Source organism: Aotus nancymaae, unplaced genomic scaffold (assembly GCF_030222135.1).
Source record: "Aotus nancymaae isolate 86718 unplaced genomic scaffold, 86718_ANA_hifiasm-v0.15.2.pri h1tg000065l, whole genome shotgun sequence".
Classification (NCBI taxonomy): Eukaryota; Metazoa; Chordata; class Mammalia; order Primates; family Aotidae; genus Aotus; species Aotus nancymaae.
The window spans coordinates 3,170,299-3,242,387 of NW_026988480.1; the positions used below are offsets into that span (position 1 = coordinate 3,170,299).

Consider the following 72,089-nt stretch of genomic DNA (forward strand, 5'->3'; position numbering starts at 1 on the left):
AAGGTTCCTTACAGCCACTTCACTATCTGCCTGCCCTGACCTTCGAGAGTGGCATGCTGACAAATTAAAACCACAAGTATCTCTTCATTTTCTGTGTGTCATTACGGTACATCTCACTCTATTGCCAACAGTTTGAATGTGACATAACTGCATTCTGAAGTGGTGACTCAAGCTGGCCTTCAGAAACGCTATTACTCAGCTGCTTGTCAACAAAGATTAATACACTACCACATTCCCAATGCAAACACACACCCCATCACCACGGCCACTGCTGCCGTCACACATGTTATGTGTAAACCAAGAACACTGGCTTTAAATATTTCGTTGTAAAATCTGTGTTTGTTAAATGAATAATCCACATTCCCTACTCTAGAATGAAAATTCAGCATTAGTCAAAAGAAATGTTTGATGTTTTATAATAATAAACATTTGCTTCCAGAATCTCTTATTATTTTATTTGTTTTGGGAAAAATGATGATAATCTAATTCCAAACTGGATCAATAAAGTGGAGAAAGCTGTTCAAGGTTGGACTCCATAAGCAAAAGGAAATACTATGATTGCATTGATGCAATTGTTACATAGAATCTAAAAAATATGCAGAAAGCATAATAAAATCTAGAGATATAAAGTTTAAAATTCTATTAAAACACAAAGTCTGTTTATGAGCTCAATAAAAAGGTAAATAAGTTCTATAAATTTTTAAATCAACATTATCAGATATTAGAAATGAATAAAAACACACATCTAAATGTTACTGTAAGGGAAAGTTGAAATATTTAGTATGGTCCAAAACAGGGCTCCTTTTAGGCATGGAAAGTTTGAAGCCTGCTCTTAGATCTGTCTGTCATTATAAAAATATCTGTTGTGGAAATGTCTTTTTGTTGTAAGTAATTTCAGAGAAAACACAAATCTCGTAAGAAGGCTAGCACTGCAGATGCATCATTTTGATTCTATAAACACTTGTTGAATGCCCACTGTGCATAGTTCTGGGTCACTCTGGCAAACTCTGGACCCCTGGCACCAGGTGAACGGCACAGCCAAGCTCTGCTCCCCCGCCTTCTAAGAACACTCATTTAAAAAGGCATAGAGGAAAACATACATTGTTCCAAAGACATTGAGGAAAGTGAAAGCAGTTGGAAGCTCTCCTTTTGTAATGTGTTTCAACGTTAATAGAGTAAAATTTTCCTAAATGAATAGGTGAATTCAACCTTGACTGGCAGCTTCGACAGATTGTGCTTTCATTTTGAAAACAATCGAATCCTACAGCCCCAGAGTTACTACCCAATGCAACTTAATATTGTACATGGCACACAAAATTCTTTTTGTGTTCTTTTATCTTAGAAGACAAGACATGGAGAAACCTGGCCAAAACACTCTATGAGAATGCTTCATGTACTCACAGATATTAGGGATAGTATCATGATCACAAAATCATAGCTGTGGATAAAAATTCTTCTGAATCCCAGGGTAGAGACGAATGACTCATGAAAATAGATGCATTCAAGAGACTCAGTATTATAAACTACTTCACATGGCTTTATTTTTTAAGTACATCTTCCACCACTTTGAGAATAGTAACATTTAATTTTTTGTGATCTTAAAAACTTTTGGTAGAAGAAATTTAATTCAATGGTTCCAAGGTATATGTCATGTCATACTGTACTCTGACTCCCTTCTCTGATCCACAACGCCCTCCAGAGGTAACTGTTCTAAGTTGTATGAACTGCTTTAAGCTATAAAATCATTATGTTGAGCTCTTTATGCAATAAAACTCAGAGCAGTGCATCCCAGATTATAAATATATTAAAATTCCTGGGCCTTACTTTTGGAGATTCTGATTTAGTGACTCTAGGGATGGGAGGAGAAGTCTGAATGTTAAGTTAATCCTTCCCACTCAAATGTTTCTGAAGCAAGTGGCTTACTGGGCACCTGCTTTAGAAGCACTAACCTATAGGAAACTACAAGAAAATGTCTTTGCTCTCCTTATGAAATGTACACTGAAGTATCAGAGAAAGGGCGCATACCCTCTCCAAATTCCTCTCAAATGTTTCACAGAGGGAGAGAGAGGGGTAAGACAAACAGCATGAAATCTAAATGATTGCTGAATCTTAGTAACCCAGATATGAGAATTCATTGTACTGTTCTGCAGCTTTACATTAAGTTAAAAATTATATCTGAAATACCGGAAGTCCCTGCTGGGATGGAGTTTGTGATTGATATAAGAAAAAGAGGAGGGGAATAGGGGCACTCCGGGTATCTTAGGATTACAGCGTAGAAACTAGAGGGTGGTTAGTGCTGTAGGAGAAACAAAAGCATAACTGAACATTAAATAGCTTGTGTGTGCATGTGTGTTCACAGTCATATGTATCTTAATGTGTGTTATATTCCTATATATAATACACACATACACAAAAGTTATATAACAATGCAATCCTTAAACTCTAATAGGTGTGTATTATAATTGCCTTTATCAGATGAGGAGATAAAGTCACCATTTTAGTTAGCTTTATGCAGGTTTTTATGAATATTTATTTTTACATTACTATGTCCTAGTCTGTTCAGGCTGCTGTAACAAACTACCCTAGACTAGGTGGCTTATAAACAAGAGAAATTGATTTCTCATGGTTCTGGGAGCTGGGAAGGCCAAGATCAAGTCATCGGCAGATTCAGGACCTGGTGCCTGCCACCTAGTTCACAGAGGGCACCTTCTAGTTCTGCCCTCACTTGGTGGAAAGGTCAAGGTGGCTGTTGGTAATCTCTTGTATAAGGGCAGTAATCTCATCCCTTAGTATGACTTTCAGCCATTTGTTCTTTAAACATTTATTTCTGTCCCCTCTATTTTCCCCTTTACAGGTATTAGGCTGCTTCCAGTTACTTCATAGCTCACTGATGTTCTCTTCATGTATTTTTTTAGTCTCATTTTTCCTATGAGGTTCTTTTTAGATAGTTTTAATTGGTATGTCTTCAAGTTCCCTCATCTTTCTTCTGCAATATCCAATCAGCCATTTATCCCCTGTACTAGATTTTTCATCTCAGACACCGTAGTTTTCATCTAGCACTTTGAAGATGTGGTTTTTCCTGCATTTTCCATGTCCATTCTTGAGGTGTTCGATCTTTTCTCTCAGTTTTTGAACATACAGAATATAGTCAGATTCACTGCATTCGCCGTTTTAATGTCCTAGTCTGCTAATGCTATCATCTTGTCAGCTCTGGGAGGGTTTTAATTTATTGCTTTTTCTTCTTCTTATGTGTCATCTTCCACCAATGATGAGTTATATTTTATGGTAGTATCTGATGCAAGTTTTAACTTGCAGGGTGCTGGATATTTTTGTATTCCTATAACTCATCTGGAGCTTTGTTCTGATACACAATTAAGTTACATGGAAACAATTTCATCTTTTCAAGAATCACTTGGTTGGACCAGGCAAGACACTTCTGAGTAGCCTACCTTTTGCCTTGTTAATTATACAGACACTAATGAGACACGTCTGAGTAGCCCACCTTTTGCCTTGCTAATTACAGTTTTCCAGTTGGGGATTGCGGAAAAAGACTAACACAGGTCTCATGAATGCCTTAGGTATCATTCACTCCAATCTTTTCAGGTGAATGTTTCCCCAGCCTTGGGTCTTTTCCTAACATGAATATGCTGCTCTGTACTCAATTTAGGACTCAAGGGTGGTTCTATTCAGGTCACATGTTTTTTCTTCACACGTCTCCCATTTTTGGAGCTTTGCTCTATGAATTCTAGACACATATGCCTCCCCAGACTTCCAACTGTGTCTTCCAAACTTAGGGAGACCACTCGGCTCTCTCTCAGTCCCTTCTCCTGTGTTGTGACTGGGAGAATATTCCCTGACAGAAAGCTCGGAAAATTTCAGTCCACTTTTTTCCCCCTTATTTTTGGGGGATGACTTTCCGTCTTTGCTTTATGGCCAAGTACTTGAAAATTATTGTATTATATATTTGTCCAGACTTATTTTTTTATTTCAGGTGGGATGGAAAATCCAGTGTTCTTCATCTTTGCCAAAAGCAAAACACTCCAGATTATTTTTTAGTTTCGATTTTTGTTTTTGATCGCCCAATATTTTAGTTGGGGAGAGAGGATTTTTCTGTACCTTTCAAGTTCTATTAAATAGGAAAACAAATATCAATCTTTTGAATTTCTAAGTATAAAACATTTGTACCTTCTAAAACCAAGACAATAAGATAGATTAGATAGATTTTGTTTCATTATCATTATCCTTTATACAAAAAGTTCTGCTTTATATTTCTGTCTACTTTAAATTCCAGAATTGCTTTGTTGATTAGAAGTTGAGAGCACTCTGCCCTACTCAGAATGTTCCCAATTTGTGAATTTATTTAAAAATCTGACTTAATTTACATGATGCATTATTTTTAATCACTATCTTCAAAATTATCACCATTTTATCACTTTAATCTGGTTTAAGGTTTAACCTTCTGCTTATTACTTTTCTGAAATTCTTCAGTAAAATTCTTCTTTCGGTGTATTGCCAATAATTAATACTGTAAGGCCGGTTGCCTCACTGGGAGCTCGGACACGCCCACCCCCCTCCACTCCTAGAAACCACATCACCACTCCACTCCCACTTCTGCGCTCAGCACGCAAATCTGCACTCAACATCAAACTCTGCACTCAGCACCTAGCCTGCTGTTAAACTCCCCCATGCCCACTTCTGCACTCAGCACACAAATCTGCACTCAGCACCTAGCCAACCATTGAAGAACCCTGCCAAAATTTAAAAGAAGCCCTGCCAAAACCTGCCCAATAGCATTTTGCATGCCGCTTACCTGCCAATGGCAGCTTGCCCTGCCTATGTCCTGCTCCCTCACAACCAATCAAAACACCTCCACTCCCTATAAAACCCCACGTCCGAGAGGAGTCAAGTGCAACTTCTCCAGTCCCTCCTGTCGGACCGCAGAACCTCTCCCAGGAGCCGATTAAATATCTTTATTTCAATAACTGGCCTCAGTTGTCTCATTCAAACCTCAGTTGCTTCATTCAAACCTTACAAATACAATTTAAGCTAATAATGTGTTTCAAAATATTTATTCCCTACACAAATCATACTTCCTCAAATTTCAACTTCATTGATAATATTCTCATTGTCATTCTTCACTCTCATAACAACTAAACATTAATTTGAAGATATTCAAAGGCTACATTTCATCTTTATATTATAATCATTTCATTTAAAACATTTCTTTATTCTGTTTTCTCTTTTTCTTCTGTGAAATGCTTATATCTCTGTAAATATTCACTATATTTTTTTCTCTGTGTTTTGTTAAGAACAGAGTTTTTTCACAAGAGCATGAGCATATATATTAGAAGAACACAAAGATCATCAATAAAGACAATGGGCTCGAGCTTGTGCCAATAACAAAATATTGTGCAATTTCAGTAAGGCAGGACCCTGATGATTCCTGTCTATCAGGAAGAAACTATTTCTCTTTTAAAAATATGTTCAGGAGGCAAAGGCAGGTGGATCATGTGATGTCAGGAGTTCAAGACCAACCTGGCCAACATAGTGAAACCCCAACTCTACTAAAAATACAAAAAATTAGCTGAGTGTGGTTGCGGGCACCTGTAATCCCAGCTACTCAGGAGGCTGAGGCAGGAGAATCACTTGAACCTAGGAGGCAGAGGCTGCAGCAGGCAGAGATTGTGCCATTGCATTCCAGCCTGGAAGATAGAGTGAGACTCCATATCAATACACACACACAGACACACACACACACACACACACACACAATCTGCCTTGTAAACCTTAAGTTGTCACCTTGCCACTATCCATTTAATAAATAATTTAAGTACTTGCTATTAACTTGGCATAATTCTAAAATACTGATTAAGATACTGACACTTAGCTGATTCTAAAATACTAGGGTTATAGTGGCTCCTGAGATACATGAGTTTAACAGAATTTATGTGCTGTCTTATAAAAGTAAGGAGTCAGTTTAACAATACTTAGCATTAGGACACAAAAATGGTCTACTTTAAAACATTTAATATATCTTGAAATAAATAGAGCATTAAAATGAAAAAGAAAAAAGCTAGCTCCAAAAATTTTTTCCTGAAGGCTTTATTCCAAATCTCCTAGAGATGATTTCCTTAAGGTAGGGTTGCCAGATAAAATATTCAGTTAAATTTGAATTTTAGATAAATAATAGATTATTTTTGTACCAATATTTCTCACATATTGCATGGGACACAAATTAAAACAAACAAGCAGGCATGCATTTGTTATTTATCTTAACTTCAAATTGTGTGCATTAATCTGTATTTTTATTTGATAAAGAGAGTTATGTTACTTGCCCAAGGTTACACAGCCAATAGGTGATGGAGCAGAATTCCAACTCAGAAGCCCTGCTCGGTGTCTACTGATGTAGTTTGCTGTCTCTCCTTTAGCAGTCAATGAGTGTTATCCCAATGTTACATGATACTCTTTAAAACAATAATCAAATGTGTACGTTCAATCTCCTTGTGAGTTCTAAAATTCAATTTCTATTGCTTTACATGATTTTTTAGAATTTGTATTCATAAGTTTCTAATCATGTCTTTTTTTTTCTTATGTTGGATTTGTGTTATTATTGTTAGTGTCTTAAGACACTTTAAAGACTCAGACAGAGCAGAGTACGGAGGCTTGCATTGTGAATTCTAGCTCCAAATTGATAGCAAGAGCAAATCGTCAATCCCAAGAGGACCCACAGCCCCTCTGAAGGAAGTGGACCCAGCTTCTGCATGACCTAGGAGACACCCCAAATACTGTGAGTCCAACTCCCCAGTTGCAGAAGTGAGAAAGGGAGATGCTCTCTTGAACACACCCCCACTGGAGAAGCTGAAGGTCTGTTTTAGAAAGAAGTTTCCAACCTTACCTGGAACTAAGTCAATTTAGAAAGTCAAATGAAACACCGGTAGAGGTAGCAGAAAGAAAGGCCCTGAGAGCTTTCTGGGTCCCCAAGCAGGCCATTCCTACCTGGCACCACAGGGATCCATTGAGAGGGCAGCCAGAGGAGTGAGGATTATAACTCCACAGGGAGAAGGAAATCTCCAGCTAAACTTTGTAACAATTTGAAGTAGGCCATGAGAAGCTTCCTGGCCAGAACTCAGGTGAAGGCATGAATCTGGTGTGCAGATTCCATAGGCAGGGGAAGAACCAAGCCTTTTTCTTTCTTAGAAGGGAGGTGGGTAGTCTGGGGCAAGTTCTCAAGCCTGGCTTGCCCACCACTTGGAAACAGACTCAGGGCGCTGTTAGGGGGGCATGGTGGGAGTGAGACTGGCCCTTTGGTTTGCATGGGAGCTGGATAAGGCCTGTGACTGCTGGCTTTCCTCCACTTCTTTGACAACCTGCATGACTCAGCAGAGGAAAACACAATCCTCCTAGGTACCCAACTCCATTGACCTAGAAACCTCACCCCCATCCCTCACAGCAGCTGAAGTAAGACCTGCCCAAGGAGAATCTGAGCTCAGAAATGCCTAGCCCCACCCCAACCTGATGGTCCTTCTGTACCCACACTGGTAACTGATGACAAAGGGCATATAATCTTGGGAGTTCTATGGTCCCCCCAACTACTAGTTCCTCTCCATACTATCAAAGCTGATACTTTCTAGAAAGCATCACCTCCCAGCAGGAGTCCAACCAACACAAAAATAGAGCATTAAACTACCAAAGCTAAGAATCCTCACAGAATCCATTTCACCTCCCTCCCACCTCCACCAGAACAGGTGATAATATCCACAGCTGAGAGAACCACAGAGGGTTCACGTCACAGGACTCTGTGCAGACAATCCCCAGTATAAGCCTGGAGCCAAGTAGACTTGCTCTGGGTTGCTAGACTCAGAAGAGAGACAACAACCACTACAGTTTGGCTAACAAAAAGCCACATCCTTAGAAAAAGGGAGAGAGTACTAACATTCTATGGGAAAAAAGAATTTGAACAACAGCCTTCAGCCCTAGACCTTCCCTCTGAGACAGCCTACTCAAATGAGTAGAAACCAGAAAACCAACTCTGGTAACATGACAAAACAAGGCTGTTTATCACCCTCCGAAATCACACTAGTTCACCAGCAATGGATCCAAACCAAGAAGAAATCTGTGATTTACCTGAGAAAGAATTCAAGAGGTTAGTTATTAAGCACCAGAGAAAGGGGAAGCCTAATGCAAGGAAATTCAAAAATATGACACAAGAAGTTAAAGGAGAGGTATTCAAGGAAATAAATAGCATAAAGAAAAAAACAACAAAAAATTCAGGAAATATTGGACACACTTATAGAAATATAAAATGCTCTGGAAAGTTTCAGCAATAGAATTGAACAAGTAGAAAAAAAAATTCAGCTCTCAAAGACAAGGTCTTTGAATTAACCCAATGCATCAGAGACAAAGAATTAAAAAATATGAACAAAGCCTCCAAGAAGTCTGGGATTATGTTAAATGACCAAACATAAGCGTAATTGGTGTTCCTAAGAAAAAAGAGAAATATATAAGTTTGGAAAACATATTTGGGGAAATAATTGAGAAAAACTTCCCCAGCCTTGCTAGAGATCTAGACATCCAAATACAAGAAGCACAAAGAACAGCTGGGAAATTCTTCACAAAAAGATGATAACCTAGGCACATCGTTGTCATGTTATCTAAAGTTAAGACGAAGGAAAGAATCTTAAGAACAGTGAGGTAGAAGCACCAGGTAACCTATAAAGAAAAACCTACCAGATTAACAGCATATTTCCCAGCAGAAACTCTCCAAGATAGAAGGGATTGGGGCCTTATCTTAAGCCTCCTCAAACAAAACAATTATCAACCAGGAATTTTGTATCCAGCAAAACTACGCATCAAATATGAAGGAAAGACACAGTCTTTTTCAGACAAACAAATGCTGAGAGAATTCACCACTACCAAGCCACCACTACAAGAATTGCTAGAAAGCTCTAAAGCTTGAAACAAATCATGAAAACACATCAAAACAAAACCTCTTTGAAGCATAAATTACAGGACCTATAAAACAAAAATACAAGTTAAAAAGCAAAACAACAACAACAACAATAAAAAACAAGGTACACAGGCAACAAATAGCATGATGAGTATGATGAATGCAACAGTACCTCACATCTCAATATTAACATTAAATGTAAATGACCTAAATGCTCCACTTAAAATATACAGAACTGCAGAATGGATAAGAACTCACCAAACTCACCTAACACATAAGGAGTCACATAAACGTAAATAAAGGGATGGAAAAAGGCATTTCATGCAAACGGACACCAAAAGCAAGCAGGGAAAGCTAATCTTATGCCAGACAAAACAAACTTTCAAGCAACAGCAATTAAAAGAGACAAAGAAGGGCATTATATAATGGTAAAAGGCCTTGTCCAACAGGAAAATATCATCATCCTAAACACATATGCACCTAACACTGAAGCTTCCAAATTTATAAAACAATTACTAATAGATCTAAGAAATGAGATAGACAGCAACATGATAATTGTAGGAGACTTCAGTACTCCACTGACAGCACTAGACAGGTCATCAAGACCAAAAGTCAACAAAGAAACAATGAATTGAAACTATACCATGGAATAAATGGACTTAACAGATATATACAAAACATTTCATCCAACAGCTGCAGAGTACCTATTCAACAGCACATGAGACTTGCTCCATGATAGACCATATGATAGACCATAAAATAAGCCTTAATAAATTTAAGAAAATTGAAATTATATCAAGCACTCTCTCAGACCACAGTGGAATAAAACTGGAAATCAACTTTAAAAGAAATCTTCAAAAACCATGCAAATACATGGAAATTAAAGAACCTGCTCCTAAATGATCATTGGATCAAAAATGAAACCAAAATGGAAATTTAAAAATTCTTTGAACTGAATGACAATAATGACACTATCTACCGAAACCTCTGGGATATAGCAAAGGTGATGCTAAGAGGAAAGCTCATAGCCATAAATACCTACATTGAAAAGACTGAAAGAGCACAAACTGATATTCTAAGGTCACACTTCAAGGAACTAAAGAAATAAGAACAAATCAAACCCAAACCCAACAGAAGAAAGGAAATAACCAAGATCAGAGCAGAACTAAATACAATTGAGACAAACAAACAAAAGACAAAAGACAAATGATGCAAAAAGCTGGTTCTTTGAAAACATAAATAAAATTGATAGGTCATTAGCAAGATTAGCCAAGAAAACAAAGAAAAGCCAAATAACCTCATTAAGTAGGAAAACAGGAGATATTACAACTGACACCATGGAAATACAAAAGCTCATTCAAGCCTACCATGAACGCCTTTACACACATGAACTAGAAAACCTAGAAAAGATGAATAAATTCCTGGAAAAATACAACCGTCCTAGCTTAAATCAGGAAGAATTGGATACCCCAAACAGACCAATAACAAGCAGTGAGATTGATATGATAATTTCAAAATTACCAACAAAATAAAGTCCGAGACTAGTTGGATTCACAGCAGAATCCTTCCAGACATTCAAACAATTGGTAGCAATTCCTTTGACCCTATTGCACAAGACAGAGGAAGAAGGAACCCTCCCTAATTCATTCTATGAAGCCATCATCACCCTAATACCAAAACCAGGAAAAGAAATAACTGAAAAAGAAAACTACAGACCAATATCTCTGATGAACATAGATGCCAAAATCCTTAACAAAATACTAGCTAACTAAATCCAACAACATATCAAAAAGATGGTCCACCACAATCAAGTGGATTTCATACCAGGGATGTAGGAATGGTTTAACATACACAAGTCAATAAATGTGATACACTACATAATCTCAATAGATGCAGAAAAAGCATTCCACAAAAGCCAGCATTCCTTTGTGATTAAAGCTCTCAGCAAAATCAACATACAAGGGACATACCTTAATGTAATAAAAGCCATCTAGGACAAACCCAGAGCCAACATAACACTGAATGCAGAAAAGTTGAAAGCATTCCCTCTGAGAACTGGAACAAGACAAAGATGCTCAATTGCACACTCTTCTTCAACATAGTACTGGAAGTCCTAGAGAGAGCAGACAAGAGAGAGAAATAGTGAACATCCAAATTGGTAAAGAGGAAATCAAACTGTCACTGTTTCCAGATGATATGATCATTTACCTTGAAAACCCTAAAGATTCCTCCAGAAATCTCCTAGAACTCATAAAAGAATTGAGCAAAGTTTCTGGATATTAGATAAATGTACACAAATTAGTAGCTCTCCTCTAAAGCAACAGCGACCAAGTGGAAAATCAAATCAAGAACTCAACTCCTTTTACAATAGTTGCAAAAAATAAAATAAAATATTTAGGAATATACCTACCCAAGGAGTGAAATACCTCTACAAGGAAAACTACAAAATACTGTTGAAAGGAATCATAGATGACACCAACAAATGGAAATACATCCCATGCTCATGGATGGGTAGAATCAATATTGTGAAAATAACCACACTGCCAAAAGCAATCTACAAATTCAATGCAATCACCATCAAAATACCACCATTGTTCTTCACAGAATTAGAAAACAATAATTCTAAAATTCATATGGAACAAAAAAGAGCCTGCATAGCCAAAGCAAGACTAAGCAAAGAGAACAAATCTGGAGGCATCACATTACCTGATTTCAAACTATACTATAAGGCCATAGTCACTAAAACAGCTTGATATTGGTATAAAAATAGGCACATAAACCAATGGAACAGAATACAGAACCCAGAAATAAACTCAAATGCATAACAGCCAATATAGAACCCAGAAATAAACCCAAATGCATAACAGCCAACTGATCTCCCACAAAGCCTACAAAAACATAAATTGGGAAAAGAACACCCTTTTCAGCAAATGTTGCTGGGATAATTGGCTAGCCACATGTAGCAGAATAAAAGTGGATTTTCATCTGTCACCTTATACAAAAATGAACTCAAGATGAATTAAGGGCTTAAATCTAAGACCTGCAACTATAAAAGTTCTAGAAGATAACATTGGAAAAATCCTTCTAGACATTGGCTTAGGCAAGGATTTCATAACCAAGAATTCAAAAGCAAATGCAATAAAAACAAAGATAAATAGTTAGGACTTAATTAAACTGCATGGCAAAAGGAACAGTCAGCAGAGTAAACAGACAACCCACAGAGTGGGAGAAAATCTTCACAATCTATACATCTGACAAAGGACTAATATCCAGAATCTACAACAAACTCAAACAAATCAGTAAGAAAAAAACAAATAATCCCATCAAAATGTGGACCAAGGACATGAATAGACAATCCTCAAAAGAAGATATACAAATGTCCAACAAACATGAAAAAATGTTCAACATCACTAATGACCAGGAAAATGCAAATCGAAACCAGAATGTGATACCACTTACTCCTGCAAGAATGGCCATAATCAAAAAAATCAAATAACAGTAGATGTTGGCATGGATATGGTGAACGGGGAACACTCCTACACCACTGGTGGGAATGTAAACTAACACGACCACTATGGAAAACAGTGCAGAGATTCCTTAAAGAACTAAAAGTAGAACTACCATTTGATCGAGCAATCCCACCACTAGATATCTATCCAAAGGAAAAGAAGTCATTATATGAAAAAGATACTTGCACATGCATGTTTATAACATTTCACAACGGCAAAATTGTGGAACCAACCCAAATGTCCATCAATCAACAAGTGGACAAAGAAACTGGTATATTTATACAATGGAATACTACTCAGCCATAAAAAGGAATGAATTAATAGCATTTTCAACAAGCTGGATGAGACTGGAGACTATTATTCTAAGTGAAGTCACTCAGGAATGGAAAACCAAACATTGTATGTTCTCACTGATATAAAGCGAAGGCAATTCTATGATTATGTATTTCAATAAATCTTATTTCTCTATAAGGGAAACTGTACTGGGGATAAGGTTGTAACTTGTGAAGGAGTAGCATTCACTCATTTTGGCTAAGAAAGCGGATGTATGGTATTCTGTAGAAGGCATAGTTAACTGTGTTTATCCTTGATGAGACAAAATTATGAAGCGGTCTTGCTCTGTCTCATCTTCTTGTTACTAAAAGTAGCCTTGTCTGAGGTTAGTATTCTGTGAGATTGTTTAAGTGTAATAAAAGAAAAATGACTTTGCTGTGGATGCCAGGTCAGTTTCTAAATTTCAGGAATTGGCATCTTTAAAATATTGGTATTTTTAAAATATATCAATTAAAATACCAATTTTAATATATCAATTTAAAAGGTTATTTTTTAAAAAATATATCTATTAACATACCAATTTTAAAAACATACCACTATTTTAAAGCTATTGGATATATACTATTGAATTTTTCAGTAGTCAAAAATCATACTCCTATCAACAGATAAGTACTCAATTTACTACAGCTTTCTTATGAATATATGATTTATCAACCTATAACCTTGCGCTGGAACTGCAATCTTTCATTTGAAACTGTCTATTTAACCTTTCACATGGGTGTCTAACAAGAACACACCTGGCATACCTTGAGTTCAGCTCCTCAGCTTCTCTCCCCTCCCCCAGCCCTGTTGCTTCTGCTGTTTTTTATTCCCACCTCAGGAAAGAGTTACCGCAATTTTCACTTGCTTGGGACCAAAGCTTTGGACTCAACGTTTGACTCTTTTTCTTGTATCCTTCTTCTAATCTCTGCATCCTGTTAGTGCCACTGTAAAATGTACTGGAAGAAGAGCATTGCTCCCTGTCTCCAATGCAACCACCTTGTCCAAGACACCAGTCCCTCTCCCGGGGTTAAAGCAATTGTTTTTCCTCCTTTTGTCCTTGCCATCACACATCCCAGTACCTTCACAACAGGTAGGTTGACTTAGCTGTCTACCTCCTCTTCCAGAATCTCACCCCTGTCAAACCACTGGTGTAAGCCCGACAGTCCAAAAGCTGAAGAACTTGGAGTCTGATGTTCAAGGTCAGGAAGCATCCAGCATGGGAGAAAGATGAAGGCCAGAGACTCAGCAAGTCTGCTTCTTCAACCTTCTTCTGCCTACTGTATTCTAGCTGTGCTGACAGTTGATTATATTGTGCCCACCCACATTGAGGGTGGGGCTGCCTATCCCAGTCTACTGACTAAAATGTTAGCTTCCTTTGGCAACACCCTCACAGACAAACGCAGGAATAATACTTTGTATTTTCAATCCATTTAGGTCGACACTTAATATTAACCATTACAAGTCCACCCCTTGTCAACTTGAGCCCATACACATCTCCTGAAATCATACATAATCTCCAAATAAAGACAATAATAAGGTCATAATTACACGTAACATAATACAGCTATCCCTGTACAACTGGAAGCACACTAATCCTTCACCTAAATGCTATTACATAAAGTTATCAACACTTAAATGCTGACATGAAGTCAATAAATGTTGTGTCACATGATAAAGAAAAAAAATAAATGAAGATATTTTCTTTTTTACTTTTTTTTTTTTTTGAGATGGAGAGATGGAGTCTTGCTCTGTAGCCCAGGCTGGAGCGCAGTGGCGTGATCTCGGCTCACTGCAAACTCCATTTCCCAGCTCCTGGTTCAAGCAATTCTCCTACCTCAGCCTCCCAAGTAGCTGGGATTACAGGCATGAGCCACCATGCCCAGCTAATTTTGTATTTTTTAGTAGAGAGGGAGTTTCACTATGTTGGCCAGTCTGGTCTTGAACTCCTGACCTTGTGATCTGCCCACCTCGGCCTCCCAAAGTGCTGGGATTACAGGCATGAGCCACTGCACCCAGCCAAATGAAAATACTTTCTTAGTACAAGTATATTCATGCACAAACATATTCATGACAATTACAGTCCTCATTTCTTCAGCTGGCCGCGTGGTCATAGCTAGTATTGATAACTATGTTCTTCTACTATCTGTACTGTATTGCCTTTTGCCTTAAGTAAGAACCTCAACAGGTCATGGTTTTTCTCCTGGTAGAGTGACCCAAATCTTCATTTCTGAAGGGTCTGGGCCATTTGAAGTCCTGCCTGGATTGTGCTATTGTAGTTTCCCATTGACCTTAATCACAAGGCATAGTAATACTAAGAGACACCCTAAGGGATCTCCTGTATTCCACTCATACTCTTCCTCACCTCCATTGTGGAGTAGTAGACTGATTTTATTTTGATAGTTTAGGTCAATCACCTCAGCAAATACTGTAAATCCCTTCTTAACCTGCTGACTTAGAGGTAGGAGGAGCCCAAAGTGTCCAAGTGGCAGTCTTAACTTCCAGTTTATAAGCTAAGTTTCTATGTGGTAAATGGACCACACAGAAGATTTTTAAAGTAACTTTAAGATTATACAAGATTGTGGCTGTGGAAGGCACCTCACCTTAAATTATGTTGTATCAAGAGAAAAAAGAGAAAGGGCTAGACTTCCAGCCTTGCTAAGTCAGTGCAGACTTTCTTCCTACAGAGCGTAAGGCAGATGTCACTTGAGGGCAGGTCCATTTACCTGCACATGAAGGTCAAAATTTACATAAATTCATTCCAGGAAATAATATAGTATTTAAGCATTGTTAAATCTTGAGTATTTACATAGAAGTGCTGAACAGGTGTGTGTGATTCAGAAAACTCAGGACACATTTCCTTTGTTTGTAGGGGTATTTTCCCAAGAATTTGCTGATGGGAATAATTGGAGGCAATTCTGATGACACTAACATCACAATAGTTTATATGTTAAATATTGTGAAGGGTCATTTTATACAGTTTATAATGTTTATAAAATTCTATGAATAAAGCAAATCACTTGAGGTTAAAAGACATCAAGTTCTGACATATTTTCCATTAAAAACAAATAGCATAGATCTCTTGAACTTGTTCCTCCTGTTTAACTGCAATTTTTTGTCCTTTAACCAATATTTCCCCTCTTCACATACTCCCATCCCCCTTCCCTCCAAGTCTTTGGTAACCACCATTCTATTGTATGGCATGGTGACTATTCTTAATGATGATATACTGTATTCTTTTTTTTTTTTTTTTCTGAGACGGAGTCTCGCTCTGTCACCCAGGCTGGAGTGCAGTGGCACGATCTTGGCTCACTGCAACCTCCACCTCCCGGGTTCAAGTGATTCTTCTGCCTCAGCCTCCCAAGTAGCTGGGAATACAGGTGCACCACACCACCACACCACGCCCAGCTGATTTTTATATTTTTAGTAGAGAGGGGCTGTCACCATATTGGTCAGGCTGGTCTTGAACTCCTGACCTCATGATATACTCGCCTCAGCCTCCCAAAGTGTTGGGACTACAGATGTGAGCCACTGTGCCTGACCAGATATTTTGTATTCTTAAGTATGCTAACAGTCTGGATGTTAACAGTTCTGTTATCACCAAAAAACTGGTAACTATGAGCGGTAAGGCATATGTTAATTAGCTACCTGTAACCATTACACAATATATATCTACTTCAAAACATCATGTTGTAAGTGATAAATACATACATTTATCTGTCAATGTGAATAAATAAAAAAATTTGAAAAAAGCAAATAATATCGTTCTTTACATTTATTTTGTTTTAGATTTATAGGAACTTTTAATCTTGGCATATTCTATCAGTCTAGAAAAATTCTTAATGAATAGATCTTAAAATACTGTGTCTATCCCCCCCTGCTTTTTTAATACAGTAAGCTTTTTTTAAAAAAGATAGGGTCTTGCACTGTTGCCCAGCCTGGAGTGTCATGGCATGATCATGGTTCAGTGCAGCCTCAACCTCCCAGGCTCAAGCCATCATCTTACCTCAGTTTCCCAAGTAGCTGGGACCATAGGTTCACACCACCATGCCCAGAGAATTTTTAAATTTTTTTGTAAAGACGAGGTCTCACTACATTGCCAGGCTACTGAACTACTGAACTATGTTGAACTACTGGGCTCAAGCGATCCTCCTTCCTCAGCCCCACAAAGTGCTGGGATTACAGATGTAAGCCACGGCACCTGGCCTCTGTCCCACTTTCTATCCCTGTTAGAGTAGGTGGAGACAGACATGAGCAGGAAAGGCAGCCCTGGAAATGCTGCCACATTAACAATCAGAGAAAAACCATAGTCACATCTTTAGCTGGCTGTTGTGGTGGGTGCTTGTAATTCCAGCTACTCAGGAGACTGCAGCAGGAGAATCACTTGAACCCAGGAGGCAGAGGTTGCAGTGAGCCAAGCTCACACCACTACACTCCAGCCTAAGTGACAGAGCAAGACTGTCAAAAAAAAAAAAAAAGAAAGAAAGAAAAGAAAAGAAAAGAGAGAACAAAAAATAAAATAAAGCAATAGCCACATCTGGAATTACAATTAGACTTCCGGCCCTAACTGGGACTTACCTGCCCCTAACAGGAAAAAACTTCAGTAGGGACTTTCCCACTAGTGAGCATGCACACTTTTGATTTGGCTTGCACGAAAGCTAACCTATTGCTCATTATAATAGTAAATAACACACCTCTGGGTGAGATATATGATGCTAATGAGACATACAATCTATGTGTCAGCATGTACAGCCAGAAGGCATGCATTCCCAGGGCACCACCCAGAACATGCTTATGAGTAACACTTCTTCACATCCCTTTCATAAATAATCATGGAAGACCTCCATAAAGGGGGTTCCTCAGTTTCAGCCCAGTGTGTGCGTTTTTCGGAGCAGCCCACCCTGACTCAACTTTCAAAGTGTACTATCACTTTAACAAAACCCAGCTACTGTTTCACGGTGTGTGTGCATCTCTTGGCTGAATTCTTCCCTCAAAGAAGACAAGAACCAAGGACTCCACACTTCCTGGTATCATCTCCACTTATTTAGGGGCTTCAATCACATATAATATTCACTCATATGCTAACCCTTGGCTCCACGTCTCTTTTATATTTTACATCTTTGTTTCACTTTCACTACACCTTTACTGCCAGTGCTTCAGTTGCCATAATTTTCTTACGACCTGCTCTCGGTTCATTAATCCTCCAGCTCTACCTAAGCTGCCCATAATTCTATCTATGGCATTTAGAAAGTTAAGAATTATATTTATAAAGGTAAAAATTATATTTCAGCTTTGGAATTTTACTTCTATTTTTAAATGTATATCCTTTTAAATTTCACAGTTTTTATATTTCCTCACACCTACTAATCATAGTTTTTGAAGTTTATGTTAATAACTTTGATATCAAAAACTATGATTACATTAATAGTTTCTCCTCCTTGTTCGTCTTCATTTTCAAGCATTTGGTCTTTTTTTTTTTTTTTTTTTTTTTTAAATATTCCTGATGATCCAACTGCAACAGATACTTTGTATTAAAAAGAGGTGGAGAGATAACTGAGACCGTAGTAATACTTTACTTTCCCAGAGAGGATTCACCTTAATCCAATAAAGTATGGAACTGATTTAAGGCTACACTGTGGTCTTTATGAGGTAAATTTATGGCTCTAGATTATCAGCCTTCAGAAAAAAAATGGAAATCTGATTTTTTTAAAACACAGGGCCCTGCCTCCTTGGAGGATATAGCCAATTTAGTCTAATTAAGCTTCCTGCAGGTTTTTGGTCTCTTGACCACTGCTTATGCTAGAAGCTGATTCTCACAATACACACTTGGACTAAGTTGATTTAAGCCTGGGTTTCCAGCTTTCATGAACATAGTAAAAGCCAGTCTAACTTTCCTGGAAGTGAAAGCCAAAGCGTGCTGCTCAAGAGAGAATTTCTCAGTTGGCATACAAATGTATTAATAATTAATTGGCTTTGGACTTCTATAATTTGTTTAGGGTGCTTAAAGGGCCAGATTATGAGAAACAATAATTTCAAATTACTCACTGCATAATGGGAATACATAATGGGGATTGCATTTTAGAGAAAAAGGTTCATGTGATCCTCTCTAATGTGATTATTGCATAAATGTTCTAATAATCCTACACTGTCCCTTTAAATGCAAGTGTAAAGGTCAGAGGATGGGAAGACTAGGGGAGACAAGGTGTGAGAGAATGAGGAGACTGAGGATCCAATTAAACAAACTGAATTGAAACAAGGCCCACACATCCAGCACAATTTGGAAATCTTTTCAAGGCATATGATTTATTGGCTTCTTTGGGTTCCCTTGACAAAGAAAGGAGATCATGTGAACTATTTGGGGATTTCCACTGCAATGTAAGGAAAGCGAATAAACCACAGTGAGAGAAGCAGGAGGCAGAGAACTCTGCTAGGCAGATGGGGAGGGTCACGGAGAAACTCCAACCACCCAGATCATTGTGCACAGGGAGCTTGCCTAAACATGCTCACAGTGAAAAACTCCATTCTTTAACACATGCGCAGTAAGGGAACTAAATCAATGTAGAGTGGCTCAGACTAGGGGCCTGCATACGCACTGGAAGGGCAGGATGGAGTCACCAGGAATCTGTGCCATGTGCAAGGCAGAAGCCTGGCCTCTTCAGCTCATGTGTGGAAGTCCTGGTACTCTACTGTGAGGGAAAGAATCCCTCTCTTTGCCGAGGCGTTCCTTTTGCTTAATAAATTCTGCCCTCCTCACCCTGCAATGTGTCTGCATGCCTAATTTTTCCTTGTCATAAGACAAGAACCCAGACTTAGCTGAACTAAGTACCAAAAATCCTACATCAACAGGGCAAGGAAGCAACAGCATCTCCAGCAGGAATGCCACCCAAAATACTGCAGTCAGCATTGCAGAACCTTGTAGTTATTGGGGAAAAGGGTGTAAGGCAGCAGAATCATGTTAGACACAGGAAGGAACAGTCAGCGTTGTCCTGGTGCAGGACTACTTGTTTCTTATATCTAAATGCTCCAGCATTAAACAGCTTCCATCACTCTCCTAAGCAGAAAGAATTTGAAGAGTAAGAGAGGGATAAGCTGAAGCTCCAGCAGTGACAATTCCGTAGAGTAAACCTCCTTAATTGTATGGCCATGACTTCAAAAAGCGGGGGCATTTTATAAACCTCATTCCCAGATAATACTTCTGAATCTACTATCTGAAAATCAAGGTTTATGTATGTTAATGTATAAGATTGTCTAAAGTACACTAACAACTCTTTTTAAAAAAATCTTATTTTTCCCGTGTTTAAAAGCCATTTACTATGCAGTCTATTTTCCTTATTTTGTGCACACGTGCAAGTGTGCTTTTGTTAATATTTGGTGTGATGGTTAATTTTGTGTGTTAGCTGGAGCTAGGCAATGATGCCTAACTATGTGGTCAAGCTAATTATACTGAATGCTCCTCTGATGGTGTTTCGGATTAGTTTAATATTTAAGTTGGTTGAAGTTGAGTAAGTAGATTACACTTTATAACGTTAGTGGGTCTTATACAATCATTTGAAGACCTAAACAAAACAAAAGACTAACCTCCATTGAGCAAGAAGGAATTCTCCAGAATTCGACCTTCAGACCTCAATTGCATCATCAGCACTCCCTGAATCTCTATCCCGCCAACTCCCCATCAGATTTTGGAGTCACAAATCCTCCACAACTTCATAAGTCAATTTCTTAAAATAGTTCTCTGTCTCTGTCTCTGCCTATCTCTCTCACAATGCATACAATATACATGCACATACACACACACACACACACACACACACACATTAACTCTCTCCTTTTTGACTTACTATTCACTATTAAGCTACTGAAAACAATGAAAACATTGCTATGTTTCCTTTCATTCTTCCTACCCACCCCTCTATAATAATGCTACCCTGGTTAATAAAATATTGGTATTCTCATTTCAAGAGTTAAACATGAGTGTATCTTATTTGCTAAATTAAATAATATAATTTTTCTCTCAGCTTTCAAATGAAGTTATTAAGTTGGTGTCTTTGTGGAAATATAAAGAATTTATACCACCACCAATTTTCTTTATGTCATTCTTTGTGAAATGATATTAGTTGCACCACTTCTTTTTGTCAGGATTATGTAATATTTATAATCTGTTTCTTCACCCTAACCTTCACATTTATTTTTGCCTTAATTCAAAGCTAATTGACCACCAGTTTATTTTTGTGGATAAGTCATTTCCTTTTTGTTTTCATTAACGTATTTTTTAAACAGCTTTATTGACCTATAAATGGCAAACAATAAACTGCATATATTTAAAATTTTAATTTGATAAGTTATTTTTTGAAGAATTCTAACTTATTTTTTTCATGTGCCTGACAGTTGTTGTTTAGTATATTAAAATCTTTGCCTAACTGTTTACAATAGCAAAGACTTTGGAACCAACCCAAATGCCCATCAAAGATAGACTGGATAAAGAAAATGTGGCTCATATACACCATGGAATACTATGCAGCCACAAAAAACGATGAGCTCCTGTCCTTTGCAGGGACATGGATGAAGCTGGAAACCATCATTCTCAGCAAACTGACACAAGAACAGAAAACCAAACACCTCATGTTCTCACTCATAAGTGGGTGTTGAACAATGAGACCACATGGACACAGGGAGGGGAACATCACGCACTGGAGTCTGCTGGGGGGTTGGGGGCTAGAGAAGGGATAGCAGGGGGTGGGGAGATTGGGGAGGGATAACATTAGGAGAAATACCTAATGTAGGTGATGGGGGATGGATGCAGCAAACCACCATGGCATGTGTCTACCTACGTAACAATCCTGCAAGATCTGAATATGTACCCCATAACTTAGAGTAAAATAAAATTTAAAAAAGGAAACAAAAAGAAAAAAAACCTTTGCCTAGCCTAAGATCACATATATTTTCTCCTATGTTTTCTTCTAGGAGATTTATAACTTTAGGCATTCATGTAGGTGTATAATCCTTTCTGAGTTAAATATTTTTTGACAATATTTAATTTTCAAATATCTTTAATAAATATTTACATGAAATTAAGATTATATTTTCCTTTTGTTTACTTTTCAAAAACAGTACAGAATTGTATCCACTTACCTTCCTGTAACGTTAATGTCTTACCTAGTGTGATGGTTAATTGTAGATGTCAGTTTGGCTAGCTGAAGGGCTATCTAGGTAGCTGGTAAAGCACTATCACTAGGTGTGTCTTTGAAGGTGTTTCTGGAAGAGAAATCAATGGACTGCAGAGGATCCACCCTCATCATTGTGGGTAGGCGCAACCCAATCTGCTGAGGTCCCAGATTAAAAAAAAAAGAAAGGCAGGAAAAATAGGCAAATTCTCTCTGTCTTTTGTGGAGCTTCCCTCCTCTCCTTCCCTTGCACATCAGAACTCCAGGTTCTCTGGCCTTTGGACTCTGGAACTTACACTAGTGGGCCTCCAGTTTCTCAGGTCTTCAGCCTCAGTTGAGAGTTACATCACTGTCTCCCCCTGCCCTGAGACTTTCAGACTTAGACTAAGCCACATTATCAGCTTCCCTAGGTCTCCAGTTTGCAGACTTTCCACTGTGGGACTTCTCAGCCTCAATAACCATGTGAGCCAATTCCCCTAATAAATTCCTTCTTATATATCTATATCTAGGTCTAAACCTATATCCATACCCATATCCATGTCTATCTCATTGGTGCTTTTTCCCTGAAGAACACTGATTAACACACATAGCCATAAACGCTGATAAACACACACAGTTTAAAAAGCTAAGAAATTAACTTGGGTGTAATGCTATTAGTTAAGCTACATATGTGGATTTCACCAATTTTTTCAATTATATAATTTTAAAATATTTTGGGGCCGGGCGCAGTGGATCACACCTGTAATCTCAGCACTTTGGGAGGCCGAGGCAGGTGGATCATGAGGTCAAGAGATTGAGACCATCCAGGCCAACATGGTGAAACTGCAACTCTACTGAAAAAAAAAAAAAAAAAAAAAAAAAAATTAGTCAGGAGTGGTGGTGCGTGCCTCTAGTCCCAGCTACTTGAGGAGGCTGAGGCTGGACAATTGCTTAAAACCAGAAAATGGAAGTTGCAGTGAGCTGGGATTGCACCACTGCTCTCCAGCCTGGCGATAGAGGGAGACTTCGTCTCAAAAAAATAAATAAAATTAAATATTTTAATAAAATTATTTAATTGTGGTAAAAACAACATAAAATTTACCAGCTTAACAATTTTTAACTTGATGGTTCAATATTGTTAAGAATCTTTCCATTGTTGTGTAACCAATTTTCAAAAACCTTTTCATCTTGTAATCCCAGCACGTTGGGAGGCCAAGGTGGGTGTATCATGAGGTCAAGAGATCGAGACCATCCAGGCCAACACAGCGAAACCCTGTCTCTACTAAAAATAAAAAAATCAGCTGGTCATGGTGGTAACACCTGTAGTCCCAGCTACTTGGGAGGCTGAGGCAGGAGAATCGCTTGAACCCAGAGGCAGAGGTTGCAGTGAGCTGAGATTATGCCACTGCACTCCAGCCTGGCGACAGAGAGAGACTCCCTCAAAAAAAAAAAACACCAAAATCTATACTCATTAAGCAACATCTCAACCATTCTACTTTTTGTTTCTATGATTGATTGACTACTCTACATAACTAATAAAATAGAATTATACAGTTTTTGTCATTTTCTGTTTAGATTATTTCACTTAGTGTAATGTCTTCAAGTTTCATCTATGTTGTAGCATATGTCAGGATTTCCATCCTTTTATGGCTGAATAATATTTCATTGTATATATGCATCATATTTTGTTTATTCATTCCTCCATGGGTTCTTTTTACCTATTGGCTATTGTGAATAATACTGCAACTAACTTGGGTATGAAATCTCTCTTCAACATCCTGCCTTCGATTATTTTGGATATATACCAAGAACTGGGATTGCTAGATAGATCACATGGTAATTGCAAAAAGGTTTTTTTTTTTTTAGGAACACACCATAATGTTTTCAATCGCAACCTATTTTACATTCTGACCAATGGTACACAAGGATTCCAATTCCTCTATATCCTCACCAACTATTTTTTAAATAGTAACAATACTAGTAGGTATAAGGTAGTTTCTTATTGTGGTTTTGATTTGCATTTCTCTCTTGATTTTGAGTATTTTTTCATACACTTGTTGGTCTTTAGAAGTCATCTTTGGATAAATGTCTATTCAAGTCCTTTGTCCATTTTTAAAATTTACTTGGTTTGTTGTTTTGTATTGTTTATTTGTAAATCTTTGTCTATTTTGGATATTAATCCTGGTCACATTTGTGATGAACAAATATTTACTCCCATTTTGAAGGCTGACTTTTTGCTTTGTTGATTGTGTCTTTTCTTGTGCAGAAGTTTCAAGTTTGACTTAGTCCCACTTCTCTATTTTTGCTTTTGTCACCTGTGTTTTTGGTGTCATAGTTAAGAGAGCATCATCAAATCTAATGTCATGTCTTTGTCCCTGATGTTTTGTTCTAGGTGTTTTATGATTTAATCTTTGATCCATTGGGAGGTTTTGGGGTTTTTTTTGTATATGATGTAAGGTAAGGGCCCAACTATTCTTTTGCCTGTTTTCTCATTATGATTATTCCATTATCCCATTATAATTTCTTGAAGTCTGTCCTTTTGCCATTCATTGTCCTGGAAACCTTGTCAAACATCATTTTCCCATATATAAGAGGGTTTATTTTGGGCCCCTTATTCTATTCAACTAGCCTAAATATCTGCTTTATGTCAATATCATACTATTTTGACACCATTAGCTTTGTGCATTTTGATTTTTCAATAACTTTTATATTTAGTAGGCAAATAATAATTACATATATATCTGTGGAGTACAATGTGATTTTTCCATGTTTATACATGGTGGAATGATCAAATCAGGCTAATTCACATATCTGTCACTTCATATACTTTTCATTTATTTGTGGTAAGAACATTTAAATTCCACTCTTTTAGCAAGTTTGAAATATACAATACATTATTATTGACTATAGTAACCATGTTGCTCAATAGATGATTAGAATATACACCTCCTATCTAGCAGAAACTTTGCACCCCTGACCATCATTTTCCTTTTTCATCCACCAATCCCCACCATGGCCTCTGTTAACAATCATTCCACTATCCATGAGTTTAATGTTTCTAGATTTCTTCTGTGAGTAAAGAAGGCAAATCTGTGAATTGAGAAAAACAATATAGTAGTATTAATGAGCAATCTGTCATTGTTGTCATTTGGGGCTGGTACTACTGGTTACTCTCAGAAAAGCCAAAGAGAATGGAGGGATGGCTTAACCGACATGTGTACCCATCAATTCCAGCCAGTTAATCCTTGAAGGGTGCTCCTGTGGGTGTTAATTACCAATCAATTCTGGGCTTTCAAAGGAAAAGTCTGTCCAAGATCCCAAGGCAACCTCCCAAGCCCTCTGAAAGAGAAGTAGAAGTAAAATTTATTCTGCTAGACACTCAAGTGCTGAGAATAGGCTCCTCTTTGCAGAAAACTCAGATGTGGGCCAGGTGTACATGTGGCGATGTGTTGGTCGTGTGTGCTACCATACGCTCCTGTCCCATTCAGGACTACTCATGCCCACTGGGAATCCGCTTTGTTACTACACCTCAAGTTGATCACCAACTTTCATCTCTGAAAGTAAGTGTTTAAAATAGGAGAATATGCAGGACAGGCCACAGTTCTACTGCTGCAGCTGGTCCTCTGGCTACAGCCTATTTTCATCATTTCTCTTCTGTTAATATAACATGCACTGTAGATTCCTACTTTTTAGCCAGTTTTTCCACTCATTTAGTTTTATTGTCCAGTTCAAACATACTTTCTTGAGGAGTCTGAGTACCTCATTAACTTGACTTCATCAAGTTCCTGTTGCTCTAAATTCCATTTTACTATGCTCACCAATCATGGGACCAGTAAAAGTACCTAACTGAATCTCTTGTTTCCACACAAACTCATCCAGGCCCCCATATGTAGGAGTAATCTTAAGTCCTTTGATTATTCCCACTAGGATACAATTTTGTGTGTGTGTGTGTGTGTGTGTGTGTGTGTGTGCTTAGTGGTTTACCAGTAACACCAGGTGTCCACTGTGGCTTTAGAGGCAGTGGAGCACTTACTGTATACTCTTGGAAAAACACCCCCACTCCACATAGACGCTTCTAGTCATACTCAGTCTAAAAGTGTGGATGGGATAAGACAAATTCCCCACATGGGTCACTTGGAGTGAAATTGGAAATGGTAAATTTGCTTCCTACCTTCTTGGTTCTCAAACCAAGGAGACCCATGACTACTCAAACCCATATGACAGACTTAGTTTCAATATATATGCTACATCCTGAAAGAGCACTACACTCCACAAGAAGGCATCCTCAAGATGCCCTCACTGAGACCTGACTATATTTCCACATTTAACGATGTCACCTGTTTCTGGAGGATGAAAGCAGATTCTATCATCATAGTTTCATTGTTCATACCTATGTCACCATAAAATGAGCCCCTCATTCAAAGATAATGTTATTTGTGATTTAATGTCAGTAAGAAAGAATGTCTGTAGCTTTTTAACACTGGTAAAGGAAATACTGACAATGGATACAATCCCTTATTCAGATTAAGAATCAGTTGTATTAGGGACAAAAGGTTGCCTTCCCCATGATCGAAGAGGTCTGAGGTAATCAACACCTCAAGCATTGTTTTTGATCTCTTTGAAGTAAGGCGCCATATATAGAGCTTAGCATCCATCTTGACAGTGTGTTGGATGTGCAGCAGAGGCAGTAGCTGTGCCAGCCATGTGGAGGAGAAGTTTATGATGTTAAATTTGCATATAGACAGAGACTGCCTACATCCACTGGGAGTATTCTGTGAAATACTTGCTTGTGACTTCTGTGCACTAATGGTTTACAATGAACATTGGTGTCAGATACAAAGACCCTGACCCTTTGTGTAAATTCCAGAGGTCCATCCACATGCCTCTTACTCAGGCAACTTTTTCTCTGATATTTTAATCTTATTCCTCCAATATTTTCACCAATAAGCCAAGCCATTTACTACTACCATTGAGTCTCTATCTGTACCTCAGACTACTTTGTCATCATATTGTATAAAATTCTATGAGACCTTGAGTGTATTACCCAAGCTCTGAACACTGAAAGACTGTCTCCTTACTGCCTTTAAGGTCATCCATGAACTGAGTCCTATGTAATTAAGAGTTGTGGGATCCTTCCTCAAAGGTATCCAGTTTTCCCTTTATTTGATAGGCTCAGAATCTGAGAGCTGGTTCAGAACAACAAGCAGGCCAAAGATCATATATTCCTTACTGGGGAGACTGAAAACATCACTTTACCCATCAGTTACTGATCTCCTTTGTTATGCAAGTCAAGCAATCCTTATTGACTCAACCCAAGGCACACCATGCTATATTAGCTAAATTCAGTGATCCTTGGATTTTAATGTGACCTTGATAACCACCACTTCCTGTTTTTAGAAATGGGTGCCACCTCTTAAAAAGTAGCTTTCTTTGATACTTTGAATAGTCTCATCTCCTCTGCTTCTCTGAACTAAACTTCCTCTGAAAGGGCTTCTGCTGCCATGCCATTCACCCAGGTACTCTCAAAATTGCTATGTACGATTTATACGGCTTCTTGTCAAGAGAGCTCTCACCTTAAAAACTGTGTGTATACTGAGACTTTCTGAGATTTGCCACTTCTGGGCTGAGAGGCACTAGGTCTCTACTCCCCTTTTGTTTTCATGTTTTATCGATGTTGTTCCAGTGTATTTCCTTCCTCATGAGTGCTGGTTCTCTGTTTGCCCCATTCCTAAGACAGGACCTGAAACTTTGGAGGAAGCACCTCTTCTGTTGGCATGTTTGCTGGTTCTTTCTCAAATGGACCGTCTTAGCAGGAGTTATCTTTTTCAGTACAGCCCCTCCGTGGGAGATGTGCCCAATTACAGCAGGCTTTGAAAGTAATCAAACATTTTTTGGAGTCTCTGAATTGTACAGCTCTTTGACTTTTGCTGCAAATGGGGTTTGTGAACCTTCCCCCATCACTCATTCACCTTGTTGCTGTAGTGACATCCTGGAGGACAGGAAGAATACTGCCTCACATCACATTGCTTAAGAATATGCATATCAGGAAAATTGAAAAGTCAGAATCAGAACTTCTTGCCTGACTATGAAACTTTAATATAGAGATTTCAAAAGTTGAAATGCTAGGAGTGTATCAGAAACTAGTTTATAATAACAAGCAATTCATATAGTAGACGTGAAGCCTCTCACTTTATATGTACTTGCATAGTCTTATTTAAATGATAATATGCATAGGCATTATAGTTTCAGTATCTTGAATTTACTATAAGGACATTGCAGCTCATGGAGCAAGGTAACTGACCAGCTTACTCAGTTACTAGTTTGTAGAGCTGGGTTTTGAGTCCACAACTAGTTCTAAATGTATTGTTTACAATTTTTTTTTCTGTTCCCTTTTCCTCTTCTGCTACACTATTATGAGAATTATACACAGAAGTGCTTGAAGTCTCACTGACAGAGTAAATGTAGAAGTTGTTTACTACATCAGGCAAGGAGGTTCTCACTGTCAGTAAAGCTCTACTTTAAGCCAAACCAACCAACACACATGCCACAGTCGGAATGATGTTAGTATAATGATTTATTTTTTATTTGAAAGTCCACCAAAGTTCCAGATACTTAGAGGAAACGATAAAATATACTGACTACCAAAAAATTGTGTTAAAAAAATTAATATTAATCCATAACCAAGCCATTGTTTGGATTTGTGTCCCCATCCAAATATCATGTCAAATATTAATCCTCAATGTTGGAGGTGGGGCCTGGTGGGAGTTTATTAGATCATGGGGGCAGAGTCCCCTGTGAGTGAGTTTTCATAGGATCTGGTTGTTTAAAGGTGTGTGGCACCTCCCCACTTTCCCTATTCCTCCTGCTCAGGCCAGGTAAGATGTGCCTGCTTCCCCTTTGACTTGCACCATCATTCCAAGTTTCCTAAGGCCTCTCCAGCCATGCTTCCTGTACAGCCCGCAGAACCATAAGCCAATTAAACCTCTTTCCTTATAAATTACCCAGCCTCAGGTATTTACTTACAGCAGTGTGAGAATGGACTAATACACACCGGAAATCTCTGTTAAGGAGGGTGCTGTCTGACATATGTCTGGTATTTGTAATCATTTCTGAACTGGAAACAGCTGAATAGTCCAATTAGTGTCTTTAAAAATGTTATTCTTTGCTTTACTCTGATTTGAATATTTTCACTCCTCATGTTACCTTTTTTTTGTCCCTTTGCCTCTGTGATGTTAAACCTCAAAGCTACTATCAATCATGTTTTCACCTTTTGCACTGTTCCATTCTTAAGCTTCCAAATGCTATTGGTGTTCATCAGAGCTGAGGTATGAATTGGGTTAAAGAACATTTTACTCCTTCAATATCCATGATCTATTAATTCCTGTCCTCTCTAATCTCTCCACCTCATTTAGAGGATTACAGAGAGTCAATCTGAGCATGACATTGCTTTTTAGTTATTGGACTGGAAATCAGGCTTACATTAAAGAGACTCTTCTTTCATTTGTGGAAAGGTTAAGCTACAATTGATAATTCAAAATCAGGTACTTGTGACACCACTGGATTAGCAAATAAGTAGTTGGAAAAGAAATTGAAACAATATTCACTAGATTGCTTGGATAGGTAGATGTGTGTGGAAAATAGCAAGGAAGATGAGTAACTTTTTTTTAATGACTAAAAGGTGCCAAATACTGAAATAGGAAATAAGAGACAAATAGAAAGACATAGAATAAATGAGTTAGTGAAAGAGACAGACAAAAGAGAGTTGATGAGGCTGTTCATTTGACACATACCCTCAAAATCCCTCATTACCCAAGCTTAAAAATTATTTCCAAAAATGATTTTATCATTTCATTATTTTCTCTCCACTTTAGCTGAATCGTCATGAGCTCCCTCTTAAGCCTGTAAGTGCTTGTCCTCTACAACACTGGCCCCTCCCCACTGGTGGCTTTTCCAGGTTGGAGCTGCAAAGCTAGATTCAGCTTGTCTTCCTCCACGAAGCACGGTTCCTTCTCCAGGCCCCTTAAGGGGTGACCTCCGTGAGGCACGGAAGGGCTCCATACAAGGACTGGCACTGGGAGAAGGGCAAAATTTCAGAGGCAACAGCATACACCAATCAGACTGCTATCTTTAAGTTGCTAGAGAAAGAAGCCTCCTGCAAAATCAAGGTCCATCTTCCTAACAAGGATTTCACGTCTACGGCCATACCACCCTGAATGCACCCCATCTCGTCTGATCTCGGAAGCTAAGCGGAGTCAGGCCTGGTTAGTACTTGGATGAGAGACTGCCTGGGAATACTGGGTGCTGTAAGCTTAAAGAAAAAAAAAAATTAAAAAAAAAGAAAGAAGAATTTTACCAATCTGAAGCAATGGAAAGTACAGGAGGTGGGGAGAGGCACAGAGGACAATTGGAGCAGAGGTACGGAGTTTCCAAATGGGGAAGTTAGGCTGGGGAAGTTAGGCTGGATGTGGTGTCTCACTCCTGTCACCCCAACACTTCAGAAGGCCAAAGCAGGAAGATCACTCAAATCCAGGAGTTTGAGATCAGCCTGGGCAAGGTAGTATGACCTCATCTCTATAAACAAGCAAACAACACAAAACAAATAAGAAAGTTGCTTTCTATTGTGTGGTCCAAGAGGTATGATCAGGACTAAAAGCAGGAGGTAAGTGAAGAAAACAGGAATCACTTAGACATTAGAAAAGGGAACTAGGGAATAGGTGGGGTTACAAGTGTTGTGATAAGGACAAAGAACAAGAGACACCCAGGGGGATGCAAAGCCAGCCACAAGAAGGTGGCTAGGTCTGCTTAATGATAGATGAAGGCTCTCAGTAACTACCTCTCCCCTCCACCTCAGCATCCCTGCTTGAAGTTAGAGGGATATGGATAACACAGTCCAGTTGGACATTTTCTCCTACTGCAATGCTTTGCAAATGCACTATTTGTAGGCAGGGACAGGTTGTCAAATGAAGATCATTGCAAGGTCATTCTCCCCACAGAAATGAGAAAGCTCACAGGGACTATCTCTAGAAATGCCTGAGCTTCTTTTTAGGATAAGGCATTTGGTCTACAGTCATGAGTCATATCCCATTTGGGATTCTCTTACTGCCTGGCCTCACAGGGGTAAGGCTTTAAAAGAATTTGATAGCTTGAATGCCCAGGTCATCATGACTTATGTATAGCATCTTAAAAAGGCTGAAAGAAAATTTACGAAGTCTGAAAAGTGGTCAGCATTTCAAGTATGCAAAACCTCTATGGCCAGAGCTCTAAGAAAAGCATAATATTAACCTATCTGTGCAATGCAAGGAGTCATGAATATTTTACAAACTACTGTTACTGTATAAATAAATGTTCATTGAATTGAATGGAAACACTGGTAATAAATGTAAGGAAGAAGGTAATGTTTACAGAGTTCTAAACTTGGTCCTGTGAATTAAACAAAATTCTTCTTGCTAGCAGGGCAAGGCATCAACATAACATTGCTAAATAAACAGAATGCTGGACTCCTCCTGTACACTTTTTTCTTTTGTGGAATTGAGGCTACCCATGGGAGAGCATTTGTTCCCATCTAGGCTTCCTTCACCAACATTAAGAGTTTCAGGCAGAAAGGCAGGCAGAAGTAGACACGCTCAGGCCACCTTCACATAGCTGCTCTCCTCACCCCAGCAATATTTGCCAATGAAGTCTAGATAAAGGGTATTTAACAGCAAGTATTGATATGGAAGAAAGGAGAAGGCCATCAAGAATCTATCCATGAACAGTGAGAGGCAGATAGCTCTGGAAGTGAGAGGGTGGCTTTTCTGATCCAGTTGGTGATGAATTACATATGATAATGCCCTGCAATCCCATGCATTCTAAGCATAAGACAGCACCATAGCCTATCTCGTGGTTGCTCTTGAGAATGGAGAGTACAGTGAGAGGCCACATCCTCTGAACACAAGAGTGTGACAATGCCGAGGCCTACCCACAAGAGGCGAAGTCAATGAACAGAACTGCTTCAGACCTACATTGACACCAAAATCTTATCCCTGGATAGATGTCCTTCTGGTCTCTGGCCTTCCCATTTTCCTCACTGAGTGATGGGAAGAGGAGATTTCTAGATTTCGATTCATTTCCAGTATTTTATTTTTTTGTCAGAGTGCGTCCAGTCCCCAGAAATGCTCAGTTGCTGTTTTCAGATGTCTTAGGAAGTGGATTGGAGACCGTTCTGAACTTATACTGAGTGCATGATAAAACAGAAGGATGACTGCTATGTCATGACTGCTTTCTGGCTTGTAGGATGGAAGAAGCACAGCTCAGGAAGCCAAGGGAACCTGAGTTTGGGTCCCAGTTCTGTGCCCAATTTCAGTTACGTGATTTGGGGCAAACTATTTTATCTCATGGCATTGGTTTGCTCACTGGTAAGGTTTATAATTAGTCACATCATTATTGATATTGTTATAATTTTAAAAAGAGAAGTAAAGCATTTGGTGAGTCTCTACCTCCTAGATAACAAGCAGTAAACCCTCCATCCAATGCCACTTTTCCCTTCGCCCTTATCTTTCCTCACACTTCTTACTTTGTGACCACCGATAGATCTAACACAAGGCGGAGAGACCCCAGGTAAGAAAAAACATGAAGCCAGAGCAGATAATCACATGCCTGAATACTGTTCTCTAAGAATGAGCAGAACGCATTGTAATCTAATAAGATCTACCATACTGAGAAATCCAAACTTTCGTCAACTTTCTGCATTTTCCTCTCAACAAGACTTGATTTTAATATATTCTTCAACACATTCCTTATCAAACTTTTCCCATTCTCAGGAGACAAGTGTTTTTGAGGGAAGATTCTTTATTTTTAGTCAAATTACCACAACTCTCAATAGTACGATGTTTCTTCAAGTTCTATTGATTCTAAAGAAGTTACAAGAATAACTTGGATTATGTCATGTGTAGTATAACAATCCTCTTGAAATGTCTACATCCTCATCCCCAGAACTTGGGACTATGTTGGGTTATGTGGCAAAGGTGAACCGAGGTTGCAGACAGAATTGAGATTTCTAATCACATGACCTTAAGACAAGACGATTATCCTCGCTTATCCAGGTGGGCTTAATGGACTCACAGGGGTCCTTAAAAATGGAAGAAAGATTCTGAAGAGAATCTCCAGGAGAGAAGGTCACTACTGGAAGCTGCAAAAAGCCAAGAAGCCAAAGCCTTCAGAAAGAAATGTACGCTTCTCACACCTGGATCTTTACTTAGATCTATTTCAGAATCTCTACAGAACTGTAAGAAAATGAATTTGTGTTGTTTCAAGCCACTAAGTTTGTGGTAATTGACAGTAGAAAACTTACACAAAATACAATGTATGAGCAGGAGGTACAGAAAACTTAGAACTACTATAATGATTTCACAAAATGACATTATTGACTGAGAAATCCTAGTACTTGAGAAAACGATTGATTTTGTGTTGTGCATGTCAGCTCAGGTGCTGAGCTGGGTGACTGACAGAAGATCCATTGACATCACAGGTATTTCTTTCTTTGTCAGTAGGCAGCCTATGCACTCTATCATGACACATTTCCAACATACAATGAGAAAAACCTTTGTATAGTTATGATTAGAATGAATTACTGTTAGGACTAATAAGACATGCATGGAATCATAAAATAATTATAATTTATACTTATATTGAGACATTTATATTTATATATTATAAATATATGTTATGTAACTATATTTGGACATTATAAATATATATTATGTAATATATATTTATATATTATAGAATTTGGTAGAATTCATATATATTTACATATTATAAATATATTTATAAAATATAAGTATACTAATAATGTATATTTATATATGATGTTATTTATACTTAAAAGGAACATAAAATATAGAACTATAATTATTTTATGTCATAGCTAAAAATATTTGTGGAGAGCACACACTCAGTCTAGGAAGCAAATAAAACTATGTTACAGGCAAGTAAACATCCGTTATAAGGTAAAAATGAGGCCTACAGTAGGGTAACAAATTTCTCTTTGCTGGATATATTTCCAGAATATATTAGGTTAAAAAGAGACAATCTTCATGCTTTAAGACACTTTTAGAGAACATGATTAAAAAACTTTGGTTAGGCAATTCTTTGTGGGAGCACATTGCTATAAATTGAAGACTATTAGGTAAATTGTCCTAACTTTTCATTTATGAATTACCATAAATCTCTATATACTTCACTTTTAAATCTAAGAGCTCGTAGTAAGTAGATAAACCTATGAAAACAGAATACATTAAAAGTTTCAATTTCGTGGTGTGAGTCCAAGATAATACACCTGCCAAATGTCATCTAAGTGTTCAATCCAAAGTGAAGAGAAGAATCCAGATTTATTTCTGAAAGTCATTCCAACAACCAATCCTAGAAGAATTATAGCTATGCATTCAATTATTGGGTCTATCTCCATGGAATTTCAGACAACCATTCTTAATTTCCCATTAGTATTCAAATACCAAAAATATGTATTCATTACATTTAACTCCTAAGTTTTCACAATTGAACACATTAGGGTCAAGGTACGTACTTTGAGATGAAAATGAAACATGTTAAGTTTATAGGACTATGCCCTATAAATCAGTTGATAAAAAGTTATCTGGATCATTTGTTTTAATTTACCATTTAGCATTATGTGAATTGAATGTTTGATGTAGACAATGTCAAAATACAGGATACACAGCAGGAAAAAATAGAAAATACTTTAATTCTGTAACCAAAATGTAATAACATTCAATATTTTTGTGTATATTGTATATTTTTGATGTACATCATACTGAGGCTTCTACATTTTAACTAAATGTAACTAATTATGAGGGTTTTTGTTAGATATTTGGGTTGTTTTCTCTAAAAGAGAAAAGCAGCAGTGTATGTGGGTGGGAGTGTAAATTAGTTCAACAGTTGTGGAAGACAGTGTGGTGATTCCTCAAGAATTTAGAACCAGAAATACCATTTGACCCAGCAATCTCATTACTGGGTATATACCCAAAGGATTATAAATCATTCTACTATAAAGACACATGTACACATATGTTTATTGCAGAACTAATTACAATAGCAAAGACTTGCAACCAATGCAAATGCCCATTAATGATAGACTAGATAAAGAAAATGTGGCACATACACACCATGGAATACTATGCAGCCATAAAAAAGGATGAGCTCATGCCCTTTGCAGGGACAGGGATGAAGCTGGAAACCATTATTCTTAGCAAACTAGCACAGGAACAGAAAACCAAACATTGCATGTTCTCATTCATAAGTGGGAGATGAACAATGAGAACACATGATCACAGGGAGGGCAACATCACACACTGGGACCTGTCGGGGATAGGGGCAAGGGGAGGGATAGCATTAGGACAAACAGCTAATGCATGCCGAGCTTAAAAGCCAGATGACGGGGTGATGGGTGCAGCAAACCACCATGGCACATGTATAGCTATGTAACAAACCTGCATGTTCTGCACATGTATCCCAGAACTTAAAATAAAATTAAAAATAAATCAGTAAATAACTGTGTAAAAACCGCATTTAGATAAATTTTGTCATTGGCAAAATGCTTCCATATGACTGGTTTCAAATTTCTGGTGAAACTGCTGAGCCAGAGAAAATATACAATTAAAAATTTTAACAGTTAATTTCAAGCTATTTTTCACTAGAAATAAGAATTCATGGGCCGGGTGCCATGGGTCATGCCTGTAATCCCAGTACTTTGGGAGGCCAAGGCGGGTAGATCACCTGAGGTCAGGGGTTCGAGACCAGCCTGACCAACATGGAGAAACTCCATCTCTACTAAAAATACAAAATTAGCCACGTGCTAATTTTGTGTGGTGGCACATGCCTATAATCCCAGCTATTTGGGAGGCTGAGGCAGGAGGATTGCTTTAACCCAGGAGGCAGAGGTTGCGGTGAGCCGAGATTGCACTCCAGCCTGGGCAACAAGAGCAAAACTCTGTCTCAAAAAAAAAAAAAAAAGAAGAAGAAGAAATAAGAATGCATATTCATATATCTGTAAATCAAATAACAGTAGAATATTATTAGTTTCCCTTTTATGTTGTTTTATTTTGTGAATTGTTTACTCATATTCCCATGTCCATTTTTCTACTGGGATTTTTCATGCTTTTTGTTAGAAATTCTAATAATTATGTATGTTAATGGATATTGCAAGTGTTTTCTAAGGTATTAAATATGTGTTTTGTGTGATTTAAAATACATAATTTGACATCATCATATACAACTGTTAAGTAAAATGATAACTCTGATTTTTGTCTTTTTGTGTGTGTGTGCGTGTGTGTGCATGTGTGTGTGTGTGTGTGTGTGTAAAGAGAGACAGAGAGAAACAGGAAATAGAGACAGAGCCTTTGAACAGAGCCAAGCCTGATGAATAAAACAGATCTGCCATCTAGATACTTATTAATAAATTCTACTGGGCCTATTCTTTAGTTCTGGACCTTGAAGTCCACTTTGTTTTAAAGTAATTCATATATTAGATCTGTATAGTTATAATCTTGTCTTTTCAAGCATGCATTGTTCCTCATTGTCAATATTTTCATGACTCTGCTCAAATATTTACCCTTCAGAATGGATTCTGCACTTATTTTATCAAGAATAGAAAAAAAAACCATGCTATTGAAAGTTTGGCTGAAAAAGTAACAATATGGAAAATATAAGGAGCATTGACATATTTGAAAGGTGATGCTTTCTCATAGGAACATAATATGTCTCTCTATTAATTCAATTCCCCTTTCAGTCCTTTGCCAAGTTCTACAGTCTTTATACAGTATTGTTTTTTGAATACTGTAAGCAGTCCTTTCGTGAATAAAGCAAAACAAATTCATTTAGCAGAAGGAGTTTACTACCCTGAGTGCCCCAGCATAATTATGAAGACTTTCTGTCTTCAGCAGACCCCTCCCAAGTGGGTCTCTGGTCCTGCTGCTGGGGCAGGGTCCGCTGTGCTAGCATCCCGAGGCTCTGGTGGTCACCTTCCCCCTTCTGCCTGCAGGGTTGGGTCTGCATAATTGCTTGGGTTGCTGCCAATCGCCTCCAAATCCCTGAACTACATTAGTGACACCCCAGCGAGGGCCTTTCCCACAGTCAACCTCCCCTAAACTCTTGCTTTGCCACCCTCTGTAGCCACTACAAGTCAGCAGAAATATTCTCTCCACCTCTGGCAGCAGCCCTTTCAGAAGGGCTCCCACGGCAAAGGTGATGCAATATGTTTCCTTGTAACGCAAGGTTCCAACCACTGGTAGGGACATGGCCGGGGCAGTATAAGTTGTTCAGAAATGCACGAAAACAGTTGCCCAGGCCCTGGTGGCCTTTCCCTCTAACATCAAGGTCTCTGGTGTCGTCTGTCTCAAAGGGCAGGGCAATGGCCCTCACCTCTGCTGCCTGCCTTCCACCCTCTCCTTTGCTCAGACTCTGGCTTGCAGGGAATCACAGCCCATCATGGTGGTTCCAAATTCAGGCTCTACCTCCTGCCCCTAGCCAAAGGCCTCTCCCTAGTTTTCTCTCCCAGGGAGCAATCACTGTTAGTTAATGTTCTTCCAAAGATATTCATTGCTTTCACAGTCTTCTATGTGAACTTTCATACATAAAGTGTTTCCAATCAGATTTTTCTTGCATTTATATTAGCCTACTATGCCGCATTTTGTGTTTTGCTATTTTGTGAAAATACAAGTCTCTCAGAGATGATAACTGCATTTAGGTCTATAGGATAAAAAGCACCGTCATTTTTAACTCCTGTATATTATTCCACTGCAAATATGTTTATTCATCAATCTCAAGGTGACAGGATTTTATGCTCTTTCCATACTTCACTGCCGTAGACAAAGCAGCACTTTTAGGGTCATGTGTTTTTGCACTTTTAAATCCCCATCTATGGGATGCTGTGGAACTGGCCTCCAGAAAGATCACTCTGCTCACCCTCCAGTCAACATGCAGTTACTTGTACACCAGGCACTTGAAGATGTCTATCTCGTTGAAGCTTTAACTTGGATTTTCCTAATTATGAATGGTATTACTGTTGTTTTCATATTTAGTAGGCCATTAAGAATTCCTTTTCTGTAGGATGTCAATTTATGTCATTGGCCTACTTTTCTAATAGAATCTTTCTTACTGTCGTACAGCTTATCAGTTTTGGAGAGTTATAATTTTATCTGAGATCAGATATTTTAAAATTTCAGCTTGTTATTTTTATTTTAACCTTTAAAGGGTGACCTTGACCAATTATCTCTGTTGATTGTCCTTCAGTTTCACATTGTAAAATGTATTGACATTGGAGTGGTTTGGGGATTTGTGTCATGGTGAGAAAAACATTTTATAATTTTAGTAATGCAAACAAAATCCCGTGGTTTTAGTAATTTATGTTTGCATTTCTTTTTTTATTCCACATGATGCTACTTTGAAAATATGTATATTATATGAATATGAGATAGCTATTTTTGTTGTCAAAGAACAAATATAGTCAATTTTGTATGGTTGACCATAACACACACACATGTTGTAGGCCAAATTAGCATCATGTCAAGTAGGGTGAAAATGAGACTAAATATAAATGTGCTTATATCCATCATTATGTTTTCATTAAGCACTTTTAAATAAAAAGTAGGTACTGAATTGACTCAAAGGCTTTCTCAGCATTTAAGCTAATCAGATTTTTCCTTGTTTGATTATGACTATAATGAATACTTTTCTGGCTTTTCCTTTTTAAGTATTTTCTTCCTGGTTATAAGCTCCATCTGTTCTTGGCAAATTACTTCTCTGATATGCTGCTTGTTTATGTCTACCAACATTTTATTTGGAATTTTTAATCGGTGGTCATAATTAAGATTTTACTATGGTTTTTATGAATTTGAACACTTAAGTATTTTGCTTTTCATATCAAGATCATGCTTCTTTCATGAAAACAGCTTAGAAAGATTAGGGCCATGCAGCTCTAATTCATCTGTGAAATGTGAATCTCTTGCTTATTTATTTCTTTGATAAAATCATTGCTTTTATGATTAATTTTTGATATTTCAGCAGTAGACTTTCACCATTTTTCACTGTATTAGAAAACTCACCTATTAAACCAGTTTTGGAATTATTTTTGGAAATATATTTCCATTTCCAAAATGTCAATCGTTCTCCTGTCAGCTTTCACTGTTTTGTATCTTGAGTATTTTGCTTATTTGTACTTTAAAAAAATATTTTTCTCACTAGATTCCCTCAGAGTCTATTTCATTTCAATTTTCAAAGAATAAGCTCTCATATTAATACGTATCTGCTTTATTTTTTTTAAATGGCATCCTTGAATTCTTCCAGAGGGTGGCACACAGGGTCTGAATATACAGAGCCCACCCATTTCATGTTCTAGAACATGAAATTTTCTCTCTCTTTCTCTGTCTTCTTCATCCCTTCTCTTGTTGTCTTTTAAACTATTCCTCTTTAGTATAATTCTGAAATTAATTTAGACTTTTACAAAAGAACCCAGGAGTTGTCAATTTGGCCTTCAGTCCTGGAAATATCTTTGAAACAAGGAAACAAAAAAGGTCTAACTACTTTACTAGATAGAATGAAAGAACAGTACCCAAATTTACAGGTGAAAGAAAAATTAACATCTCACTAAGACAATCTTACACACTAACTTTTTCACAACACGTTAGAAAAATATCCATATTTATTTTATTCTCTATGTCAATTTATATTCCTTGAAATTATCAGGTTCTTATAAATTAGAATTTCTCTTTTTATAAAACTGTATTATCAATGTTTTTAAAGATAATTTGTGAACATTTGTGATTTCCATTTTCTGTACTTAATGATGTCTCATTTTTCATAGTTCTCCTTGGCAAATTTTTGGTAGTTTGTATTTTTCTAGGAAAGTCTTTCAATATGATATAAGCTAAGGAAGTAGACATATTATTTTTCAGTTCAATAAAAAAAAAAAATCACTTATTTTCACATCTCTTTAAAAAGTATGTTGATGCAATTCAAATATTATAGATCAGTGAGAACAAATATATTTGTATAGATCTTCCTATGGACGAAAGGCAGAAATCAGAGGAAGGAATGGTAATTAGTGAAGCAGGACAGAGGAAGCTTAGGTGAGAATAGATGCGTAGCAGAGTGCCTGGGGCAGATGAGAATAAGAGAAGGTGGCTTGCAGAGACAGAGCGAGGAATGAGGCTTAGAGAGTTTGTTATAAATGTGTGTAAGAATGAATCAGGACTATAAAAAGGGAGTTCATAGAAACTCAATATTACACACAGAAGGGTCAACGCTGGCCCTGGCTCCAGCCTACTCAAAGCACAGTGGATTGCCAGCTAGTGATTTACTGCGTAGGCAACACACTGAAAGATGTTTCTCTAAAGAAAATGAATCAACCCTTTGGGAGGCAGTCCTAGAAAAGATATTGAGGCACTGGTACCCTAAATCAAAGATTGTCACTCTCAACAAGTTTTTTTTTTTTAAAAGCCAGACACTAGTTAAAGGTAATAAAGACAGATTTTGTTGATAAGTATTGCAATAGAGGTTAAAACCCACTGTATGCCTCTAATCTCAGTGACTATAGAGGCTGAGGTGGAAGCATCGCTTGAGACTGGGAGTTTGAGACCAGCCTGGAAACATAATGAGACCCTTTCTAAGAAAAAAAACAAAAGAACAAAACAAAATAATAACCCAAAAAATCCCACTGTAGCCTGATCTGAACTCTGCCGAAAGAAAAGGCAGGAGAGTTTTCAAATACTATGGTATACTTAAAAATAAAAAAATAAAGGCAATGAAGGGCATGAGGTTTTGGTCCCTGAGACTAGCCCATGTGAGTTTGTAATATGGTTTGGCTCTGTGTACCCACCCAAATCTGATCTGGAATTGTAATCCCTATGTGTCAGGGGAGGGAGCTGGTGGGAGGTGACCGGATCATGGGGCGGATTTCCCTCATGCTGTTCTGATGATAGTAAGTTCCCATGAGAGCTGATGGTTTCAAAATGTGGTACTTCCCCTCTTGCTCGCTCTCTTCTGCTGCCTGGTTTCCCTTTTGCCCTCCGCCACAACTTAAAGTTTCCTGAGGCCTCCCCAGCCACGTGGAACTATGAGTCAATACCTCTTTTCATCATAATTACATAATTAATCAGTCTCAGGTAGTTCTTTATAGCAGTATGAGATGGACTAATAGTTTGCTGCTTGGCGCTTTATAGAGGAGAAACAAACATCTCATATCTTCATGACAGGAGATAGTGATGCAAGTTGGAACAAGGTGACCTCTGAGATTAGGCCCTTCTCCTCCCTCAGGGACTGGGAGAGAGATGGAGAGCTACTCCTTGAGTGTCTGCATTTCAAAGAGTTGGCTCTCAGGTCCTTGAGGAGACAATTCGGGACAGCAGAAGATTTATATCTCAAAGGGGTGGAGAAAGGATTTAGAACTGTAAGCTTTCTAAAAGAACTGCTCGGAGAGGTGGTCCAAGGGCTTATCTGACCATCACTAGGTTTTGGCTAAAACCAACAGTAAATTCTTCTGGCAATGTTAAGGTTTCTCAATTGGGCACTGAAGGGCAGATAAGGTCATTCTAAGGACGTGGCCTGAAGCTACTAGAAGTCATGCTGGAGTTTGGTCAGGTCTCTTAGTGCAGGCATTTGGGCACAGTCGTTATGTATTAAATGTGAATGGTAACCAACATATTCGAGGAGAGCTGGCAACTGGAAAGAGAAAGATGAGTTTAAAACAATGAGGAGAAAATAGGCCTAGAACAAAATAATGATGCAGATTCAGGGTACAGAGGAGAATTAAGCAACAGCAGAATGAAACTAGGCCAAATCAATCTTACAAACCGCTAACTGGCAACTTTATAGGCAGACATCTATATATTTATATGAGTACACAAACACATCAATGTGTATATGTATATATATAAAACCAATCAATTTAACTCAATAGAATACCTTTAAAATAATGTTGAAGATTATTATCTCAAAAAACAAAACAAAATAATGAGATAAAGATTTAAAATAGTTAGAAACATTTAGACATATAAGAGACTAGAGGATGAGCTCAAAACGGAATATCGATGCTGTCAAGGTCATCAGGCAGCGGATTGCATGGGTGCAGTGAATGCCCAGCACATTTGGTGAAGCAAAGGTCCACAACTAAATCCATAAGTGTGAAACTTTAATACATCATAAAAGCTCTTAGAATGTAAATAAAATCTCTTAAGAAGGAATAAGAAGTACTTGAATATCAGACTTCTCTTTAGCACTCAGTTAGCCAGAGGTTGATTGAAGAAGGCCTTTACAGACTGAGGAAATTTTTCAAACCTAAAAGACTAAATCATCTCTGAAAATAGAAAATAAATGCAAAGACAGGATAAACAAATTTGCAACTCATCTATTAATTCTAATTAGAGCACACTTATGGAAGAGTCCAGAAACACTCTTGGGAATGACGGAAATAAAATGTATCAACTAAATGAACTTTAATCAGCCCAGAGGTTATGAGGAACAGCAGAGTGCAGTACAGGAAGCTGTTCACATTTGCATCCAGAGTAGTCTCATCTGAAAGTCACAGGGGTCATGACTTTAGGCCTAGAGAAAGGAAAGCATAATCATAGTATGCAATTTGTGTATTAAATAAACCACATTAAGTAGTGATAATTATGTCCCAATTGTTTATTTTTAGAATCAGTCTGCAAAATCAAATATCGTTATGCTTAGTAATATGAGCAGTACCAAAGAAAAGATTCAGAGTTTTGGAGGTGGAGGTGATGGGAAGGATAAAATGATCTAATAAGAAATGGAAATGTGGGCCAGGCGTGGTGGCTCATGCCTGTAATCCTAGCACTTTGAGAGGCTGAGGCGAGGCGGGTGGATCACTGCAGGTCAGGAGTGTGAGACCAGTCTGGCCAACATGGTGAATCCACTTCTCTACTAAAACTACACTATTAGCTGGGCATGGTGGCATGCATCTGTAATCCCAGCCACTCAGAAAGCTGAGGACGAGAATCACTTGAACCCGAGAGATGAAAGTTGCAGTGAGCAGAGATCACACCACTGCACTCCAGGCTGGGCAGCAGAGTGAGACTCTGTCTCAAAAAAAAAAAAAGGAAATTTGTTCTTTGACTTTTTCTATTGGGATGTGCTGAAGAGCTAGAAGTATCCTAAGTTGTGGGAAGAAAATGATGGTGGAGAGGACACTGGAGGAGGTGGTGAGAATGCACACTCTCATGTCAGTGTCTCTGAGACACAGAAATTGTTCTGTGTATTGGTGTCGGCTTTATGAGGTGAAGCCCAGCGGCATTAGGGCATAAAGAGGGCAGCTTTTCATCCACTTTGTTCCATCTGCAGAACAGTGAAGATGAAGCCAATATTCTGCCATTAGAATAACTGGCAAGTTTATTTTTTAGAGTTTTATTTTCCAAAATTTTATCTTGATTGGCCTGTTTTATTTGGAATTTGGAAGAGATTTTATGAAGGCTGTTTGCCAGCGGACATTTTGTCCTAGAATTCTTTTGATAGATCTGAATCAGTTGCGAGTGCTGGCCTTTCCAAAGATCTTTTCCTGGAGTGGAAGAATTACAATCAAGAAACATATTTTCGCTTCTGAGGTTCAAGATAAAGACACAGTTGCAGGCCAGTAGAGAGGTATTATTCATACATTCTTCCTCCTACTCTTCTAGAATTTGTCTTATGCTATTAAGGTTACTTATTTTCTGTGTTTTCCTTTTATCTTTGCAATTTTGAAAGTATTTAAGTATAAAAATTTGCTATTTGGAAAAGCTTCAATATATTTTGTGAAGTTTTCACACACAGCATCTGCATTAATGTCCAAAAGCTTACTATTTGGGCTTGAATTTCCCCTTTGAGTCAAAACAATTTCAGGAATGTACATTCAATTTTTCAGCGGTTGAATTTGTTCTGACATTTTTATTAGTAATATGTAGGTTTAACCAATTGCTACCTCCACCCGTGATTTGCCTGGAACATCTCCACCTAGATGCCTGAGTGCCATTTCAGGTCTGACGTGGCTGGAATGGAACTCCAGATTCCACCGCTCCTCCCCAACCTTTTCCTCTTCCAATCTTGTCCAAACAGCATTGAGCAAATGGCGCTACAAGCCATTTATCACTCCAAATACTCATGCCAAAATGTAAGCACTATCTATAATTCTTAGTGTGTGTATCTCCAACGTCAGATCTATCAGCCAGTTCCATCTTACCTGTGTGCATTCCTCCTGTGCTCACTTCTCCCTCCTCTACCTCTACCTCCTTGCTCCACCCATAGCCACCTCCTCCTGTGCTACTGCATAGTACTGCCATTTGTACTCTCACTTCTGTTCTTTCCTTCTTATAATCAAATCACACAGCAGCCAGTGTGATCTTAAGATAGAAAACAGATCTTGTCATCCTTTCATTGTATTTGACGTAAAACCCACGCTCTTTGCAATGGAATAAAAGCCTGCACGTGAACTGGTGCTTGCCTAATTTGGAGGTCTTGGCTCTTCCCTCTCTTCCACTCATTCACTAAACTTCTTTCTGTTCATGCACTTCTCAAGCTCACTTCTACTTTAGGACTACCAGGAGTTCTCTGTGGCTGGAAACTCTGTCCTGTTTCTTTGCACTCCTGGCCGTCCACATAGAGACCTCTCTTCATCACCCAGTATAAATTGGTCCTCCTTATCCCTACTTAGTCACTTTCTGTCATAACATCCTATTTTTTTCCTTCTTATGTTGTTTCTTACCTTTTGCAACTAAATAAAGCTCATATTATTTAAGGTATTAATCCTGTTTTAATTATAGTATTGGCTACCTCAATTAATATTTAATTGTCTAATGGCAATTTAATATTTAAGTCTCAAATTATTGCCATCATTTAAAAATGCCTAATACAACTCTATTAATAATTTTAGCAATTTATAAAAGACATTAAATGAGTCTCGAGAAAATACAATTATTCACATATTCTCAAAAACAAATCTTCAAAAGAAAAAGTAGACCAGGACTATTAAAGCAACCATAAAGACTTGAATGAAAATTTCACTCATCACAAAGATCTATGTGGGTAATGCCGAAAACTTTAGAGCAGTTTTGCATGGAAAAGTTTTTATCTTTAATGGTAGTACTGACAATATTCTAGGGCAGAAATGATACCCCAGTTACAACAGAGACATAAAGCTAGAGATGGACCGATGACAGGCATCGACTGTCTCTTTCTTATTGTTGCCTATTGTCATTGGTTTGAAATTACAAAGCAAAACAAGAAAACAGTTATCTCATTCCCTTTGGTCCAATTCATGAAATAATGGCCACAAATGGATTATTTTGACACCATGGCCACCTTAAAAATAAAGCGTAGAATAATCTGCAACCGAGTGCAACATCTGCATAAAATTAATGGGAAGAAGATGAGCTGTGTGATGGTCAGGAAGCAATCGGAATTTCAGTAGGCACAGAGTATCTGGGTATGGTTCATTAGGCAATTGGAATGCCGTTTGTGTACATACACACACACATACACACACACACCCATATAGGAGTCTAACTTACACACGCACGAGAGAGAGAGAGAGAGAGAGAAAGAGAGAGAGAGAGAAGGTCTGACTTAGAAAGCAAAGATTAAATCAAATGCCTTATACTTTGTGTAATGGCAACTAAAGATCACTTCCCACCCTCATATTAGAAACCAATCCCCAGCAGAAATCCTCTGCCCCAGGACCCAGCTGGCATGAAGAAGTGAGCTGTATGGCAGAGCATTCTCCAGGGTGTTGCAGTTGACCCACACATTTTGCTTCTCCACCTGTGATTTCATCATCTATCTTTATCGCACCTCTAGGGGATTTCAAATGTCTTTCTACAGTTTCTCATGCCACCAATACAGCAGCGGATGTAGTTATTTTAGGCATTTGTCATTTTAGACAATCTTCATCTTGACATTTTTTCTTCATAAGCATGTATTTATCAATAGGCACATGTATTTTCTCTTAATCTTTGATAAGTAATTTATCAAGGTAATGTAATATGAGAAATGTAGGCATCTGTATTGTACTTTCTCCATAAATTATGTCTGTTGCTGCCCATTGAATCACCACTATCATTTCTGTCCAGTTTCTCACTGAGGCTTACTGGAGATATTTTAAAATAAAAACATCAATCAGGCTTTTATTATGCGAGTACCATAAATGAATACACATATCATGTTTTTTAAAAATTGACTTGGAAGCTGGGTGCAGTAGCTCACGCCTGTAATCCCAGCACTTTGGGAGGCTGAGGTGAGTTGATCACCTGAGGTCAGGAGTTCAAGACCAGCCAGGTCAAGATGGTGAAACCCCATTTCTACTAAAAATACAAAAATTAGCCAGGCATGGTGGTGCATGCCTATAATCCCAGCTACTTGGAAGGCTGAAGCAGGAGAATGGCTTCAACCCAGAGGTTGCAGTGAGCCAAGATTGTACCACTGCACTCCAGGCTGGGCAGCAGAGTGAGACTCTGTCTCAAAAAAAAAAGAAAAGATAAAGAAAGAAACCGTTGACTTGGAGCAGAAAATATGTCTTTTATGTATCTAATGAAGTACAAATTAAAATAATAGTTTAATTGTAGGCAACAGAGAAGACTGGATGAAGCAAAGTCTTTTTTTTTTTCTAGCCTGCTGTTAGAAGGTGAAATAAAGCAAAATCTGGACTCACATAGGAACTCTGGTGAAAAAGGTGCTACAGTAATACACCAAGCTTTAGCAAGGGGATGAACGTTACCACTGAAGAGGAGAAAGTTGCCACATTACACTGTGTGACCACTGTCAACATGGTCATGGAACTGACATTTTTACCTCCAGAGAGAGTTCTCTAAACACTCTGCCACACTGAACCAGTGTTTTTCAATCTTGTCTACACAGTAGAATTATCTTGAGGTGGTGTGTGTATGTGTGTGTGTGTGTGTGTGTGTGTGTGTGTGTGTGTGTGTGTTAATGCCAGTGTCCTATCTTTAAAGTCTAATTGTATCAAAGCCCCATTTTGTGAAAAGCTTCCTTGTGATTCCAATGTGAAGTCAAGTATAAGAAGTTAAGAATTGGCCGGGTGCGTTGGCTCGCGCCTGTAATCCCAGCACTTTGAGAGGCCGAGTTGGGTGGATCACGAGGTCAGGAGATTGAGACCATCCTGGCCAACATGATGAAACCCTGTCTCTACTGAAAATACAAAAATATTAGCTGGGCATGGTGGCACACATCTATAGACCCAGCTACTCGGGAGGCTGAGGCAGAAGAATTGTTTGAACCCAGGAGGCAGAGATAGCAGTGAGCTGAGATCATGCCACTGCACTCTAGCCTGGGTGACAGTGCGAGACTCTGTCTCAAAAAAAAAAAAAAGTTAAGAATTATACTGATTTTTGTGATGGGGAACTAAGGAGAGCCATCAGTGCCCACAGCCAATGCTTATGACCTACAGTTACTATTCTCAAATTTTGATCTAGTTGTTATAAGTAAAATTTTGAAGCCATGAAAGAAATAGCACTCAAAGATAAGTCCTCTCAGCAAGGCAGTTTACTCCTATAGAAGGGTGCAGCTCATGGATGGAACAATGGCGACCGCATGTTTGGACAAGGGGTGAAGGGGTACTTATGTCTGATGGGGGTCGTCCCTACTGCTGTGTTGTCCCCTATTGGCTAGGGTTAGACTAGCTAGACTAATCCTGATTGGCTATTTTAAAAAGAACAGGGGTCTGAGCTGCAGTGGCAGGGTGGGTGTTTTGGCAGGAAGGATGGTTACAGTCGGGTCAGAGCAGGTAGCCAGGGGTGATCAGGTGACCGGGATGAGTCAGGATGGAGTTGGGGGTAAGGGGGAGCAGATGTGAACTACTAATTCTAGAACCGGTGGAGAAGGTTCTTTACTGAAATTACAGGGAAGTTAAACTTTAAAACAGAGAATTAAAGAATAAGAGGGCTGAACATACTGACATACTGATTTTCTGCTTGATGTAGAAATTTTACTCACATTTATTCTGATGCCCTATAATCCAACTCCTGTCACTACAACTTAAACAAGCAAAAGCAGATACATATGGAATCTAGTAGGAACCGAATCAGATATACATAGCCAGGGGATTTGCGTGTCAGAAGATAGAAGTGACTGGGCATGGCAGTTGTTCAGGAGGCTCAAAGACCATCTCACACAGTAAGTGGGGCACAGCATTGTCAGGCACCATTGTGCGCATGGAGTCCAGCATAGAAACGGAAATCAGAGGCAAAAGCTCCATCTGGAACTGGTTGCACAGGTGGATTCCCCTGGCTCTGGCTTTGGCAAATGGTTTACTTTTGCAAATGAGTTTTTTTTTAGCTTGGGTATGTGAGTGTGCTAGTGCAAGACCACTGCTCAAAATGATTACCAGATAACTGTGCATGTGTCAGTTTAATTACGGGCTATAGTTGTTCTGTTGGATTATGGGAAAATAAAAATACCAGTTCAGTGAATGGCTAGACTATAGGCACAGGAAAGCACCCAGGATTGGCTGCAGCCATGGCAGTATGGACCTCTGCTGTCTGGGTGACTAGGGATCGAGATTATTGTCTAAGGGGATAAAGTACTCTTCTTTATCTTGGAGGCATGTCTTCATTAGTGCTAGGTACTATGATTCTGGTAACAAAAGCCTGATTCCTAGGTCACAGGGCAGAAGGAATAGGATTCCTCATTCATCTGCAAGGGCAGCTGGTGACTTTTGTCTGTTTATCTGTTGAAACCTATTTTGTGGACTTAAGAACTCTTGTATTCTAAATTCTTGATATTCTGGTGCTAGCCACCACCTTTTCCCAACTTCAGATAAGTTGCTCTCCCTCCCCAGCAAAAAATAAATTCTGGTTACGACAAACTAATCAACCATAAGGCCTCTTTTTATCCAGGAAATACATTTGTGGTCTATATGAGCTAAGGGCATCCTGCCTGACAATGATAAATGACCCAGGAATTGCATTCATCATTATAGCAATTATACCAGACTTGCACTGATATTGTATCTAATTTTTAAGCCTCATTTACAATCTATGTCTGACTGAACTTAATACTTTACAGGAGTAACATTAATTTTTCATATGACTATAGATGATATTTCTTAACAGGTACACTGGTGTTTATTTCAGTGTAAGATCTTGACTCTTGATTTCCTACAATGCAATTTGCTCTCTGGTGCCTCCAGCAAATAGTTCCATCTACAGTTACAACTCTTGGGAATCAGATAATAAAATGACCTGTGGGTCAGTGCAGTAAAGACGTTTTGACATTGACTGATGCTTTAATAGCTTCTTGTGATGACTTCTTGTGAAGAGGATCCCTTGGAAATGGCCTTTCTTCTAGCACTTTCCACTCTTCTTTCTCAATTTAGGGTAGTGAATTAATGGTGCTTTACTATTGTTTAACTGTGAGCCTTCCTTTCAGTTAAGTGGTGTTTTATGATGTTTTGCCATAAAAGATATTCTATGAACCATCCCTAAAACGTTCACAGGGCTTGGAATGTTCCCAAGTTTTGGATCTACTAAAATAAAATCTCCCCAAGTGACAAACTATATTAAACCTATTAATTGCCTCCCCTACCATGAAGAAAGCTTACTCCTCCCTTAACACAAATTTTATATGCTACACTACACATGAAATGTTCCACGGGGGTTTCCAGTCTACCTAGAAGAGCTCCCCACTCCTGCGTGCTTTCATAGCACTCTTGGGTCTCTATTCTCTGGGCATTAGGGATTTCAGAATGGACTGGACATTACCCTCCTATTTCTTCCCATCGACCCCCATAGCTAGCACTCAGTGAGTGCTCCTGAGCTGCAGCCACCTACAGTTTTCTTTCTTGCTTGGATTAAAGCATGCCTAATGTTGAATTACTTACATCATATAAATTTAAAATCAGTAAAATCACTTATATTTTGACTTCAGTATTTACAAAGGTATGTTATTAAATATTTTTTAATAACTCAATAAATGACAAAAATATATCAGTATAAGTTGAATTCATTATATATATATAATGTCTATGTATAGTGAGTATATATTTACTTCAGCATGCTTTCCATCTAAATATGGAAAAATTTATATTATTTTAATTAATACATCAATACAACTAGAATTTTAGTAATAGACTGTGTTCACTTTTGAGGCTGAATTTTCACATATTTTGATTTTCCCAGATACTAGTCCTATTAGCAAAGCTTTTCAAAGGAGACCAACTGGCTAAGATAATCCTTGTGTTCTTTAAAAAAAAAAAAAGAAGTTGGACCAGGCACGGTGGGTGGCTCACGCCTGTAATTCCAGCACTTTAGGAGGCCCAGGCGGGTGGGTCATAAGATCAAGAGTTCAAGACCAGCCTGGTCAAAATGGTGAAACCCTGTCTCTACTAAAAATACAAAAATTAGCTCAGTGTGGCGGCACGCACCTCTAGTCCCAGCTACTCGGGAGGCTGAGGCAGGAGAATCGTTTGAACCCTGGGAGGCGGCAGAAATTGCAGTGAGCTGAGATTGCGCCACTGCACTCCAGCCTGGGCGACAGAGTGAGACTCTGTCTCAAAAAAAAAAAGAGAGTTTAAATTTTTAATTCCAATGATGACATTAAATTATTTTACCCAATCTCTTTGCAACACATAATTTTACTGACTCTAACACCATTATCTCTCTTTTAAAAATTTTTTAACTCTAATTTTATCTTCTAGGATGTGTCATTTTTCCAAATAGAATTATGTCATTCTGAGTCCCCCTTATTAGAAAACATATGTGACTGGTTTTTGTTTGTTTGTTTTTGTAGGACTCTCCCTAAATGTCTTCTTTCTCTACAATCACATTTTCTAAAAGAAGCCATAATCCTGAATCTTTAGCTCCCATAGCTCCCAAGGTTACCTGTCTGCCCAGCGTGTCTCTCATCTGTGCAGTATTCATTTGTGCACACCTGAATGTTTTCATTTTCTAAGTCAGGTTAGAATATCTCTCAATTTTATTTTCCCCCTCCCCTCCCCTCCCCTCCCCTCTTCTTTTTGAGATGGAGTCTTGCTCTGTAGCCCAGGCCGGAGTGCAGTGGTGTGATCTCAGCTCACTGTAACCTCCACCTCCCAGGTTCAAGCAATTCTCTTGCCTCAGCCTCCTGAGTAGCTGGGTCTACAGGCGCATGCCACCACACCTGGCTAACTTATGTACTTTTAGTAGAGATGAGATTTTGCCACGTTAGCCAGGCTGGTCTTGAACTCCTGACTTCAGGTGATCCATCGCATCATCCTCCCAAAGGGCTAGATTACAGGTGTGAGCCACCACACCGGGCCAGAGCATCTCAATTTTCAATGATATTTCAATATTTATATACTAGCCATGTATAAAAAAATTACTCTCCTTGCATAACTTCTGCATATTGGAAATGTTCTAAATTAACTTTCTAACTATTAATTTTACGATTTTTTTTCAAGATCATAAAGGATCTGAAAAATTCCCACTGGTTTATGAAAGAATAATTTACTTTTTCTCATTTAAAGAATTTTTTTTTTTTTTAAGTTTCCAAGCTTTGGAAAAAAAGCCTGGGCTCTGACAATAAATTTTCAGGTGCTATTTTCTCCTGAAATATTTGTGAGGATACTTATCATAGTGAAAAAGTGAATGCAATTCTCCTTGGGGAAATACAGCCCAATTCCCTGGAGTCTTGTACATTACAGATATTAATATGCTCAAGCAATATAAAATGATCTTGAAAAGACAGTGAAATTAAAATGGCTGTATTTTATTTTTATGTGTATGCAGGGAATGCTTTCTGGCCTAGAGACTTGACACCAATCTCTGTGTGTGTGCTTCTGTGATTTTTCTGTGAGGCGGGTGCTCTGGCCTGGAGAAGCCCATTCAGCATCCATGTCATCTCTCCTGAGTTCCCTCTTTACTAGCAGTGGCACCAGACCCACTGGCCACCTCAGTTGTTCACTTCAGTTAAACAGCTTTGCTGTCCTTTTCCATGACCTTCCCATAAAACTTGACTGTCAATAAATCACAATTATTATTTACTCAACCTATCTTCACAGTTGTGTCTATCAAATCTTCAATTCTGCCTTTGCCAACTCATAAAAACCACTGGGAAATAATTTTTTAATATAATTGTCCTTAGCAACATTAAGAACAGTATTTTATTAAAATTTTAGGACCTTACCTTACCACTAACTTCGCATGGTACTCCCAAGGGGGAGCCTGAAAGACACAGGATGAGGTTTTCTGTATTCAGAGTTTATATAAATAGCCATGCAGTTCAAAACTATCTCTAAATATACTCTTCCAATTAAGTCACATCTTTTGACAAGCTCATCTTTTGAAATTATCACCTTCCTATGAATAATTTAATCAAGTAATCAGATTGCCTAAAGCCTAATTTAATTCTACCATGTTCCATAGGAGCCAAAGGCAGTTCTGGTGCATTGGAAAATTCCTAGAACAGACTCCCTGTACCTTCGCAATGGACTTTCTAAAAGAGACTCCAAGGTTGAGCCATGGATGAGCTGCCCCTCCTTCTCTAAATGAGTCACACCAGACTGGATGGGAAGGGACTCAGGAGGACACACATTGAAACAGGTCCCCACCACTTAATTTCTAGAGATGGAGGTGCACAGTCCCTGGGTTGCATGTTGCTTCTTGTCTCTTCTTTCTTATGACACCCAGGCATTCAAGAATTGAGAAACTGAATTGATTTAATCACTCATTCATTCATATTTCCAACCATCCAATAAGTATTAATCATCACTCTATAGCACACTCCCAGCTTATTGCTCAGTGGCCAGGAGTGGTGAGGTCTTAGAAATTCAGCATCTGTCTTAGAATTGGCTCATAATTGTTTGAGAAAAAGGTTCACCACCTTGCCCTGTTTTCTTGTGTTATTTTCATTTAGATATTTGTCTTACCAAGAAATACTTTGGATTTTCATTTTTAACTCTTTATCTTTATTTTGGGGGAATTTTATATCGTCTTGATTAGTAAGATTTTATATCATATTAATAGTACTACTGTTGCAGTTTTATTTTACCATCTTCATCTCTATCTTTCAATCTTTTATAACTGGAAATGTGTTTTTAATCCAACTAACAAGTGATTGAGAGACAGTGAGAAAAAGAAAAAGTGTCAGTTGTGAGACAGAGAAAGCAGGTCTCCTAGGCTTCCTGGTTTCTGATGCAGGTATCTAAGAGGATGGTAATAATGATAAATTTGCTGTGAATACGGTGCATTTAAGGAACCATCCATAAGATGATGTTAGGCAGTTTGTGACAAACTGGCAAGACCCCTGGAAAACAGATGTGGACTTCTGCCTTGCCAAGATTCTTCCTCCCCCCATCTTCCCTTCTGAAATATCTCTCCCAAACTGCTGCCACAGATGGCTGTTTCATAGATTTTAGGGGCAAGATATAGGTCTTCTTATAATACATATTAAACATTATATAGTAAACAAAATAATACCTTAAACTTTAAAAATAATAATAGTATTGGTTTATAGCACAAATAACAAAATAAATTCCATAAGTCTATATGGTATAAATACATGGTTAAGTGCATAAACAAAGAGAGGAAAAAGAACAAATCTTTTTTACAGAAGAACTCCAAATACTACATGTAAAAGAAGGAGTGAGAAAGAAAATCACTGTTAGAATGCCACCATAATAATTGCAGCAGATCCACAGATAAATACTAAAATTAGTAGGTGAAGCCTGAAGGAGAAACAGGATATTAGCATAGCCTCAGCATAGTTCCCCTCAGATATTTAGTGACTTCAAGATACGTCCCCAACTTCTTTAATATTCTTCCTTCTGGAAGGCAGAAATTCATTCTACCCCTGTTAGGTGTTAACTGGACTTAGTAACTCACTTCTAAAACAGAAGATACAGAAAAGGATAAAAATGATAACTTTGTAGCGGAGAAGCCTGGAAAACAGCACCAAGTGACCAAGGTTAACCTTACAAGGAATAACTCATGTTGATATGATGTATCCCATTACATGATTCAATGAGAAGGGCAATTTGGTTTAATCTGATATTTGCTCATGATTAGACTGGGGTTATACGTTTTTCAGAAGAATATCATAAAACCAAATTGAATGACATGCTCTAAAATATCTGATCCATCTCTACAAGACTGTCAAGGGCAAGCAGACACACAGAGTGGACTGAGAAACCATGGCAATGAAATGCAAATCAATATCCTGGATTGAGTCCTGGAACAGAAAAGGCATCTTAACAGAAAGACTTTCGAATAGTTTCTGTAGTTTTGTTAGTGGTATTCTACCAATGCTAATTCTTTAATTTTGATAAGTTTACCATGGTTATATAAATTATTAACATTAGGGGAAGAGGAGTGAAGAGCATACAAGACCGCTCTGTATTGCCGGGCGCGGTGGCTCACGCCTGGAATCCTGGCACTGCAGGAGGCCGAGGCGGGAGGATCACGAGGTCAAGAGATCGAAACCATCCTGGCCAACATGGTGAAACCCCGTCTCTACTAAAAAGTACAAAAATTAGCTGGGCGTGGTGGCACGCACCTGTAGTCCCAGCTACTCGGGAGGCTGAGGCAGGAGAATTGCTTGAACCCGGGAGGCAGAGGTTGCAGTGAGCCGAGATCAGGCCACTGCACTCCAGCCTGGTGCCTGGTGGCAGAGCAAGACTCTGTCTCAAAAAAAAAACAACAAAAGACCTCTCTGTATTATCTTTGCAGCTCTTCTGTAAATCTAAAAGTATTTCAAATAAAAAGTTTTAAAAATGTAATAAAGTAATCATTACTCCTGTTGATTATTGTAAGGTCAACAGACACACAATTTAAGATCCCATAGCGCCAATCAAATAAACGTAGGAAATGAGAGTAAAAGCCTTGACTGTCCCTACAAAAATTAAACCTCACAAAAGTCATCCAAAATCATTTACCCTTTGCTGCTTTTGGAAGAACTGTGATTAAAAATAGAAAAGGGGAGGTGAAGTAGGTCATGTAGCAGAGATGGCTGTTTTGGCACCACATAATTTGTTAGGATGAAACAGTTACAGACACTAGACACCATGACCTTAAAATAGCCCTGTGGACAGTTCTGAGGGTGCGATGGTAGAGGAGACTCTGGTAGGAAGACAGATGCCTTGTTGACTCTCTTGAGGTCTGAGCTGACCCCACCATGCACAGCACTGTGGCTATTTGATCTCATCAGCCTGGAGGAAGCAGCTTGGCCTGCAGCATGGGGCAGAGTATGGAGAGAAGGTCAGAGAGTGTGTATAACAGCTTTCGAACTAAACTGCAGGTAACTATAGGCTAGAGATGAGTATAACAATGGGCCTGTGAACAATGACACAAAACAGGGAAGGCCATATTGGACTTGTGACATCAGAAACACCCAAATCACCATCTCTCTTGGGGACACAGATAGAAACAACATCAATCCTCAATCTATAGGTAGAAGAAATTCAATGGATGGGAAACACACATAAATTAAAGTGTTTGTCAGCTGGGCGTGGTGACTCATGCCTGTAATCCCAGGACTTTGGGAGGCCAAGGCGGGCAGATCATGAGGTCAGGAGATCGAGACCATCCTGGTTAACACGGTGAAACCCTATCTCTACTAAAAGTACAAAAATTAGCCAGGTATGATAGTGGGCGCCTGTAGTCCCAGCTACTCAGGAGGCTGAGGCAGGAGAATCACTTGAACCCAGGAGAAGGAGGTTGCAGTGAGCAGAGATAGCACCACTGCACTCCAGCCTGGGTAACAGAGCAAGACTCCATCTAAATAAATAAATTAATTAATTTTTAAAAAGTTGTTGTCATGGTTTATATGTTATTTTGAAATTATAGCTATGACTATGTACCCCTTTTATCTTATTCTTGTCATGGGTCCATTTTGTCTTTAATAAAAGGATTTCCATTCATCACTCTATCCCAGTTTCCTCTATTCATAGACACTTTAGGTTAATAATACATTCTTTATGAAAGAAGGTTCATCAACATGTCAGAAGAATGTTCATTATATCTCAAATATCTGTCAGATCACCCACAACAGATGTTCTGAATTTCTTATTCCTAATTATCAGTGGTCCTGCAGATAACATAAAATATTTTCCTATTCAGAGGAGTAGAGTGGCTCTTTCCTTTCCTTTTCCTTTCTTCTTTTCCTCCTTCTCGTCTTATCTTTTATTTTTCCCCTTTTTCTTACTTCCTTCCTCTTTCCTTCCTTCCATCTTTCATCTGTGAGAAGCTTTATTGTTGTTGTTGTGATTATTATATACTGGGAACAACAAGTGTTGCAAACAGAAAGGAATTCTGGTTTAAACAATTGCTGACTGATGCTCAGTGGCTTATTCAGCCTTTAGTGTGTGGACTATGCAGGACTTCAAGTAACACTCTTGCCTGCTCAGCTACAAGTTGAAGATACAATTATGACATTGAATCAGTCTGAGCGCTCCTTCTTGTTTGTCTATTTTTATCTTAACATTTTATAGGAGAAATAGTTGGAGTGAATCAAATGTGTAAGCAGGAGAACATTACAAGTTAAAAACTAGAAGCCACTCAGAGTAATTATCTCTAGTATGGCAATCTTGACTGTCTTATAAATAAAGGTTTCTATGATGTCTAATACTCTTTTCTGACAGAAGGTAAAGTTCATTTCTAGCCTCTTCTTTGCTTCAATATATTCTCAGTCATTCCTATTAACTGACACTAAAGGGGCTTATTAGTTGTTTCATTAGTCATCATTTCCCAGGGTAGAAAAGTGATTAAGATGTATGAAATACAGTCATTGATTATGAGGAGGAAAGCTGGATTGGAAATAACGCCTGGAATTGAAAGACCAGATAAACTGCCTATGTAGAAGAAAACAGTTCAGACAGAGCTGAACAGGCAAGCCCCAGGAAGGTAGACAACTAAAGACAGAGAGTTTCAACCAAAAAGCAGCACCAACCTTGCTCCATGTAGTCTACAGACACTGGCAGCCCTTTCTGACCCGAGCCTCCTGCACCAGGGCTGCTGCTCTCATTCTCCTTGTCAGTTACCTGCTGCTTTGTTTCTCTCTCTGGCAGCAGACATTCAATGAGGACACATGGAGAGATCCCAAGGGAGTCAGGAGAACAAGTATTGTTGTCTCTTTCATTTTGAATGCCTCAGAGTTACTGGTGGAATACAAAGCAGCTCCTGGGAGCACTGCACTTTCCTGTTGCATGATTGCCACCTCTACGCATCCTCTGAGGTGCTCAAGTTAGCCTCCAATTCTCTGGCGTAGACAGATGAAAAGTTGATGAGAACCGACAGGTGAAAATTTGCCTGCAGAGCAGGTCATTTCTCTGTCCTGTCACCTTCCTCTTTAAAACTTGGTTGCAATGTTCCATCAGTAAGTGGAAGCCTAGGTTTGCCAGCCAGTCTCAGAGCCATCAGGCACTGTCCCTATGCGTACAGTCTATCATTTTCCTACCTAACATTCACTGTGGTTGCCAGTCTCCACGTCGTTGCTTGTCCTGTGTTCTCTGCCTTCTCCATCCCTCTCAGAATTCTAATCATCTGAAATGTTGGAAGTCAACTGTTAGCCTCTTAATTAAAGGTTCCTCTGCACTACTCTCCACAACATAAATAAGTGACTGCATCCCTGCGGTCCATTCTCTTTGTCATGATGCTCTGCTGTAGTAATTACAGGCACATCATCCATTCTTAACTCTAATATTATATCCTAAGCTCTTTAAAAAAAGACCACGTGTGACTCATCTGTGTAACCTCTTTAGCATTTATCACACTTCTTGGCACATAAGCATCTCCTAATAGGAGCTTTCAACATGAAAGTCACCACAATGATCATATTTTACCTTCAAAATGTGTTTCCTCCTATCTAGAATCAAGGAATATATATATTTTTTGTCTGTTGTGTGGAGGAAAGAAACACTGCAAATATGTGCCAGATACAGCAGAATTCTCCTCTGGATGAAGAAGGGGCCAGGTATAATGGTTGCCCTTAAAAAGTTCACAGTGAAAGAGCTGGGGTAGACACGAGGCGTGTCCAACACAGTGGCTGGGTGTCAAGGGAGAGATTTGTTCTCAGTGTTGTGGGATTGCAAAGGAGGAGGTGATTGGTTTTACTGGAGGAAAAGAGGCAAGAGGACCAAACATTTTAGAGAACAATTATGGATGCAAATCTGGTCCAACTGAGAAATGAGAAAAGGGAAATCCAGGCAAGAGAAGAACCCACGCACAGCATGGACTTGAACCGTGAAGATGATCATAGACCAAGGTTACAAAGAGAGATTCCAGTAATAATACAAAGTGGCCACCACACCGATGTCTCCAAATGCTGTCTGATAGCCACACACATTAACAGATAAAATGACTTGGCATAAGACATTAAAGGAAGGATATCTCATACCTTAGATTTGGGTGGACGGGTATTTTGGTGGAGGGGGTAGACTTTGAGCAGAGTCTTCAATGACTAATATAATTTAAACCAGGCAAGGAAACAGAAGAGAGCCTTATAGAATGGGACTTTGGTTCGACCAAAATCTGGGATTCATGCCTGTAGTCCCAGAACTGGATATTACAGTATATTTAAACATTGCAGAAATAAATTTGTCTAGAACAGAAGATATGGCAAGTGACATCAGGAGATAAGCTTGATAAGACATTGAGAGCTTGAAAATTATCCCAAGATCTTGGATTGTATTCTGTTTAAAAAAACATTGAAGGCTGGGCGCAGTGGCTCACGCCTGTAATCTCAGCACTTTGGGAGGCCGAGGCCGGTGGATCACGAAGTCAAGAGATGGAGACCATCCTGGCCAACATGGTAAAACCCCGTCTCTACTAAAAATACACACACACAAAAAAATTAACTGAGCATGGTGGCGCGTGCCTGTAGTCCCAGCTACTCGGGAGGCTGAGGCAGGAGAATTGCTTGAACCCAGGAGGTGGAGGTTGCAGTGAGCCGAGGTCGCGCCACTGCACTCCAGCCTGGCGCCTGGTGACTGAGTGAAACTCTGTCTCAAAAAAAAAAAAAAAATTGGAGACTTGTGAGCAAGGAAATTATGTGTTAGAAGACAGGTTAGATGAATAGATATACAAAATGTGGTAGAAGCATATGACAGAATGATTGTTCAGCCTTCAGAAAAGAGGAAGTTCTGACACACATTACAGCATGGATGAACCTTGAGGACATCAGGCCAAATGAAACAAGACAGTCACCAAAGGGCAAGTACCGTATGATTCCACTTACATAAGGTACCAGGAGCAGTCACCCTCATAGAAATAGAAAGTGGAATGCTGGTTCCCAGTGGCTGGGGAGGGGGTAATGAGTTGCTGCTTCAGAAGCCCAGAGTTTTGGTTTTATAAGATGAAATGAGTTAGGAAAATGGGTGGCAGTGATGGCTGTGAAGCAGGAGCGGTGAAAAGCAAACCTCTCCAACAGTGAACTGAGGAAGGCAGTGGCTTTTCCTTGGGCCAGGAGCTGAGCGGGCAACAACCTCATTTACTGAGCTCCCCGAGAAGCAGCTTTCCCTTTTATAGGCTTACAACGCTAAAGGGGAAACTGATGTGAAACTATGTCATTGTCCATTGGCTGGACGTCCGACCTTACAATCTTTTGGCTTCATTGATTTGCTAGTTCATATATAGTGCAAATGGGAACAGGCAGGGAGGCAGCTTACAGAGAAAACACAAAGGAAGTCAATTATGAGTTGGCAGAGGTGTTTCCACGAGGGAATCTGGGACGTGCAGACGTGAGGGCGTGACCCAGTGCCAGGCTCCAGCTGATAGGGATAACATTCATTTGCAACTCTTTCAAGGCTTACAGATAGCAGAGACGCTGAGAACCAAAAACAGAGTCATTTTCCCAGCTTTTTGGTATTTTATTCCTTTTTTTCACCCTCCTCCCCATCGAGAGGGGAGGAGGAGGTGGAGGCCAGGAAGCGAGAGGAGGGAAGGGCGTCTCCCCTCTCCGTTGCAAGATATTATGGACATAATATCACTGAATTTTGCACTTTATGTGGTTAAGATGATAAATTGTATATGGCTGTACCACAATTTAAGTTGATAATAGTAATAAAGAAACTTATTTTGAGTGAGAGCTTCCAGCAGGAAAATCCTCAGCATTGTATCATTAGCAAGGGTAATGTGATGCCCTGATGATGGAGGACTGTGGCAGCATCCCATCTTCAGCTCTCTGGGCATCAGTTTTCTTACTACCTGCCCCACAGTGTTGTGAGTTCAATTTTTTTAAAAACGAACTTAGGCTGGGAGCGGTGGCTCATGCCTGTAATCCCAGAACTTTGGGAGGCTGAGGCAGGTGGATCACCTAAGGTCGGAGTTTGAGATCAGCCTGGGAAACACGGCGAAACCCCATCTCTACTAAAAATACAAAATTTAGCCAGGCGTGGTGGAGGGTGCTTGTAGTCCCAGCTCTTTGGGAGGCTGAGGCAGGGATAATGCCTTGAACCCAGGGGGCAGAGGTTGCAGTGAGCTGAGATCATGCTACTGCACTCCAGCCTGGGCAACAGAGCGAGACACGGTCTCATAAAACAAAAGAAATAAATAAACAAAAAACAAAGAGAAGAAGACATGCTAAGTAAGATTAATTCTGAAGAAGTAGGCTTCGTTTCCATGTTAAATTACGAAAACATTTTGGGCGATGGCTTTGTGACAAGTACTGTGCTTGTGTGCTGGAGAGAGTGCACGGAGGAGCAGCAGCGCCTGGCAGGACAAGCAGCGTGAGCTGAGGAACGTCGCAGTAACGGCAGATGGGTAAATACTGTGGACGTGCATGTGCCACAGTTCCCCATGCTGTGTCTGCCTGGGTGATGGGGGGAACCTCTGATGGCGCGGACAGCATGTCCCTCGATGGTTCTGTGGGACGACCACAACCCTAAGTAAGCCATCCCCGTCCACAGAGTATTGTCAGGAGACCGTAGGGTATGCCGGCATGTGAGGTGAACACACAATCTAAAGAGCATCTCCTTTTTGGCCAGCCTGGCCGTTTCTTGGCCATGTTCCCCCAAAGAGCACTGTCCCCCACGGTGCAGCTGCCTCACCAGGGTGCCTGCAGAAGCCCTTACTGAGTACGCTGCCATGGGGCACTGGTATGCTGCTCTTCTCAAAATGACTATAGTGTGCCAAGCTACTAATGTCCACAGGACATTGATGCAGCAAAACTACTGAGGATTTGCTGGAGAAATGGAAGAGATTCCATTCTCTGACCTTAATGTCAACCGTATTCCACCGGCCTTCACAGAATGCCTTCTTGTAAAATAACATCTCACAGTGATTTTTGTGAAAACGACCTGAAATTTCTCTCAAAGCCTCTTTCCCTCAAACCCTGGTAAATGTTCCCAAGGGTCTTGGCAGGAGGCCCATCTGCTGAGACAGTGCTGGCCTCAGAGCAGCCTTACCCTTTGATTTTATAGGTCTAATGCACTTGCCTGACTTTTACTTCCCTTAAGAAGAGTTCTTTAAAAATAAGTCTTTGTGCATGCGGACAGACCCTTGGTGAGCTTGTGCCTCCTCCAGAAGTGCTCATTTATTAATCCCAGGATGACCGTGGTTGAAATTCAAAGTGGGACAATCTCTACCCCTGGCTGAGAGAATAAACACATACAGCAAAACCTAGTGCTGGAGGTCCCACGAGGAATGACCCATATTTGCTAATGTAAGAAAACACCCAACATGTAGCCACTGCTATCCACACTTCTACTGACGCCATAAGCACAACTGACCTCAACTGCAATATTGTACTTTTAAATATTTATTTAATTTCAATATCTAAGAAGCAAGTTAAAATCAAAAGAAAATGGTATGCATCATTGTGGGTATAACTAATCAGTAAGACCGTCTCATCTTGAATAAGTGTAAGTGGGCAGCCAGCTAATGTTGCATTTCTGAGGGCAGAAAGACAGTGATCTTTGCTCACCAAAATGCAACTAATCTCCAGAAATAATTTAATAAAGGAGACATTAATAACCTTCAAGTTTGTCTGACTACAGATTTGTATTTTTAAATGTCTAAGGTACTGTTACATACTTAACCGGCACTTGTCCGACAGACAGTCATCTGTAATGTAAGGACTGCTCTATAGGACGGTGGCTCTGGCACCGCCCGGCTCTCCGCCCAGCTCACCACCCTGCTCACCGCCCTGAGGCACTGTGGAGCACTTGCAGGGCTGCCTGGGGAAAGGGGAGGCTGAGCTCACAAGGCAGCTTGCTTTCACCTGCTCTGTGAGTCGCTCTCCTTCTATTTTTCTCATATATTTAATTTCTGCAAAAGGTTTTTTATGCAAAAAAAAATGCTGTTTGAACAAAACAAAAGTAATGCAATGTTTCTGTCTAATAAATGAAGGAAAGACTAGTAAATCAGGTATTTGGACACTGTGTCACAGAATAAAAGGCCTTTTGTTAAAAAGGAAAGGAGGGAAGGGAGGGAGGGAGGGAGGAAGGGAAGAGGGAAGGAAAGAGGGAAGGAGGAAAAGAGAAAAGAAAAAAGAAGACAAGAAAAGAGAAGAGAAGAAAAAAGAAAAAAGAAAGAAAAGAAACGAAACCAGCAGCCCAGAAGCACTCTGCAGCGGTGTTCACCCAGGGGGCGGCAACCCATGGGCTAGGCCACGTGGCCATTCGGCGTCCACTCCAGCACTAAGCTTGAAAACTGTTTCTTCTGATTAATCCATGGGCCGTAGGTTTTATGTCATGAGGCATCCATTTAGTTCATTATTAATGACTGTACTTCATTATCAAAATTTTTTTTGATTATAATTCATTTTTTTTTCTTTACCAACTACACTCCCCTATATGTTATATGGACAAAAACATCCTCCTACAGAACCAAAAGCATCTGTTTTATGTCATTTACATCGTCCTATCTAGTATTTTTAAAAAATTTTTTTGGTTAAAAGTAAATTAATTCTCATATGTATTTGATTTACTGGGGCTTATATTAACAGAAAAGGTCACCCTAGCTATAAAATGTTGCCATGTATTACACATCTTATAGATCAGTATATGGCAGAGTTCTTTGTTCTGCTTGTTATTTAATTGGACACATTAAGTTCGCCATTTTCACACCAGACATTAAATAATCAAGGGCCCAGCTGAGTGCAGTGGCTCATGCCTGTAATCCCAGAACTTTGGGAGGCCAAGGTGGGTGGATCACCTGAAGTCAGGAGTTCAAGATCAGCCTGGACAACATGCCAAAACCCCATCTCTACAAAAAATACAAAAATTAGCCAGGCATGGTGGTGCACGCCTATAATCCCAGCCACTCAGGAGGCTGAGACAGGAGAATCGCTTGAACCTGGGAGACTGAGGTTGTAGTGAGCCAAGATACTACCACCGCACTCCAGCCTGGGCAACTAGAGCAAAACTCCATCTCAAAAATCATCATCATCATCATCATCATCAAAGGTCCAGTGTTCAAAGGCTTAACTCACTGAAGCAAAGACATGTCCTCCCCTCACGCTATTGTTGGTTCAGTTTTTCTCAGCATCAAACTCACCCTGTATTCTGTGAGGCTGAGCTAGGGAGCCATAAGCCCTCCTTCCCACACCCCCTGACAGCTGACTTCCTGCTGCAATGGAGACCTGAGAGGGAGACTCACAGCTAGGAGAAGGGGAGGAGGCACTTCTTTCCTGTGTCTTATTCCTGGCAAGGATCCCTCAGTGGCAGATTGTTATGCCTGTTTTTTGAGCTTCTGAGTACTTGATAGAAAATGGGTCTCCTTAAAGTTCCAAGCCTCAGCTGTGCTGTCCCCTTGTTGAGTGTTCAGTCTCTCAATACCTGCGTCTCCATGCCCTGCACTCAACATCTCCTGTGAATAATCTATAACACCAGTTCTGCTGTCCTGACTAGATCTGGACACACGCAGCTTTCAATCTCGGAAAAACAAACTCATGGAAGTTAAATTGTTTCCAGTCTCAAACCATCATTCTCAGCAAACCGACACAAGAACAGAAAATCAAACACTGCATGTTCTCACTCATAGGCGGGTGTGGAACAATAAGAACACAGGGACAGAGGGAGGAGAGCATCACACGGGGGGAACTAGGGGAGGGACAGCAGGGGATGGGGAGTTGGGGAGGGATAACATGGGGAGAAATGCCAGATATAGGTGATGGGGATGGAGGCAGCAAACCACATTGCCATGTATGTACCTATGCAACAATCCTGCATGTTCTTCACATGTACCCCAAAACCTAAAATGCAGTAAAATATATAAAAATAAAAATGAAATAAAATAAAATTAATTTAATTTTTTAAAAAAGAGGTTAAATTGTTTCCAATCTCATGAATAGCTAAAAGATTACAGAATTCTAAGGTTGGAATGATCCTCACAGATCATGGAATTTTTAATTTATAGATGAGTTCTGCATTTTAAAAGTTTTAAAAGTTAGGCAATTAACACAATGTGATTCAGCCAATAAATGGCAGAATTAAAACTCAAGTTGATGTTTTGGGTACATACTTTCATTTGAATTTAATTTTTATGTTCAAAATGCATTGTAGAAGATCCAAAATAACAGGTTTTAAATAAAGCTATTGTTAATGAGAAGTTGAGAGTTTTGGATGGAGAAAAAGGAACCAGTTTCTTTTAATTCCTATCATTTTGTACATAGCAATTAATTAATTATCCTAGTCTATTTTCCTTTCAACATGGCCAAAACAGGCCTTTTTTAGTGCAGAGATACATTGACACGTTCTCCAGAATCCCACAGATGGAAGAGCAGAACTTAAGAGATCAAATTGGACTGGGTGCTGTAGCTCACACCTGTAATCCCAGCACTTTGGGAGGCTGAGGCAGGTGAATCACAAGGTCAGGAGTTCAAGACCAGCCTGACCAACATGGTGAAACCCCGTCTCTATTAAAAAAAAAAAAAAAAAAGAGATCAAACAGCTGAAAATGAATCCATCTCTGTATAGAACATCTGACCAAATGTTTCCAGGTCTCGTCAATTAGACCTCTTGATCTGTGCACTTTTTATGCTTAACAAAGCTCCCTTAAATTCATTGCTCGTTAAGCCTGTCTCATTACCCCGACGTCTTGAACAGACAAGTCACATGAACAGATTGCCCACAAGTTTTTGATGTTAAGCCCCACTAAACATATGCTTAATATCTCAACATTTCAAACCAATTTGTAATAAGCAACGTTTCATGGTAAGTTTGTATCTTTGACAGTAAAGTTAAAGCTTTCTTTTTTAGAGTTCTGCTAATGTTTTTTGACCTTGAATACTAATAGCAAAATGGTCTTAAATCACTGTATTATTTTTAACCAAAAAATGTGCTTCATATTGAAAATAAGCTCTTTAAAATAAATTTATTTGAGTGTCTTTATAACCTAATTGAAAGGAAAAATGAATGCTTTGATTTTCCTAAGAAAAGGAGTACCTCTCATTTTTTATGGATATTTCAAGAGTTTTAGCTCACTTTTAATTTATTTGTGTCCAGAAAGGCAAGACATGATTTTTATTTGCTACCATTCTTTTCACTTAAAAGGGATACAACTATTGCAAACTAAGTCCATGCCAAAATCATAATGAAATTGAGATTGTAGTTTTACCTTTGATTTGTTTTGTTTTTAGATATGAGAGACTATCTCAGCTTAAGAAACATAATTCAAATATTTGAAATATCAAATAAAGTAAATTCATTGAAAGATTTTCAGGAGAGAAAAACTGTCACGAATTTCTATCTTAGTAATATAAGTATGCTTATCATGGAGGAGGCCTATAATCCCAGCACTTTGGGAGGCTGATGTGGGTGGATCACTTGAGATCAGTAGTTCAAGAGCAGCCTGGCCAACATAGCAAAACCCTATCTCTACTAAAATTACAAAAATTAGCTGGCATGATGGTGGGTGCCTGTAATCCGAGCCACTTGGGAGGCTGAGGCAGGAGATTCATTTGAACCTGGGAGGCTGTGAGCCTCCCAGTGAGCCAAGATCACACCACTGCACCCTAGCCTAGACAGAAACTTTAAAGAGTCTTTTGATATACAAAGGCAGACACAACACAAGTACAAAGTGAAGAGCTAAATTTCTCTGCTTAATAAAGAGAATTGACAGCCAACTGAAATAAAGCAAGAGTGAGATTAGGAAACAGGAATGGAGGAGAATCAGTAATGACCATGTTACATAGAAACCACAAAGGAACTGGGTAATACATCCAATTTGGTTTGAAGTTGCAAAGAACAGGGTGACCTTAGCTAACACCTAGGTTATATTAATACAGTTGAACTATCTGATCATGACATGTACAGGCTAAGCAAAACATCCTCTCCACAGATTAAAAAATTGGGAATTGAGACTATTTGTCTTGATGTGGTGAAAGTCACAGGCTCTTGGTCCCCTAAAGTTTCATTACAAATCACTGACATGAAACAGATTGATTACAGAAGAAAAGGCATACAAATTTATTTAACATGCATACACAGGAGACTTCAGAATGAAGACCCAACTTCCCAATGAGTTACAGAATCTTATTTTGAGGTTTAAAAAAAAGGGGGTGGCTTAGATTCTGGTAAAACAGGTCATTGGAGAAAGGAAAACAGGCTTGACTAGCAAAGGTGGCCATGTAATGCAGATGAAGACTCCCTTAGAGAGAATAGAGGAAAAATGTTTCTTTTTGGACTTTTAAAGATGTCTGTCACTCTCAATCTCTCCTAGATCCAGGAAAAACATAGAAAGGGGATACCTGGCTGCATTGATGGAGATTCCCTACAGATGCAAATTTTCCCCTCAAAAGACAGCTTTGCAGGGCCACTTCTGTCTGCTGGCCAAGTGACACCCATGTCAAAATATGTCAAAGAAATATATTTTGAGGTAAAATATTTTAATTTTCTTCCATTTTTTTTTTTGAGTTGAAGTCTTACTCTGTCACCCAGGCTGGAGTGCAGTGGCACAATCTCAGATCACTGCAACCTCTGCCTCCTGGGTTCAAGTGATTCTCCTGCCTCAGCCTCCCAAGTAGCTGGGACTACAGGTGCACGTCACCACGCCTGGCTAATTTTTTGTATTTTCAGTAGAGACAGGGTTTCACTGTCCTAGCCAGGAAGTTCTTGATCTCCTGACCTCGTGATCTGCCCACCTCAGCCTCCCAAAGTGCTAGGATTGCAGGCGTGAGCCACGGGGCCTGATCAGTTTTCTTCAATGTTTAGTAGGAACAGGTTCATTAGAAAGTGGATGGGAGTTAATGCATTTCTTTTCCATTACTTATTCATGTACATGTAATGGCCCAGTGGATGTGTCTTGCCTGCTTCACAGATGAAACCAGTTCACTCAGATAACAGTATTGCAATAGAGAAAGAGTTTATTTAGCACAGAGCTAGATAAGCAGTAGATGGAAAGGTATTACGCAAATCAGCCTCAGAACACTCAGAGGCTAGAGTTTCTCAAGGATTTTTTAGTAGGCAAGGGGCTAGGGAGTGGGAAATGCTGATTGGTTGAGTTAGGAATGAAACTTCAGGAGGCCCAAGCTGGCCTCTTGCACTGAGTCATTTCCTGAGGAGGAGGTCACAAGACCACTTGAGCCAGTTTCTCAGCATGAGTGACCAGTCCAGGTGGGTGGCACCTGCTGGTCTGTCAGAATGCAAGTTCTGAAAGATATTGCAAGGTTTTACAATAGTGACGTTTCCTGCAGGAGCAACTGAGGAGGCTGCAAACTTTGTGACCTCTGGTTATATAACTACTAAGCCATCGTTTTAACTTTGTGGCTAATTTGTTGGTTTCACCAAGGCAGTTTCAGTCCCTGAGCAAGGAAGAGGTTAGTTTAGGGAAGGGGCTGTTATTCATCATTGTTTTAAAGTTAAACTATAAACTAAATTCCTCTCACAGTTAGCTAGGCCTGTGCCCAGGAATAAATGAGGGCATCTTGGAGGTTAGAAGCAAGATGGCGTCAGCTAGATCAGATTTCCATCAGTGTCATAATTTTTCTATGTCAAATTTGTCTGACTGTTATAATTTTACAAAGGCAGTTTTATATGTGGGTAAGATTAATAAAATCAGCATATTCTATAATTCAATATAGATTATAGTACTGTTAATGTAATTCCACTTCTGTAAGAATTTATGTTTTTAAATAAGATTTAAAATATTTACTAGTTAATAAAAATACATTTTATAAGTATTTTAAATAAGTCATAATTTCCTTTTTTCTGGAAAAAAACAATTTTACATATTTGAGTCTTGATGCTCTTTTTACATTACCTTATACTATTGTTATATGGTTTAATAATAAGTTTAAATGTTATTAACAAGCCACTCTTTTTAATAGTATCTTTTGAACTTGTTTTTGTGAAAAAGAGAACAAAAATAAAGTTCCTGCCACTTTATTTCTATTCAGCTAACTATAAGCTTTGTTAGTCACACTAACATTTTTATATTACCTAGATTAAAATATATATGTTATTCTCTAACAATAACACAAACTTTTTGTGTTATAGGTTTATTGTGGCTTTCTTAACTTAATGAAACAATATATGTAGTCGTTTTATTGTGTTAATAGTAAATATTGCAGAACTAGTAATGTGACTAAGCAGAGGGATAAGATAAATCTATGCTATCAAGTCCTACCACTAGAAGAAAACAAAATAAAGGTCAAACCTTAGAAACTTCTAATTTGTTCATGTATCTCATGAAAATAATGTTTTCCTACATTTCATTCTAATTTTGGTTGAATATTGAACACACACACACACGTGGGTGTAACTTTTAAAATTCTAAGAATCTGCATGTATAAAATACACATTTATGGCAAACTTAACTGCTAATTTAAGTTGTTATAGTAAAAATGTATTCTCTCAGAATTTTGAAGGTGTTGCATTGATGTCTTTTATCCAGTGCTACTGACAAGAAAGCATTTGTAAGTTGATTTTTTGCTCTTTATATAAACCAGTTTAATGCCGCTTTGGCTGTTCAGGACTTCAGTGGCTTTTGAAGATGCCCAGTTCAGGTTGTGTCATGTTTCTGCCCTATTGGGCAGGCCATTCTCACCTGAACCATTCTCTACCACAGGGCAAGTGGCTGCTCTCAGATTTATATTAATTTCTCTGCAGATCCTTATGCTTCTCTTTCTAAAACTCTGCTTTTCTTAACATTTCTCAAATGTCTATCTTTGAGACATGATGTCCATGTCTATCATTCTTTAGGTTCTTGTAGAAATTCTTTAACTTGATTATTTAAATTGTCAGTCTATTTAGCTCTATTCGTTCTGTTATTTAATCCATCCACTTATTTCTTCTTTAATTTGGACGAAAATTATTTATTTTATTTTGCAGAAACTGTTTTGTGATGTCTAATCCCTTTTCATAACAATCTTTCTATGTTTTATAGATCTAATAATTTTTTGGGTCATTCCAATTCCTAGTCAACTCCTCTGCTTGTGATAGATTGATTTCTCACTAGGTTCATTCACTGACTTGAAAGTTTTAGGGTTGGCTTTGCAACTGGAAAGCTATAAATGGAACCACCTTATATAATGGCCTGTGGACATGAAGAAGCAAGCTGTGAGACATCCCAGTCCCACTCCAGGGAAAATTCCTCATGTCCGTTCTAATCATTTTCTGCTGTCAGTTTCTAGGAGTATGCTCTGGGGAAGAGGTGGACATTGTTCCCAATATATCTGTTTCTGGAATTGGCTGATAGCCTAAGGTGTGCACAAAGTTTCTCCCCAGTTGGTGTCCTTTGGACTAACTTCACTTGGGTCAGTTACCAAGACCTTATGAGGACACTATGTACAGTCTGTGAGCTCCTAGTCCCGAGTCCTACCTCCTCTCTGAGTTTCCATCTACTGAAAATCAGTGTGTTGCTTCTGTGATTGGTGGAAGCAGATGATAGCTAAGTATGTGAAACACAAGATACATAAACAATGTTTTCCTCAAACTGTTACAACGTTATTATGGGTTTTCTCAGTTTAAGCCTATGTCCATGACTCCTTTGGGTTAAATCCCTATCTTTTAAATGAATTTATGCCATAACTTGAATTTAGATTACTATCTTTTCAAAGTAATTTGATACCCCAAGAATTTCTTTTCTTTTTTTTTTTTTTTTTTTTTGAGACAGGGTCTCACTCTGTTGCCCAGGCTGGAGTGAAGTGACACAGTCAACCTCACCTTCCAGGCTCAAGTGATCCCCCCACCTTAGCCTCCCAAGTAGCTGGGGCTACAGGAGTGCAACACCACGCCCAGCTAATTTTTCTATCCTTTTGTAGAGACATATGTCACCTAGGTTGGTCTCAAACTCCTGAGCTAAGGCAATTTGTCCACCTCAGCCTCCCAAAGTGCTGAGATTATAGACATGAGCCATAGTGCCTGGTCAAGAAAATTTTAAACATCACAGTGCTACTCTGGAAAATTTTTGATAAAAATAAAATTTTTCAGATGAGAGGTCTCTTAGGACAGAATGGGAATAAAATTATATTCATTAATCTGCATTATTTTTATTGAAATGAGAAAGCTCCCAAATGAAATTCAGATACCAAAATAACTTTCTTATAAAATTATTTAAATAAAATAAAGATGTAAAATATTTAAATGATTTTTTGCCAAATAACAAGTTGAAATTAGTGGTCTTTAGTTTACTATCCATCCTCCTCAATCTTCTGTGTGTCACTTTTCCTCTACCTCTACCTTTTCTCCAATTCACTTCCTCCTTTCAACACAGCCAGGAATCCCTAAAGCTCAACAGGTCCTTATATTTAAATCTCTTTATGACAGGCCAAGTCCATCAGGGAGTTTTTCAGCCCTGGTCTCACTCTGGGCTCAAAGCTTATGTTAACGACTTTCTGCAACACAAACAAGATAAACAGATATATACAGATAAATTTTGAATAGCCTTAGAAACATATAATATCTGACTACCAGATCTATATTGACGATTTTAGATGTTAGTAGGCATGAAAGAGAGAGAGAAGGAAGGAAGCAGGAAGGGAGGGAGGGAGGGAGGGAGGGAGGGAGGGAAGAAAAAGACAAAAAGATGAAACATCTAAGTAAGAAAACGCTGAGAAATGCAGAGAAGGTCAGAGAGACTTAGAAAAGCTGTAGGTAGTGGCCAACATTTTGGAGGCTACTTCCAAAGCCTTCTTGTACAAATTGGACACTAATGCAAATGCTTTAGAGGCTTTAAGGATAGGGCCTTTTACAACTTTATAGCAACATCTAAGTAGCTCCTGAAGCAAACATAACCCCAGCTCTTTCTTACTTTTATAGAAACACCTTAAGTCAGAAATTGGGTATTTAATATGTAAAGTGTATGGAAATACAATAGACCCCTGTTGCCAATCTCTTCACAGAACACTTTCATAGAATTTTACAACAAAGATCAAAAAACAACCAAATAACAACAACAACAAAAACAAAAACTTCTCAATATACTAAAGGCCTTACAAAGATAGCAAGTAGATGATCCAACCTAAGTCATTCAGTACCTGAGGAGGGAAATACTTGATTAAAATATCTGTGAATACTGTAAGCAAATAAAAAAGACCATTAGCGAAACAATTGCCCCATACTAGCTAAAAAACAAAAAGAGGAAAAAAATGACGCAGGTGACGATTAATGAAGCAGAAAACAAAGTCCAGTTTCATATTTCACCCTGAAACTCACAAGGGGAAATTTATCTAAATATTAAAAGAGAACCTGACAAAGTTCTCATTACCGAGAGTGCTACACCAGTCCTCCCACCTCATCACATAACCTGTTCATCAGAGCCCATAACTGCCACCACTGAACGCTCTCTGGGAAGCTTTGCTCCTGTGCCCTCATACATGCTCTCTTTATAGTTCGGGGTTTACTATGCAGATGGAGTCTCCAAAACAAATCCTCCACCAATGGCATTTTTGCCACTTAAATGACAATTTAAAGATCTCCATGAAATCTGAGACCTTCTGTAGGGGAAATAATTTACGATTTCACCTTCAGTGCTACCTAAGGCTGAATATTTTATCGTTATAGATCTTTGTACTGCTTTCTTCAGTTGCTTTAGATCAAGAGAATCAGGACTTGTTTGACTTTTTCCATAAAATTCAACACTTTACCTGAACAGTGAAGCCTCAGATGCTCACTGAGGTGAAGATTACTAATCAGGACTACCAGGACCTTAAATATAAATTTATCTGCGACTCTACCTTTAAGTTATACATTGGTAAAATATCATATTCCAAACATAAAGCGACCACTGAGATTTATTCCTCCTCTCTACTCATGTTTTAATACTGTTTCAAAAGAAAATT

At 38.8% G+C, this 72,089-nt stretch overlaps 1 pseudogene; it reads left to right on the plus strand.

Moving 5' to 3' along the window:
• Positions 1-30,099: 30,099 nt before the first annotated feature.
• LOC135270743 (5S ribosomal RNA) lies at positions 30,100-30,218 on the plus strand (annotated as a pseudogene).
• Positions 30,219-72,089: the final 41,871 nt, after the last annotated feature.